This window comes from Mustela lutreola (assembly GCF_030435805.1).
Source record: "Mustela lutreola isolate mMusLut2 chromosome 4 unlocalized genomic scaffold, mMusLut2.pri SUPER_4_unloc_1, whole genome shotgun sequence".
Classification (NCBI taxonomy): Eukaryota; Metazoa; Chordata; class Mammalia; order Carnivora; family Mustelidae; genus Mustela; species Mustela lutreola.
Window position 1 is genome coordinate 98,242 of NW_026709257.1, and position 72,089 is coordinate 170,330.

Below are 72,089 nucleotides of genomic sequence, written 5' to 3' on the forward strand. Positions count from 1 at the left end.
GTATCCTGTGCCTATCAGGTAGCCTGAGGCATGGAGTACCTTGCCTCCAAGAAGTGCATACACCAAGACCTGACCACCAGGGAAGTGCTGGTGACAAAGGACAGCATGATGAAGATCTCAGACTTCAGCCTTTCCAGAGATATCACCACATCAGTTACTATAAAAAGACAACCAACAATGGACTGCCTGTGAAGTGGATGGTCCCTAAGGGCATGTTTGACCAGATCTACATCCACCAGAGTGACTTCTGGTCTTTTGGGGTGATCCTGTGCAAAATTTTCACTCTGGAAGCCTCCCATATCCTGGAGTGCCTGTGGAGGTGGTTTTCAAGCTGCTGAAGGAGTCATTTGATGTATAAGCCAATAAGTGCACCAGGGAGTTATACACAATAATGAGGGGTGGCTGGCATGTGGTTCCTTCAAGCTGCTGGTAGAAGACCTGGATCATACTGTGGCCTTGACCTCCATCCAGGAGTACCCGGACCTGTCCTTCGCCCTGGAACAATACTGTCTATGCTTTCCCAACAACCAAAGCTCCACCTGCTCCTCAGAGAAGAATTCCAACTTCTCTCATGAGCCGTTGCTCAGGGAGGCCTATCTGCCCTGACAACCAGCCCAGCTTGCCAATGGTGGACTCAAATGACTAGTATCCCTATTACTCCTGTCCAGATTCCATCATAAGCTGTAACCCTTATCCCCCACCCTCCCTGCAAGACTCACTGCCTTCTCCTTTGTCCCTTTCCTACTGGCAGGAGCCAGATGCCTACCTGAGGCCTTAACCCCTTGAAGTTCACCTCTCTTCCCCTTCCTCTTCCTCCTCCTTACAACCTGCTCATGAAAGAAAGGCACAGAGAGGCAGGTACTTGCTCGTGGCTACTTCCTTCCCTCCCATAAGTTGGACCAAGACCCCTCCCTGGCATCTGGTACTGCCTGGACATCGAGGGAGTGGGAGATGAGGCATGCCACTGAAAGCTGTCGGAGCTTTCCTGTTTTGGTTTTGTCTGCTTAGCATAACATGTAAGACTGAGTTCTGGTGGCAGGGACCTAGTCCTTGGGCTATAGCACTAGCGAGGGGAGGTCAACTGCTCTGGGCCTTGGCTAAGAGCAACCCCTGCTCCAGAGATATGGTGCCAAGGGCTTATTAATTTTGATACTAATTTGCTTTGCTGGCCAAATACCTGGTATCAAAAGATGGGAAGGCAAAGACTGGAAGCAGTGTTGTGACCATGGGGTCCAGCCCCAAACTATGAAGAAAACACAAAGTGTATAAATCTGAGTAAGTATATATTTACACACCTCTTTAAATAGGTTGTTATCAAAGATTTAATCAATGGGTAATATGCTCCTCGTGGCTGGGAAGCATCAGTTGCCATATATTAAAAACAAAGAAAAGAGGTGTCTGGATGGCTTCCTCCATAAGTGTCCCTTCTTTTCAGGTCATGATCCCAGGGTCCTGGGGTGGAGCCCCACATCAGGCTCTCTGCTCAGTGGGAAACCTGCTTCTCCTTTTCCCTCTGCCCTGCTTATAGTTCCTCTTCCTGTCTCTCTGACTGTCAAATAAATAAAATATTAAAAAAAAACAAACAAAATGTTTTTAAAAGGTCTTTTTTTTTTTTAATTTTCTAGTGGTGCCTGGATGACTCAGTTGTTTAAGCAGATGTTTGCCTTTGGCTGAGGTCATGATTCCAGTGTATAACGATCCAGCCCTGCATGGGACTACTTGCACCCCCAAGGAGCTTGCTTCTTCCTCTCCCTCTGCACGTGATTTACCCCGCTTGTGCGCTTCCTCTCTCTCTGTCTCTCTCTCTCTCGCTGTCAATAAACAAAATAAAATCTTTTACTAAATACACGTGAAAAAAATTATTGAAGAGACATGTCACCAAAAGGATATGGATGGCTTATAAGCACATGACAAATTTCTCAACATTTAGACATTAAAGAAATACAAATTAAAATCATGAGACATGCTTACATATCTATTAGAATGGCTAAAATTATAAAGGCTAATTGTACTTCGTCTGTGCTAGATTGAGAAGCAACAAAAAATCTAAACTGTTGTTGACATATATCATGATACCACCACTTTGGAAAATAGTTTGAAATTTTTTTTAAATGCAAAATATGTTGCAGTTACACAAATAGCCATTTTAATTCTAGGCATTTAACCAAGAGAAACAAACCCTATGTTCATACAAGGACTTGTTTATGAATTACATAGCAGCTTTATTTTTAAGAATTGAAAACACTGGAAATGTTCATCAATGTCCATCAATAGAGCAAAGACAAATTATGATCTATTCATTAAAGAGATTACTGTTCAACATCAAAATGAACTATTTACAATTGGAGATTCTCAAAGTAATGGTGCTGAGAAAAGAAAAGCCAGGCAATGAATAGTATATACTGTGTGATTCCATGACTATAAAAAAATCTAGAAAATACAAATTTATATATAGTCACAGTCATCAAATATATTGGTGTGATTTTAGTGCCTTCTTCTGTTGCCCATAGATTCCTACACTTGGATCTCTGAGCATTTGTTACACCATGTGAAAATATGAACTCTTTTTCTTTATTCTGTCTTACAAGAAAAAGAATCCTTGAAATTTTATGGACATTTGAACTCTCAGTTATTAGCAGAAATTCTATCATACAGTAAATTTCCAAATATAAAAGCCAGAGTTTTACAATAACTTCTAAGCTTTTACATGATCTAGCCACTCATTTAACCTCTCTGACCTCTTTCCCTGCTACTCTTCAGTCACTCACAGTGGCCTCCTTGCTATTCCTCAGATATGCCAGGCACGATCCAACCTTATGGCCTTCAAGATAGCCAATTCCTTTGTCTGGAGTGACCTTATTGCTGATAGTTCTGGGCAAATTCATCACCTTTCCATACCTTTGTTCAATTGTCAGCTTCATTGTAACTACCCTGATCTTCCTATTAAAATTCTTAACTCCCCATCCCCTGCCTAGCAACCTTGATTTTTCTCACCCTGATCTAATTTTTCTTTTTCCCCATTGTACTCATCATTTTTGAATGCACTATGCAATTTTTATTAAGGTTTATAGCTTTTAATTGTCTCACCCATTAAAATAAACGTTCTACAAAGCCAAGTATTTCATTTACCAGTGTAGTCTGAAGTAATAACTGCCATATAATAGGTTCAATACACAATTGGTAAATTTCAGAAAAAGTTAATGTTGAGAGTATACTGAATTTCATAAGTCATTTCAATATTTTTTCCAAAAAATAAACTATGTAAAACATACCTTAAATTTACTTTCAAAATATTTTATAGCATATAATGGACAAAATAAGACAAAAAAAAAATAAAGACAAAAGCCTTAAAGAAACAATCATATAAATAACCATTTCATACCTACTTAAAAATTGCATAATACCACACTCCTAGATCCTCTCTCATTGCTCTAAAATAACCCTTCCAAGGAAATACATTTTTAAAATAACAGATTTTTTGGCAAATAATTTAATAAAATAAAAGTTTCATTCATCTATGTAGATCATAATAAATGGTTTTAATAAGCATGAAATTATAACTCTGAAGTGTGCTAAAATGAAACCACCTGCTAAGGGTGAGAGAACAAAAATAAACATCATTTTTCCAAATAAGAGGAATTTATTACCTTTGAATCAAAGCATGTGGATTTGTTCAAACTGGCAATAAGGAATATGGAAACACAAACCATAGAAAGTCATATTTTAGATTTTAAAAGACTTCAAAGTGAAGAGTATACATTTTTTAAATGCTACATAATGCTACATAATGACAAGATGAAAGGTTGTGACAAATAGCATTTTAAAAGCTCTACTCATAATGGAACGGAAGGTGTCATTTCCCTATAATTTTATAAATGTCATTAATATACTATATCTCGATACAACACATTACCAAACAGATGTTCATCAAAGACTAAATCATTTTTAACGGGACATAATATTTTGATCCTACATCTATCAATCATTTTTTTGACCTAACATTTATAGTGTCACTAAACATTTTATCAGTTGTCGACAAAATTAAAAAAAAAATAGGATAAAAAGTCGTGTTTCGAAAAGTAGATTTTCTTTGAAATTTGCGTTTAAATGAAAATATTTGCAGAAATTTTTAAACTTTAAATGTAATTTTATATATATCTGACCTATCAGATGATATAAAATTTTTGGAGAAAATATGACTTATTTTTTTGATCTTGGTTGAAGGTATTAATAAAGAGCAACTGTTTGTATTATTTGTATTGTGATATCTTAGTTAATAAACACGAATAACTGGTATAAAATATGTTTTTTAAAAAATTTTATTTATTTACTTGACAGAGATCACAGGAAGGCAGAGAGGCAGGCAGAAAGAGAGGAATGGAAGCAGGCTCCCTGCTGAGAAGAGAGCCCACTGTGGGACTCAATCCCAGGATCCTGGAATCATAACCTGAGCCGAAGGCAGAGATTTTAACCTATTGAGCCACCCAGGTGCCCTAAAATAGGTTTTTTTTTTTTAATATAGAAATATAGTTCTTGCCAAAATATGGAACTAGCTGGAACTGAATGCCCCCTTCAAAGTTAGCTCTGGAGAAATTATGCAAGTGTAATAGGGAACTATTTTAGATATTAACCAAAAACAAAGAAATGATGATAAATTCCTTAAAAGACTCAAAGTTGCTCTTGACTGGTATGTTTCAAGCTCTATTCCTGGTTTAAGGACAGGTTTTAACAGGCCTTTCACTGTAGAAATCAGCTGGATGTTTAGAGGCGATCAGAACTGTACAGAAACCTTGAAGGGGTAAAGACTTGAAAATTCTTTAGAGAGATTAGCTCCCTAAGGCATTATTCATCCACACATTTTCCTCCAAACAATTAAGACTGATGGATGAGGGGCACCTGAGTGGCTCTCTCATCACGTGGGTGGTGGGTTAAGCCTCTGCCTTCATCTCAAGTCATGGTCTCTGGGTCCTGGGACCCAGCCCCACATCGGGCTGTGCTCAAAAGGAAGACTGCTTCCCTCCCTGCTTGCTTGCCTCTCTGCTTACTTGTGATCTCTCTCTCTCTCTCTCTCTCTGTGTCCAATAAATAAATAAAATCTTTAAAAAAAGGCTGATGGATGCTAAATTATGAAAACTGCTCCCTCCAAATGATGCTTCTTCATAAGGATTTAAGAATTTAAAATTGAAACTTGATCGTAGGATTTATCTTATAGAATAACATCAAGTGAAGGCAGTTTTATTAGTTCTGAAGTATTTGTGATTCTGAATTCTTGGCCTCATTAGTAAATTTATTTTTAATAAATTATCATTTAATATATAATAATATATATAATATACTATATGTAACATATATAACATATATAATATATATAATAAATTCATTCATTCATTTATTATTTATTTATTTATTATTATTATGTATTTATTTATTAACTCAAACACAAGAAAATGAATGACCTGATTGAAAAATTGGCAAGGACTGGAACAGACACCTCACTGAAGAAGATATTGAGATGGCAATAATGATATGAAAAGATGCTGTGATGATTCACAGCATGTCTAATTAAGGAATTGTAAATTAAAAGAACAAAGAGGAGCGCCTGGATGGCTCAGTGGGTTAAGCAGCTGCCTTTGGCACAGGTCATGATCTCAGGGTCCTGGGATCAAGTTCCACGTTGGGCTCTCTGCTCAGCAGAAGCCTGCTTCCCTTTCTCTCTCTCTCTGAGTGCCTCTCCGTCTTCTTGTGATCTCTCTCTGTCAGATAAATAAATAAAATCTTTTTTAAAAATAAATAAATAAATAAATAAATAAATTATATATCACTACACATCTATTAGAATGGCTAATATCCAAAATACTGACAACATAAAATGCTTTTGACGATGAGGAACAAGAGAAACTCTCATTCATTCTGGTGAGAACACCAAAATGGTGCTACCACTTTGGAAGACAGTTGGGCAGTTTCTTACCAAACTAAACATATTCTTACCATATGATCCAGCAATCGTGCTCCTTGGTACTCACCCAAAAGAGCAAAAACTTTGTGTATACAGAATCCTGCATATAAACCTGTGTTTGTAACAGCTTTACCCATACGTGCCAAGAGTTGGAAGTAACCAAGATGTCCTTCAGGAGGAGAATGGATAGATAAACAGTGGTCCATTGAAACAATGGGATATGATTCAGCGATAAAGAGAAATGGCTATCAAGCAATGAAAAGACATGGAACAAACTTAAAATCCGCCATAATAAGTGAAAGAAGTCAATTTGAAAAAGCTTCATGCTGCAAGGTTCCAACTATATGACCTTCTAGAAAAGGCAGAACAATGCAAATGGTATAAAGGTCAGCGGTTTGTAGCAGTTAGGAGAGGAGGAGGATGAACAGGCAGAGCACAGAGGATTTTTAGGCCAGTGAAAATGTTCTGTATGACATGTATGATATTTTAGATATATATCGCTACACAGTTGTCAAAATGCATAAGATACTATACCAAGAGTGAACTCTATGAGAAAAGGTTTTTTTAAGATTTTATTTATTTATTTGACAGGCATCAAAGCAGGCAGAGAGGCAGGTGGGGAAAGCAGGGGTTGGGGGAAAGCAGGCTCCCTGCCAAGCAGAGAGTCTGGTCTGGGGCTCGATGCCAGGACCGTGAGATTATGACCTGAGCCGAAGGCAGAAGCCTTAACCCACTGAGCCACCCTGGTGCCCCACCAAGAGTGAACTCTAATGTAAACTGTGGACTTTGGGGTGATAATGATGTGTCAGTGTAGGGTCAGTGAGCGTGAAAAATTATCACCGTGGTACAGGATGTGGATAATGGGGAAGGCTGTGTGTATGTGGGGAAAAGGAATTTTACTTTGATCCCCAAACTACTATAAAAAATGCAGTCTGTTAAAAAAAACTTTATAATGCAATATAATACAAAACAAGAATGCATATCAAGAGAGAAATAATGTTTAAAGGGAACGAAGAACTTCAGTAATGTGTACCTAGGGATTTTGATTGCACATTTGTAGGATGTTCACATTGTCATTAGCAATTGTTTATCTGTGAAGTAGAAGTAACATAAAGAGTGATGAAAACTCAAAAATGCAACATTAAAAAAATGCCATCTATGGGCTTTTAAAAAATGGAACAAAATTTGCTTGGCTTTTTAAGCTTTGTGGGGAATGAAGGGACAGAATTTAAATTCAGCTTTATAAAAGATTGGATAATATGTTTCTACAAAGAAGGATCCTCTGAGTAACATAGAAATGAACATGGTAGCAGAAAGTGGAAAAAAGGTTACATCTCTTGTGAACTCACGTTCTCTGAAACCCTGTCACTTGATGGAGACAGTAACTGTTTGATGAATAGCAAATGGTATTCTTTCAGATTGCCGGGATTTTCACTAAGAATCGTGAATGGATTTTTTAAAAATATGTAAAGAATATCTACACTGCAAGTACCTGCAAATAACTGACATTTTTAGAGAATATTTTAATCAGCAGAGAAGGTCAAAATGACAAAATTCCAGGATCAGAGTAAACATATGGGATTAAAAAATAAAAAAATAAAAATAAATATTTTTTTGAAAGAACTTTTTTTTTTAAAGGACTTTAAACAAAAGTCCTTTTTAAGAGACAGTTGGCTGTTTAAACCAAAAGTACAACTCACTGAGAGATTCGCCGCATTATTTATTGGGGTAGAAAGGGCCTGGAATGTAGAAAAACCCATTCTGCAGAGGAAAAAATAGAATCACTAACAGGCCTAATGCCTTGCACAGCCAGTGGCTAGAATCCCTGCCTCATGAGACCCTGTGCTAGAAGGCCGCTAGAACCATCTCAAGAATGTTAGTCTATCTTGGAAGCCAACAAGTGTTTGCCCAGGTAAGAGCACGGTAACAATCAGTCACGTTATGTTATAATGATTGTCGATATCTTTAAAAGCCTTGTCAAGTTCCTTTTTGAGTAACCCTCACTCCACCCTTAGAGAAATTTATCTGTGGTTCACCTCTTTTGAAATACCTCATTGTTGTTCCACATTTACCATAGCCAAAAAAAAAAAAAAAAGCTTTTTATTAACAAATTGTTCAGAAAGGGGCGCCACTGTAAACAATGAGAGTTATCGCTGCTGGGACAACTTTGTTGCAGAAACAGCTGAAAGCAGTCAGGTCAGACAGAGCCAAGGGCTGGAGGGATTTTTAAAATTACAAAAACCGAACCAAATCAAGCCAAAACAAAAATCAAAACCAATGGCCAAGATTTCAAGTTTGCTACTAAAGGTATGACATTCTCCTAAGACATGCACGTGACTTGATCAATATATTTATATATTTATATTTGAAGAAGAAGGAACTATTTGATGCAGGAAGTCCACGTTGATTAAAAATTACCAGATATGGGGGCTCCTGGGGGGGCTCAGTGGATTAGGCCTCTGCCTTCGGCTCAGGTCAAGATCTCAGTGTCCTGGGATCGAGACCCCCATCGGGCTCTCTGCTCAGCAGGGAGCCTGCTTCCTCTTCTCTCTCTCTCTCTGCCTGCCTCTCCCTACTTGTGATCTCTCTCTGTCAAATAAATAAATAAAATCATTAAAAAGAAACAATTACTAGGTGTGAAATACATCGAGGGTATGGGAAGGAAAATGATTTCACCTGATCTGACTAGGAAGTGGTTGAAGCCTGAATTAAAGTGCTATAAAAAGAGTAAAGACTTGGGAAATATATGGGGAAAAAATCCCTAGAAAAACAGCAATAATAACTGGCTGCTCTTTATTGAACCAGATCCTGCGGTAGGCAAAAAGAGCTGGTTTTAGCCAGACGATGATCTCCGTTTGTCTTCATGATCTGGCATTCCTGCAAGCCAGGCATGGGGCACTGCACTAGAGCTGCAAATGCTGGGGGCCCTCACTGTCCCTTTTCTCTTCTCAGGGGGACAACAGGCATGTCCATGGTGCAGTGTGACATGTTTTACCACAGGGAGATAAAAGACTGCCAAGGGAAGGTTGGAGCTGGAAAGAGCCACTTAGGAACAGATTTTCAGGGGAGGTGATAGACAAGGGCAATGCGAAGAATGAGGATGAGTGTGTCAAGTTTCACAGTGCCAGGTAGCAGCACAGTGAATTCAGGAAACTACAGCAAGTTCATGTCAACCAACAGCTGATCTGGCAGCATCACCTGGGGATGGTGGCTGAGCTCCAGGGTTAACACTGGGGGTGAGATGGTTTGTATACTATGCCGAGGAGGTGAGGTACTACACTGTGGGGGCACAGGGAGCTACCGGAGGATTTCAAATATCAGAATTGTAACCATAATAGAGTATTTCATTGCATCCTAGCTTTCATCAAGGGTAAGATGCACTATACTTTATGTTCGACTAAGAAAGAGAAATGCTGTCAGTTAAACTAGGATATGTAATCAAGTGCAAGGTGAGTGCCACCTTAAGAGATATTAAAATGGGGTGGGGGGGAGACAAATCTTAGAACAAGTAAACTGTGGTACTAGAATAATTAAGAAAGGTCGAACACTTGGATCAACAAAAAAAGTGATTATTGCTTACCATGTGCCCCAAACTATATTAAGTCTTAGAACAAGAGACGTTCTCATCTTGATGCCCCGCAGCTGTTAGACTCAAGGTACATAGGGCAGTAGCCAACAACCAGCAGGCCCCAAGTGCCATGTGCAGACTCTAAGAGCAACTGCCTTTGAGAGAGGAAACGGTTGAGAGTGGGCCTTCTGAGGTAGAGAATTACTAGCTGGGAAAGTAGGAAAATTGACACAGAATCGGAATTGATGCCCCTACATGACAGAGTTGGTGAAACTTCCCTTCTCAGAGATCTTGAGGCTCCTCAGAAATGTATTTTTCATTTTGGACGGTACATTCAGGATAAATATGATCTGTTCGAGTTCCTCTTCTCTCATCAGGACTGTTTCTTAGGCTTCAGTGGCACAAGAAAAGGGTTTTGATAGTCCAGGGTAAATCCTGCCAAAAGCAAAGCACAGTATCTATGAAAAACTAACCACTCAGAAGAGAACAACAGATAAAAGGCCAGGACGACCTGACCCTGCAGGATAGGTTAGGTTGGTCTGGCAACAGGGGTAGAGGGGAAGTGCCCATCTCCTGCTAGAAGAGCTGGAGAAGACCCCTTACGGAGAGACCACCAGGAGAGGAGAGCAGTAGGTGCTGATGATGAAGAATATTTTAATCAGCAGAGAAGGTCAAAATGACAAAGTTCCAGGATCAGAGTAAACATATGGGATTAAAAAATAAAAAAATAAAAATAAATATTTTTTTGAAAGAACTTTTTTTTTTAAAGGACTTTAAACAAAAGTCCTTTTTAAGAGACAGTTGGCTGTTTAAACCAAAAGTACAACTCACTGAGAGATTCGCCGCATTATTTATTGGGGTAGAAAGGACCTGGAATGCAGACCCATTCTGCAGAGGAAAAAAGAGAATCACTAACAGGCCTCATGCCTTCCACAGCCAGTGGCTAGAATCCCTGCCTCATGAGACCCTGTGCTAGAAGGCCGCTAGAACCATCTCAACTATGTTAGTCTATCTTGGAAGCCAACAAGTGTTTGCCCAGTTAAGAGCACGGTAACAATCAGTCACGTTATGTTATAATGATTGTCGATATCTTTAAAAGCCTTGTCAAGTTCCTTTTTGAGTAACCCTCACCCCACCTTTAGAGAAATCTATCTGTGGTTCACCTCTTTGAAATACCTCATTATTGTTCCACATTTAAGACACAATGAAGAAATAAAATTGACAATGAGTTCCAGATTTTAAAAGTCACTTGCCATTCAATCCAAATTGTGAGTTTGATCGGTTACCGAACACTTTATAATGCACCCCCAGTAATTTTACAGAGATTATTTTTTTCTTCCCAATTCTTGATTATTCTGTCTTGCAATGCAGAGAAAGCTAACTAATTTAAAATAAACTTCCGTTAATTTTGATTGTTATAAACTTAAAATTGATTAATTTCCATATACAGTGTTTAAAATGTTCACTATTTACATTAAATATATATTCTGTGTATACCTTGGAAAAATTATACTGCAAATTGAAAATAAAATGATGTTGTATATAGCTGCAAAAAGCCACCTGTCCTATTTCATCTTACTATATAAGTTGTGTCATGTAATTTATAAAATCCCTACTGCATAACAAATCTATTTTTTGTTGGAATGGGTAGTAATGTTTGTTCTTATTTCTAAATAATATTTGGTCTATGAGTGCATCTGCAATTGTATTTTTCCTAAGTGGCTTCATGGTCTTGAACTGAGAAAGCTCAGATCATTAAACATCAAAATAATATAATTTGACATAATTAGACATCAAAGAAATGCAATTAAAAGGACACTGAGATATCACTACACACTTATCAGAATGGCTAAAATAAAATATAATGACAAGACCAAAAGGAAAAAATATACCATTTGATGATACACAATGGCAAGTTGTACCATAACTTAACCATCTCAGACTAGTGTAGTGTTAAATTTGTTGTTCTAAGCAATGTTTTGGGTCCCTTACCACTTTTCAAGGATTTAAAGTGCTATCATTTTACTAAAAAGTGTGAAATTTGGTCAGATTTAAATTTCAATTTATGTTAAAACATTCTGTAAACTGTGTTAAACTTTGACATTTGTTCCCTCTGTTCAGTGAATAACACTATATCATATTTTGAAAAATACACTAATTTTCATTTTGAAAAATATCCCTTTTTCCTCTTATGGTAATTATTAATATGAATTAATAGTAGAATTTGATATGGTTCCATATGACCATAAATCCTTTATTGTATATTATCAAATTTAATAATGAATATAATGTACTTCTTTGGACAATTTTTAAAGACCAGTCTACTCTTAAAAAAAAAAAATGGAGACGCACTTCTTCAGTTCACACAAATTTCATTTTATTCTATAAAACCTCAGATTTCAACAAATCATAATTTATTAAAATTATGTCTATTTAAAAATCTCATAGAAGAGTAAAACCATCAAAAATAAAAATAAACACGCACAACACACACACATCACCCATGTATTGGCAAATCACAATTGCTGTAACAATACATTAGACATTCCACAGTTAAGGGCTATCAAAATTTCCATCAGTGACAAAAAGATTTGTGTCCAAATGGACTGATTTTCCAGAATCCAAGAAAATTCTCCTAGGGTTTATTTAAAGATAAATATTTGAACAAATACTTCTTAAATTTAGGAAATTCAGAACATACGATTAAAGAATATTTGCAGTGCAGACTATATTAAATCCTTCCTTCAAAATGTGCCTTTGAGTACATAATTCTGTTTTCTCTATCTAAATTGAGCTGTCCTCCAAGGAAGTTTTCTAAAATGTGTGTCTCTGTGTGATAAATGTTCTAAGACCTAACATGCTTCATTGTATTTTTACTGTGCTCTCAAATTTAATCAATAATTTGGCTTGATGTATAATATCTAGTTTCAAATATCTTTTCCATCTATACAAACACCCACCTGTCTCCTTTATATGCTATTACTATTGAGAATTCTGCTGTCAGTATTATTCTTGTACATTTTAGGTGATCTGTTCTTCTCTTGGGCATCATTTATGCTCTTCTCTGTTTTTGATATTCTTAAAGCTCACCATAATATATATGAGTGTTTTTTTAAAGATTTTATTTATTTATTTGACAGAGAGAAATCACAAGTAGTTGGAGAGGCAGGCAGAGAGAGAGAGAGGAGGAAGCAGGCTCCGTGCCAAGCAGAGAGCCCCATGCAGGACTCAATCCCAGGACCCTGAGATCATGACCTGAGCCGAAGGCAGCGGCTTAACCCACTGAGCCACCCAGGCGCCCTATATGAGTGTTTTTGTGTGTGTGTGGTTTTTGTTTTGTTTTGTTTCTGATTTCTCATGTTTGGCATCATTTTAAGTCTGGTATCTTTTATCTTTCTTTAATTCTCCAAAATTTATCTCAGTACTTATTTAAATATTTTCTTTATTTTTTTTCTCTTCTGCTGCATTTGGGCAGAAGTCATTAATTTGTTTGTTTGTTTTTCCCAACTCACTTATTCATTTTACAGCTATATTCATATTAGTCTCCATTTATTGTATTTTTTATTTCAAAAATTTTCACTTAATTTATATTCACAGTATAGTATCTTTCTTTTCTTTGTATATGTATATCATTATTTTATCATATACTTTTAAGCTATTTTTAAAAATATTTTATTTATATATTTGACAGTGAGAAATCACAAGTAGGCAGAGAGGCTGGCAGAGAGAGAGGAAGGGAAGCAAGCTACCAGCTGAGCAGAAAGCCTGATGTGGGGCTTGATCCCAGGACCCTGAGATCATGACTTGAACCGAAGGCAGCGGCTTAACCCACTGAGCCACCCAGGTGCCCCTTTTAAGCTATTTTTAAAAAGTACAGTCATTCTCTTTTTTTTAATATTTTATTTATTTATTTATTTGACAGAGAGAGATCACAAGTAGACGGAGGGCAGGCAGAGAGAGAGAGAGAGAGAGAAGCAGACTCTCTGCTGAGCAAAGAGCCTGATGCAGGATTTGATCCCAGGACCCTGAGATCACGACCTGAGCTGAAGGCAGTGGCTTAATCCACTGAGCCACCTAGGCGCCCCTAAGCTATTTTTTAAATTCCTGTTCCAATAACACTTGGATTGCCATATAAAGTTAACCACATCATCTTTTTTAGGTAAGTAATTGTACTTTTTATGTGCATAGTTATTTTGGTCCATGAGTTCAGCTCCTCTTAGGATCATCAAATCTCTGTAAAGTCTGGGTATGCTAGGATTTTCTAAGCAACAATAAAATACATTGAAACCTGGTAGCTTAATTATAATAATGTTTTCTTTCTCAATCATTCACAATAGCATTACATTCTGAGTAGCTTCCTTCTATTTTGCAGATATAGTGTTTGGAAAAACTTGAATTGTGATATCACTGTGATAATGTGAATTAGTCAGGGTTTTTCAGAGAATCGGGAAGAGAAAAAAAAAAAAAAGGAAGATATTCTCCAGGGCCAACTCTAGAAGTGACTATTTTTTTTTTAAAGATTTTTATTTATTTATTTGACGGAGAGAGTTTACAAGCAGGCAGAGAGGCAGGTAGAGAGAGAGGAGGAAGCAGGCTCCCTGCTGAGCAGAGAGCCCGATGCGGGACTCGATCCCAGGACCCTGAGATCATGACCTGAGCTGAAGGCAGCGGCTTAACCCACTGAGCCACCCAGGCGACCTAGAAGTGACTATTAAAACATCTGTCCAAATTCAATTGTACAAAACTCAGAAATGCCATCTCCAGTGAAATACAAAGAAGAGTATATATAGTTCTGGGCACACACATCTCATTTGACCCAGTGATGTACATGAATGAAAGACTGAAGGCCAATCACCACTCCATGGGAGAATTTAAAAATAAATTTACTAATGAGGCCAAGAATTCAGAATCACAAATACTTCAGATCTAATAATAACTGCCTGCACTTGATGTCATTCTGTAACATAAATCCTACGATCAAGTTTTAATTTTAAATTCTTACAATTTTAAATTCTTAAATCCTTATGAAGAAGCATCATTTGGAGGGAGCAGTTTTCATAATTTATCATCCATCAGCCTTTTTTTAAAGATTTTATTTATTTATTGGACAGAGAGAGAGAGAGAGTGAGAGAGAGATCACAAGTAAGCAGAGAGGCAAGCAAGCAGGGAGGGAAGCAGGCTTCCTTTTGAGCAGAGCCCGATGTGGGGCTGGATCCCAGGACCCAGAGACCATGACTTGAGATGAAGGCAGAGGCTTAACCCACCACCCACGTGATGAGAGAGCCACTCAGGTGCCCCTCATCCATCAGTCTTAATTGTTTGGAGGAAAATGTGTGGATGAATAATGCCTTAGGGAGCTAATCTCTCTAAAGAATTTTCAAGTCTTTACCCCTTCAAGGTTTTTGTACAGTTCTGATCGCCTCTAAACATCCAGCTGATTTCTACAGTGACATCCTTGTTAAAAACTGTCCTCAAACCAGGAATAGAGCTTGAAACATACCAGTCAAGAGCAACTTTGAGTCTTTTAAGGAATTTATCATCATTTCTTTGTTTTTGGTACATATCCGAAATAGTTCCCTATTACACTTGCATAATTTCTCCAGAGCTGACTTTGAAGGAGTCATTCAGTTCCAGCTAGTTCCATATTTTGGCAAGAACTATAATTCTATATAAAAAAAGAACATATTTTAGGGTGCCTGGGTGGGTCAGTGGGTTAAAATCTCTGCCTTCGGCTCAGGTTATGATTCCAGGTTCCTGGGATTGAGTCCCACAGTGGGCTCTCTTCTCAGCAGGGAGCCTGCTTCCATTCCTCTCTCTCTGCCTGCCTCTCTGCCTTCCTGTGATCTCTGTCAAGTAAATAAATAAAATTTTTTAAAAAACATATTTTATACCAGTTATTCATGTTTTTTAACTAAGATATCACAATACAAATAATACAAACAGTTGCTCTTTATTCATACCTTCAACCCAGATCAAAAAAATAAGTCATATTTTCTCCAAAAATTTTATATCATCTGATAGGTCAGATATATATAAAATTACATTTAAAGTTTTAAAACTATCAGCAAATATTTTCATTTAAATGCAAATTTCAAAGAAAATCTACTTTTCCAAACACGACTTTTTATCCTATTTTTTTTTAATTTTGTCGTCAACTGATAAATTGTTTAGCGAGACTATAAATGTTAGGTCAAAAAAATGATTGATAGATGTAGGATCAAAATATTATGTTCCATTAAAAATGATTTAGTCTTTGATGAACATCTGTTTGGTAATATGTTGTATCCAGATACAGTTAATTAATGACATTTATAAAATTATAGGGAAATGACACCTTCCGTTCCATTATGAGTAGAGCTTTTAAAATGCTATTTGTATGTTGCCTCCAAGAAACACATTTTAAGCCCGAAGACACCTCCAGATTTAAAGTGAGGGGGTGGAAAAGAATTTACCATGCTAATGGACATCAGAAGAAAGCAGGAGTGGCAATCCTTATATCAGATCAATTAGATTTTAAGCCAAAGACTGTAATAAGAGATGAGGAAGGACACTATATCATACTCAAAGGGTCTGTCCAACAAGAAGATTTAACAATTTTAAATATCTATGCCCCCAACGTGGGAGCAGCCAACTATATAAACCAATTAATAACAAAATCAAAGAAACACATAAACAACAATACAATAATAGTAGGGGACTTTAATATTCCCCTCACTGAAATGGACAGGTCATCCAAGCAAAAGATCAGCAAGGAAATAAAGGCCTTAAATGACACACTGGACCAGATGGACATCACAGATATATTCAGAATATTTCATCCCAAAGCAACAGAATACACATTCTTCTCTAGTGCACATGGTACATTCTCCAGAATAGATCACATCCTCGGTCCTAAATCAGGACTCAACCGGTATCAAAAGATTGGGATCATTCCCTGCATATTTTCAGACCACAATGCTCTAAAGCTAGAACTCAACCACAAAAGGAAGTTTGGAAAGAACCCAAATACATGGAGACTAAAGAGTATCCTTCTAAAGAATGAATGGGTCAACCGGGAAATTAAAGAAGAATTGAAAAAAATCATGGAAACAAATGATAATGAAAATACAACGGTTCAAAATCTGTGGGACACAACAAAGGCAGTCCTGAGAGGAAAATATATAGCGGTACAAGCCTTTCTCAAGAAACAAGAAAGGTCTCAGGTACACAACCTAACCCTACACCTAAAGGAGCTGGAGAAGGAACAAGAAAGAAACCCTAAGCCCAGCAGGAGAAGAGAAATCATAAAGATCAGAGCAGAAATCAATGAAATAGAAACCAAAAAAACAATAGAACAAATCAACGAAACTAGGAGCTGGTTCTTTGAAAGAATTAATAAAATTGATAAACCCCTGGCCCGACTTATCAAAAAGAAAAGAGAAAGGACCCAAATAAATAAAATCATGAATGAAAGAGGAGAGATCACAACTAACACCAAGGAAATACAAACTATTATAAGAACATACTATGAGCAACTCTACGGCAATAAATTTGACAATCTGGAAGAAATGGATGCATTCCTAGAAACATATAAACTACCACAACTGAACCATGAAGAAATAGAAAGCCTGAACAGACCCATAACCAGTAAGGAGATTGAAACAGTCATTAAAAATCTCCAAACAAACAAAAGCCCAGGGCCAGACGGCTTCCCGGGGGAATTCTACCAAACATTTAAAGAAGAACTAATTCCTATTCTCCTGAAACTGTTCCAAAAAATAGAAATGGAAGGAAAACTTCCAAACTCATTTTATGAGGCCAGCATCACCTTGATCCCAAAACCAGACAAGGATCCCACCAAAAAAGAGAGCTATAGACCGATATCCTTGATGAACACAGATGCGAAAATACTCAACAAAATACTAGCCAATCGGATTCAACAGTACATTAAAAAGATTATTCACCACGACCAAGTGGGATTTATTCCAGGGCTGCAAGGTTGGTTCAACATCCGCAAATCAGTCAATGTGATACAACACATCAATAAAAGTAAGAACAAGAACCATATGATACTCTCAATAGATGCTGAAAAAGCATTTGACAAAGTACAACATCCCTTCCTGATCAAAACTCTTCAAAGTGTAGGGATAGAGGGCACATACCTCAATATCATCAAAGCCATCTATGAAAAACCCACCGCAAATATCATTCTCAATGGAGAAAAACTGAAAGCTTTTCCGCTAAGGTCAGGAACACGGCAGGGATGTCCATTATCACCACTGCTATTCAACATCGTACTAGAGGTCCTAGCCTCAGCAATCAGACAACAAAAGGAAATTAAAGGCATCCAAATCGGCAAAGAAGAAGTCAAATTATCACTCTTCGCAGATGATATGATACTATATGTGGAAAACCCAAAAGACTCCACTCCAAAACTACTAGAACTTATACAGGAATTCAGTAAAGTGTCAGGATATAAAATCAATGCACAGAAATCAGTTGCATTTCTCTACACCAACAGCAAGACAGAAGAAAGAGATATTAAGGAGTCAATCCCATTTACAATTGCATCCAAAACCATAAGATACCTAGGAATAAACCTAACCAAAGAGACACAGAATCTATACTCAGAAAACTATAAAGTACTCATGAAAGAAATTGAGGAAGACACAAAGAAATGGAAAAATGTTCCATGCTCCTGGATTGGAAGAATAAATATTGTGAAAATGTCTATGCTACCTAAAGCAATCTACACATTTAATGCAATTCCTATCAAAGTACCATCCATCTTTTTCAAAGAAATGGAACAAATAATTCTAAAATTTATATGGAACCAGAAAAGACCTCGAATAGCCAAAGGGATATTGAAAAAGAAAGCCAACGTTGGTGGCATCACAATTCCGGACTTCAAGCTCTATTACAAAGCTGTCATCATCAAGACAGCATGGTACTGGCACAAAAACAGACACATAGATCAATGGAACAGAATAGAGAGCCCAGAAATAGACCCTCAACTCTATGGTCAACTAATCTTCGACAAAGCAGGAAAGAATGTCCAATGGAAAAAAGACAGCCTTTTCAATAAATGGTGCTGGGAAAATTGGACAGCCACATGCAGAAAAATGAAATTGGACCATTTCCTTACACCACACACAAAAATAGACTCAAAATGGATGAAGGACCTCAATGTACGAAAGGAATCCATCAAAATCCTTGAGGAGAACACGGGCAGCAACCTCTTCGACCTCTGCCGCAGCAACATCTTCCTAGGAACAACGCAAAAGGCAAGGGAAGCAAGGGAAAAAATGAACTACTGGGATTTCATCAAGATCAAAAGCTTTTGCACAGCAAAGGAAACAGTTAACAAAATCAAAAGACAACTGACAGAATGGGAGAAGATATTTGCAAACGACATATCAGATAAAGGACTAGTGTCCAGAATCTATAAAGAACTTAGCAAACTCAACACCCAAAGAACAAATAATCCAATCAAGAAATGGGCAGAAGACATGAACAGACATTTCTGCAAAGAAGACATCCAGATGGCCAACAGACACATGAAAAAGTGCTCCATATCACTTGGCATCAGGGAAATACAAATCAAAACCACAATGAGATATCACCTCACACCAGTCAGAATGGCTAAAATCAACAAGTCAGGAAATGACAGATGCTGGCGAGGATGCGGAGAAAGGGGAACCCTCCTACACTGTTGGTGGGAATGCAAGCTGGTGCAGCCACTCTGGAAAACAGCATGGAGGTTCCTCAAAATGTTGAAAATAGAACTGCCCTATGACCCAGCAATTGCACTATTGGGTATTTACCCTAAAGATACAAATGTAGTGATCCAAAGGGACACATGCACCCGAATGTTTATAGCAGCAATGTCCACAATAGCCAAACTATGGAAAGAACCTAGATGTCCATCAACAGATGAATGGATCAAGAAGATGTGGTATATATACACAATGGAATACTATGCAGCCATCAAAAGAAATGAAATCTTGCCATTTGCAACAACATGGATGGAACTAGAGCGTATCATGCTTAGCGAAATAAGTCAAGCAGAGAAAGACAACTATCATATGATCTCCCTGATATGAGGAAGTGGTGATGCAACATGGAGGCTTAAGTGGGTAGAAGAATAAATGAAACAAGATGGGATTGGGAGGGAGATAAACCATAAGTGACTCTTAATCTCACAAAACAAACTGAGGGTTGCCGGGGGGAGGGGGTTGGGGAGAAGGGGGTGGGATTATGGACATTGGGGAGGGTATGTGATTTGGTGAGTGCTGTGAAGTGTGTAAACCTGGTGATTCACAGACCTGGGGATAAAAATATATGTATATAAAAAATATATGTTTATAAAAAATAAAAAATAAAAAAAAATAAATAAAATAAAAAAAAAAAAAAAATAAAATGCTATTTGTCACAACCTGTCATCTTGTCATTATGTAGCATTATGTAGCATTTAAAAAATGTATACTCTTCACTTTGAAGACTTTTAGAAATCTAAAATATGACTTTCTATGGTTTGTGTTTCCATATTCCTTTATTGCCAGTTTGAACAAATCCACATGCTTTGATTCAAAGGTAATAAATTCCTCTTATTTGGAAAAATGATGTTTATTTTTGTTCTCTCACCCTTAGCAGGTGGTTTCATTTTAGCACACTTCAGAGTTATAATTTCATGCTTTTTAAAAACATTTATTATGATCTAATTAGATGAATGAAACTTTTATTTTATTAAATTATTTGCCAAAAAATCTGTTATTTTAAAAATGTATTTCCTTGGAAGGGTTATTTTAGTGCATTGAGAGAGGATCTAGGAGTGTGGTATTATGCAATTTTTAAGTAGGTTTGAAATGGTTATTTATATGATTGTTTCTTTAAGGCTTATGTATATTGTCCATTTTATGGTATAAAATATTTTGAAAGTAAATTTAAGGTATGTTGTACATTGTTCATTTTTTGGAAAAAAATATTGAAATGACTTATGAAATGCAGTATACTCTCAACATTAATTTTTTCTGAAATTTACCAATTGTGTATTGAACCTATTATATGGCAGTTATTACTTCAGACTACACTGGTAAATGAAATACTTGGCTTTGTAGAACGTTTATTTTAATGAGTGAGATAATTAAAAGCTATAAACCTTAATAAAAATTGCATAGTGCATTCAAAAATGATGAGTACAATGGGGAAAAAGAAAAATTAGATCAGGGTGAGAAAAATCAAGGTTGCTAGGCAGGGGATGGGGAGTTAAGAATTTTAATAGGAAGATCAGGGTAGTAACAATGAAGCTGACAATTGAACAAAGGTATGGAAAGGTGATGAATTTGCCCAGAACTATCAGCAATAAGGTCACTCCAGACAAAGGAATTGGCTATCTTGAAGGCCATAAGGTTGGATCGTGCCTGGCATATCTGAGGAATAGCCAGGGGGCCACTGTGAGTGACTGAAGAGTAGCAGGGAAAGAGGTCACAGAGGTTAAATGAGTGGCTAGATCATGTAAAAGCTTAAAAGTCATTGTAAAACTCTGGCTTTTATATTTGGAAATTTACTGTATGATAGAATTTCTGCTAATAACTGAGAGTTCAAATGTCCATAAAATTTCAAGGATTCTTTTTCTTGTAAGACAGAATAAAGAAAAAGAGTTCATATTTTCACATGGTGTAACAAATGCTCAGAGATCCAAGTGTAGGAATCTATGGGCAACAGAAGAAGGCACTAAAATCACACCAATATATTTGATGACTGTGACTATATATAAATTTGTATTTTCTAGATTTTTTTATAGTCATGGAATCACACAGTATATACTATTCATTGCCTGGCTTTTCTTTTCTCAGCACCATTACTTTGAGAATCTCCAATTGTAAATAGTTCATTTTGATGTTGAACAGTAATCTCTTTAATGAATAGATCATAATTTGTCTTTGCTCTATTGATGGACATTGATGAACATTTCCAGTGTTTTCAATTCTTAAAAATAAAGCTGCTATGTAATTCATAAACAAGTCCTTGTATGAACATAGGGTTTGTTTCTCTTGGTTAAATGCCTAGAATTAAAATGGCTATTTGTGTAACTGCAACATATTTTGCATTTAAAAAAAATTTCAAACTATTTTCCAAAGTGGTGGTATCATGATATATGTCAACAACAGTTTAGATATTTTGTTGCTTCTCAATCTAGCTCAGACGAAGTACAATTAGCCTTTATAATTTTAGCCATTCTAATAGATATGTAAGCATGTCTCATGATTTTAATTTGTATTTCTTTAATGTCTAAATGTTGAGAAATTTGTCATGTGCTTATATCCTTTTGGTGACATGTCTCAATACTATTCTTCACATGTAAAATTGGATACTCTGTTTGGTTATTAGTAAGGTTTTTTATTTTTATTCATTTTTTAATAATCAGAGGAGATGTCCATTATCAGATATATAATTTGCAAATCCCTTCTCCATCTTTACGGTTTCTCAATGGAGCTTTGATAGCTGTGTCTTTCAAGAAATATGCTAATTCTTTCCTGGTACACGGAGGTATGACTACAACATTATCAATGTTGACCTTTGCAAAGAAAATCATGGCTTAAGATATATGTCGTCTGCAGCTGTTGGGAGTGTTTTGTAATATCAAGCATATCTAGTTAGTTGATAATTTTGTTCAAGTCTTACATATCTTACCCATTTGATGACAATTTGTCTATATAATCTTAAAATAAAGGTGTTGCAATTTTTTTCCATTTCTCTTCTAAGGTAGAAGTTATGATTTTTGTTCTTAGTTTTTCCCTATATATCCCCAAATCTGTTATTAAGTATTAAAAATCAAGAATTATTATACTCCCTGATGAATTCATCCATTTACTCTTCTGTAATTTTGACTTGATCTTTATGTCTGATAATGAAATTTGCTTTAAAATCACTTTTCATTATCTTGATATAACCACCAAAGTTATAGTGTGATTAGTGTTAATATAGCATATTTTTTCTTTTACTTTATAAAGCACTTCTGTATTTAATCCTGAAAAAAATAAACAGCTTTTTAGCTCTGGAAGCATCTTTCTAAATTATCTTTTCTTTTTTTTTTTTTTTTTAATGAATCAGTAGCAATTTTTCTTAAGGGACCTAAACTGAAAGTAGGTTTAGAACTTTATTTATTTATTTATTTATTTAGTAAAAGATTTTATTTTGTTTATTGACAGCGAGAGAGAGAGAGAGAGAGAGAGAGGGAGGAAGCGCACAAGTGGGGGTGATCACGTGCAAAGGGAGAGGAAGAAGCAAGCTCCTTGGGGTGCAAGTAGTCCCATGCAGGGCTGGATCCCTGTACACTGGAATCATGACCTCAGCCAAATGCAAACATCTGCCTAAACAACTGAGTCATCCAGGCACCCCTAGAAAATTAAAAAAAAAAAAAAAGACCTTTTAAAAACATTTTCTTTCTTTCTTTTTTTAAAATATTTTATTTATTTGACAGACAGAGAGACAGTAAGAGGAACTATAAGCTGGGCAGAGGGAAAAGGAGAAGCAGGTTTCCCACTGAGCAGAGAGCCTGATGTGGGGCTCCACCCCAGGACCCTGGGATCATGACCTGAAAAGAAGGGACACTTATGGAGGAAGCCATCCAGACACCTCTTTTCTTTGTTTTTAATATATGGCAACTGATGCTTCCCAGCCACGAGGAGCATATTACCCATTGATTAAATCTTTGATAACAACCTATTTAAAGAGGTGTGTAAATATATACTTACTCAGATTTATACACTTTGTGTTTTCTTCATAGTTTGGGGCTGGACCCCATGGTCACAACACTGCTTCCAGTCTTTGCCTTCCCATCTTTTGATACCAGGTATTTGGCCAGCAAAGCAAATTAGTATCAAAATTAATAAGCCCTTGGCACCATATCTCTGGAGCAGGGGTTGCTCTTAGCCAAGGCCCAGAGCAGTTGACCTCCCCTCGCTAGTGCTATAGCCGCAAGGACTAGGTCCCTGCCACCAGAACTAAGTCTTACATGTTATGCTAAGCAGACAAAACCAAAACAGGAAAGCTCCGACAGCGTTCACTGGCATGCCTCATCTCCCACACCCTCGATGTCCAGGCAGTACCAGATGCCAGGGAGGGGTCTTGGTCCAACATATGCGAGGGAAGGAAGTAGCCACGAGCAAGTACCTGCCTCTCTATGCCTTTCTTTCATGAGCAGGTTGTAAGGAGGAGGAAGAGGAAGGGGAAGAGAAGTGAACTTCAAGGGGTGAAGGCCTCAGGTAGGCAGCTGGCTCCTGCCAGTAGGAAAGGGACAAAGGAGAAGGCAGTGAGTCTTGCAGGGAGGGTGGGAGGTAAGGGTTACAGCTTATAACGGAATCTGGACAGGAATAATAGGGATACTAGTCATTGGAGTCCACCATTGGCAAGCTGGGTTGGGTGTCAGGGCAGATAGGCCTCCCTGGGCACGGCACATGAGAGAAGTTGGAATTCTTCTCTGAGGAGCAGGTGGAGCTTTGGGTGTTGGGAAAGCATAGACAGTATTGTTCCAGGGCCAAGGACAGGTCCGGGTACTCCTGGATGGAGGTTAAGGCCACAGTATGATCCAGGTCTCCTACCACCAGCTTGAAGGAACCACATGCCAGCCACCCCTCATTATTGTGTATAACTCCCTGGTGCACTTATTGGCTTATACATCAAATGACTCCTTCAGCAGCTTGAAAACCACCTCCACAGGCACTCCAGGATATGGGAGGCTTCCAGAGTGAAGATTTTGCACGGGATCACCCCGAAAGACCAGAAGTCACTCTGATGGATGTAGATCTGGTCAAACATGCCCTTAGGGACCATCCACTTCACAGGCAGTCCACTGTTGGTTGTCTTTTTATAGTAACTGATGTGGTGATATCTCTGGCAAGGCTGAAGTCTGAGATCTTCATCATGTTGTCCTTTGTCACCAGCACTTCCCTGGTGGCCAGGTCTTGGTGTATGCACTTCTTGGAGGCAAGGTACTCCATGCCTCAGGCTACCTGATAGGCACAGGATACCAGGTCCTTGGAGGAGAGTTGCTCTGCTGCATTGTGGCTTATATTGTAGCAGTACTCCAGGTCAGGAGGCCTCTGGGCCTGCAGGTACTCCTGTATGTTGTCTTTGGAGGCATATTCCATGAGAGTGTACAAAGGACCGTCCTGTGTGCAGGACCCAGCAGGTTGATGGTGTCCTTGTGCTGTCCAATCATCTTCATCATCTCCATTTCTGAGATTAGGTTTGACAGGTCTTTCTCTGTTGCATCTGACTTCAACATCTTCACACACACTTTAGTCAAATGGTTGGATTTGTCTTTGTCCAGCCCAATGGCCTCCTCCAACACCACCTTCCCAAAGTAGGCTTGTCTTAGGGTTCTGCCTAAACTGCCTACAACCAGCCTGCCTCAAGGCAGTTATGAACTCTAGATTATCCTCAAAAACATTAAACCACTAGCTAAAAGTTCTCTTCACTAGGTCTCTGTCGCAGGTCTAATTTTCTTATCTTTCATCATTTATCTTTTTCCTAATTCTTATTTTCAGTATAGTTTATTTTGCTTCCAGGTGTTTCCCCTGGTTTCTGTATGCTGTTTCATAGGGAAGAGTTATCCTGTCATAAAATTATTTCTTGAGCATTCTTTACATCTCTCAGTTAAAATGGGTTCTTTTATGGTATTGATTCATTTGAGTTTTCTCAAAATGGGAAGAATTTTCAAAATGGTGTTTACCTCAAGGTTCAGAGTATGTCTTAGCCTCATCTTTACTCTTTTTGAAATTCACTTTTCAAATTCTTGTCACTCTTTTTATTTTTTCAAACTAAAATGTTTTATTTTTACTATTCTTTTATTTGAGTATAGTTGATATTCAGTGTTACATTGGTTTCAGGTTTTCAATATCTCCATACATTATTCTATGATCACTACAAATATAGCCACCATCTGTCACCATATAACACTATTATAATATCATTGACTATATTCTCTACACTGTCCCATATCTCTTTTTAATATCTCTATTTTTACGTTTTCTCTTATTCCAATTTTCGACCATCATTTTACTTGGTTACTTTAATAAAATATGGCTGATTACACACACTTTGCTGAAAAGCATAGCATTTGATTTATAGTAGTCTTCTTCTTCTTCTTTTTTTAAATTAACATATAATGTATTATTAGCCCCAGGGGTACAGGTCTGTGAATCGCCTGGTTTACACACTTAACAGCTTCACCACAGCACATACCCTCCCTAATGTTCATAACCCCACCACCCTCTCCCTACCCTCCCCACCCCCCCGGCAACTCTCAGTTTGTTTTGTGAGATTAAGAGCCTCTTATGGTTTGTCCCCTCCCGATCCCATCTTGTTTCATTTACTCTTTTCCTGTCCCCAATATTGCACCTCCATTTCCTCAAACAGGGGGATCATATGATAGTGTCTTTTTCTGGTTGATTTATTTTGCTAAGCATAATACCCTCTAGTTCCATCCATGTCATCGCAAATGGCAAGATTTCATTTCTTTCAATGGCTGCATAGTATTCCATCATATATATAAATATATATATATTCATTTGTTGATGGACATCTAGGTTCTTTGCATACTTTGGCTATTGTGGATATTGCTGCTATAAACATTTGGTGCACGTGCCCCTTTGGATCGTATAGTAGTCTTCTTTACCTCTATCAGAACCCCAGGAAGCTTTATTTATTTATTTACTCACATAAACAGATGATCCAACACAACGTTTTTTGATGTTCAAATGTATTATAATATCTTACCGCTTAACACTATGCTTACTGCTCTCTTTCACTGTCTGACTAAATCCTCATCATCACTATGCCATTTAATCAGAAAGAACATTTGAACTCAGAGTTCTCTCCATATCAGGGAATGAAGACTCCACCCTTCTGTTTGTGCAGGTAAAATAAATGTTGATATTGTCTGTCCTGCACATACTCCATCCTGTTCACCAGAATATTCACATCAAAATAGATACAAAATAAAAACCATACCTCACCACTTCTATTACCACCCAGCACGCTAAAAACACCATCATATGTTCCTGAATTATTGACTTGATTGATAACCCCACTTCCACACATACTGCACTCCTTTCTCCCTGCAAATTTATTTTGGTACAGCAACTTAACCTAAAAATCAAGTCAGATGATTTTATTCTGCTGTCGAAAGTCTTTTGGTATCTTCCCCTTTCATATTAAATAAAAACTGAAGGCGTTTCAATGTACTAGAAGGTCACGCATCAATACGTTCTTACCTCTCTCCACCACTATGAACTCCTCATTGGCCTCCTTGCTTTTCCACAAAAGTAACAGACCAGCTGTTCACACAAAGTCTATATACTTACTTGCTCTGCCTAGAGCAATCTTTTCCTTTAATATGTGTATAACACCCTTCTTCACTTCCTGGGTCTTTGTGCAGATAACATCTCATAAATGAGATATAACCACCCAACACAAAATAAAATTAACTTTCCTCCCAGCATTCTCCAATGGCTTTTACCTTTCTTGTATTTCTTTGTAACACTTATCACCATCAACCATCAATCATTATTCTATTACTGGTTTATTTTGTGATTGGAGACAGAGAGAGAGAGAATTGGGAGGGGGCGCAGAGGAAGAAGAAAACACCCCACTGCCTAGAAAGCCTGCTGGGGAGTTACATCCCAGGACCCTGAGATCATGACCCAAGCAAAAGGCAGTCACTCAATGGACTGAGCCACCGAGGTGCCCCTCTATTATTGGCTTATTTCACTATTGTATTTCAAAAGAATGTAAGCTCTTTGTGGTCAGGTATTTTATATGTTTTATTAATTGAAGTATTCTCAGAAAGGTAGCTGGCAGATTGTAAGGGCTCACTAAACTGTATTTTGCTGTTATTATTGGGCTCCTTTATGGGCTTTACCTCTTACGCTAGACCTATATCCTTCAGATGTAAGCAATAAGAATAGAGCCCTGCTGCCTGTTCAAATGAGTAAAAAGCCTGTATTAAGTGGATATTTTAAAAGCTAAATGAATGGCTTAATAGTTGTATATAGGGGGAAAGGGAACATATTTTCCACGGTTTAGAAGTGGAGTTCTTTTATAGAGTTCTTGTACAAGCCTACACTATTGAACGATAATGGGCAGTTGTACATTCCAATTATACAAACACTTTGGTAATTTATATCCTTTTTTTGTAATTCATGACTGGATCATTTAATTCCTTAGGAGCATTATACCATTTCAACTTTTCTGTTCAATAAACTTATTGGGGTTGCTACCTTTTTTATTCAAATGGAGAAATAGTCATGATTTCATCTAACTAAAGTGTTATTGATTGTGTTGTTTTCTAGGAAGGAGTCGCACATGCTAGTTTAAAAGTTTTGTTAAATTCCCAAGTCTGTCACCGATAAAAGCCTTTTGTAGATTAGTAACTTGATCAAAACAGAAAAGTTATGTAACACTCAATTGTTATACTATCTTTGTTTCCATCTTGCATTGTAATAACACCCATCTTAACTCTATTTAAGACAAGTTATCGCCAGATGGCTTTCTGGCATTGATTGCATGATATGAAATCTAATATAACTAAAAGTTTTTGGTTTTATTAGCATATAAATAATTTAGAAAAATATATGTATTTGAATATAAGGTAAAGTTTTAAATTATTTGGCAATAGTAAACTAAACTTTTTTTTGGTAAATTTTTATTTTCTATAATTTCATTGAGCTCTTTTGCAATAAGAAACAAGTTACAAAAAATTAAGGTTTATTTACCCCAATTCAAAATAATTAGGAATATAATCATAGAGGTTGAAGTATTTAAAATATTGAACCCAAAACATTTTATTAGGTAAATTCGTGAATGCTGAGCATTCACTGTTAAAATATACTAATACTATTGATAGACTGGTAGAAGCCTAAAATCAAATATTTATTAAATATTTATATCCATATCTTTTCATGGCGTGGTAATTCATTTCTCTAGCATTAAATAATATTCCATTGTTTGCATGTACTACTCTTTATTTGACCTTTCACCTATGGAAGGATATCTTGGTTGCTTCCAAGCTTTTGTCAGTTATGAATAAAACTACTATAGACATCTTTGTGGGTATAGATTTCATCATCTTTGGATAAATACCAAGAACTGCTACTGCTGAATCATCTGGCAAGAATATGGTGAGTTTTGTAAGAAACTGCCAAGTTGTTTTCCATTCTGTATTCTCAATAGACATGGAAGAACATTCCTGTTGCTCCACATCCTCACCACATTTCGTGTTCTGTTGTCAGTGTTCTGGATTCTGGGTATGTACTGGTGTCTCTTTTTTGTTTTAATTTGCATTTTCCGGATGACATATGATGTGAAGCATCTTTTTATATGCTTATTTGCCATCTGTAATATTTTCTTTTGTGAGGTATCTGCTAAGGTCTTTGGCTCATTTTTAATCAGGTTTTTTCCCCCATTTTTGAGTTTTAAGGGGTCTTTGTGTATTTTTGATTAACAGTCCTTTGCCAGATGTGTATTTTGCAAATTTTTTCTCATAGTCTGTGCTTTGCCTTTTCATTCTCTTGGCATTGTGTTTCACAGAGTAGACATTTTTAAATTCAGTGCTTGTGCTTTTGTAGCTAAAGTTATTTCCAAAACCAAGGTCATTTAAATTTTCTTCTATATTACCTTCTACATGTTTCATGTTTAGGTTTATAATCCAATCTGAGTTAATTTTTGTGAAGAGTGTATATCTGCCTGGATTTATTTTATTTTATTATTTTATTTTATTTTTATTTTATATTTTTACATTTAGCTTCACCATTACTCCAGAACCATTTGTTTAAAAGATTGTATTTTGCTCTCTTGTATTGCTTTTGCTTTTATATTAAATATAAAATATAATTGATAATATATATTCCGTTCCTTTAATCAAGTCTTTCTGTGGTATTACTATACCTTGCTTACAATTATCGTTATGGTGTACTTTTCTTAAGATTTTATTTATTTATTTGATAGAGAGAGAGATCACAAATAGGCAGAGAGACAGACAGAGAGAGAGATGAGGAGAAGCAGGCTCCCTGCTGAGCAGAGAGCCCAATGCGGGACTCGATCCCAGGCCCCTGGGATCATTACCTGAGCCGAAAGCAGAGGCTTAACCCACTGAGCCACCCAGGCGCCCCATCGTTATGGTAATCTTTGAAGTCAATCCTCAGTCTTTGTTCTCCTTCAACACTATGTTGAATATTGTGAGTCTTTGCCTCTCCATATAAACTTTAAAATAAGTTTGTTAATATTAAAAAAAAAGAACTTGCTGGAATGCATTAATTGTATAGATAAACTTGGAAACCAGTGACCTCTTGAGCTTAGCAGGAGATAGACCATGGACATCAGTTGTCACAGTGGTGCCTCTGGCAGAACCTATTGCAAATCCCTAGGCAAAATGAGACCTCAAGGATCTGAGAGAATGTCTAAGAAGTACTTGATACATCCCTTGGGTATGGTTTATTGAAGTGTCCACCTGTCTGAAAGCTGGGGAATCTAGATTAGGGAGGGAAAATTAGTTATGATAAAACATATCAACAAACATGAATAAATTTTGTAAAACTAATTGTCATGGCTCATATACAATATGACCAACAGAGGGACCATCAAAAGGAAAGCTTCCGTTATGTTTATAGTGAAATTTTTTATTCAAAATAAAGCAATGAGAGGGGAAGACACAATGAGAAAATTACCATTTCTTAAATGGTAAACTTCTTACAAAATGGAATAGGTTTTATATTCTAAGTAGTATATTGAAAAGTAAAACATTGGGGCGCCTGGGTGGCTTAGTGTTTGGGGCTGCTGCCTTCCGCTGGGGTCATGATCTCAGGGTCCTGAGATCGAGCCCTGCATTGGGGTCTCTGCTCAGCAGGAAGCCTGCTTCTCTCTCTCTCTCTATCTCTCTGCCGGCCACTCTGCCTACTTGTGATCTCTGTCTGTCATATAAATAAATAAAATCTTTTTAAAAAAAAGAAAAGAAAAGTAAAACATTAAAAAATAAAATTTTAATTTAAAAAAATTATGTAATTTTTTAAAAAGCTTAAAAATAGCAGAACCATTTTTCTTATAACTGGAAAATACATTGTATATATATCTATCAAAAATAACTTGTCGGGCTCCTGGGTGGCTCAGTGGGTTAAGCCGCTGCCTTCAGCTCAGGTCATGAACTCAGGGTCCTGGGATGGAGCCCCACTTCGGGCTCTCTGCTCAACGGAGAGCCTGCTACCTCCTCTCTATCTTTGCCTGCCTCTCTGCCTACTTGTAATCTCTCTCTGTCAAATAAATAAATAAAATCTTAAAAAAAAATAACTTGTCATGGGGGCACCTGGGTGGCTCAGTGAGTTAAAGCCTCTGCCTTCGGCTCAGGTCATGATCCCAGGATCCTTGGATCCAGTCCCACATCAGGCTCTCAGCTCATCAGGGAGCCTGCTTCCCCCTCTCTCTCTGCCTGACCCTGCCTACTTGTGATCTCTGTCAAATAAATAAATAAAATCTTTTATAAAAAAATTTTAAAAAATAACTTGTCATGTCTGGAATCAGGAGCATATGGAAAAAAATAATATCTGAGGACAATACTTCTGCCATGTTTTGTGCCTTGTTAATATTTTTAAACATTCAGGCAACTTTTCGCTTTATTGAAATACCTGCTAAGATACCAGCAGTGCTTTTGGAGCTCTATGACTATAAAAATTAATTGCAAATATTCAAAATGTTTACTATGGTGTCACTATTTAGGGCCACCACCAAGCATGTTTCAGAAGTAAGCATAACTGTTACTCTTCTGCAAGGCAAAAGGGCATGTTTTCAGGAGTTCCATCTGCTGTACCAGGAGGTGAATCAAGTAATGATTTTTGTCTATAAAATAATTCACTTTTCATTCCACATTATAATAATAAAAACTAGGAGGAGACTAAAACAAACAAACAACTACAACTACAACAACCAGCTTTACCTTCAGTGGTAGAGTAAATAGAACCTTATGAGTAGCCTGAAATTTATTTTTAAATATTTTTAAGATAAACGTTTTTGTTAGAAAACCATATATTTTATATTACTAAGAAATAACAGGCAAAGTTTTAGTAACTTCTAAAAAGTCTAGTTACTTCTATTTATCTATTAACTCATCTCTTTATGAAGTAGAACATGATCACACCTATTGTATCTACCCAAGTTTGTATGCTTTGGTTATTATATGTTTGCTATTTCCTTGCATAATTTTTACAATATTTGATACATAATAGTATCTTTAAGTCCATCTACGGTTTCACAGAATTTGTTTGAACTTCATAAAAATGTACCATACTTTTTGCACTGTCCTTGCTTTACTTCTCTATTAACTTTCCAAGATGTATTCACTTTAGAGTGTGTGGCTATCATTTATTTTTATTCCTCCATAATGCTATGTTTACAAATTTGTATTTATCTGTACTTTTAAAAATATCTTAATTATATACCATTGCTCATCTCATGTAACACTCATGTTACTTCTACACTTATCAGATATTATGTAACTTAAAACCACAACTCAGCAACAATATAGCACCATTTTTCAAAATTAAATGGCTTACCAGAATTCTTTAATTCTATCCTTTATTTGTATTGGATGACCCTTTATTCTAGGATTTCGCAGTGTTCATATGGAGGAAAGCTTATAAGTTGATATTCCATAAATAGAAGGATTTATTATGATTGATTAATTATTTTCATTTAGAATGCATAGAATATGGTTGATTTAATATTTGTTTCTTACTCTCTGCCTGGAACATAGTGCTATCTATGTAATAGCCACTAAAATATTAAGTTAATTACCTAGACTTTAAACTTCATATGAATAGGAATAACATACAGAACTCTTCTCAGATTGGGACACCTGGGTGGCTCAGTCAGTTAAACGCCTGAGCCTTTAGCTCAGGTCATGATCTTAGGGTCCTGGGACTCAGTTCTGCAACAGATTCCCTGCTTAGCCGGGAGTTTGCTTCTCCCTCACCCTGCTGCTCCCCCTGCTTGTGCTCTCTCTCACTCTCACTCTTACAAATAAATAAAATTAAAAAAATAAATTCTTCTCAGATAGCTAATATAGAATATCGTCTTTGTATTCATCAAAGGGAAAGTGCCATATAATAATGAAATTCAGACTACTTCAAATTCATTTTTTAACCAGTAAGAAAGTACTGTAAACAAGCCAAAAATGTCTTTAATGAATTAAAGAAATAGATTGATTTTCAATATCTTAATGTTTCTAAAATAAATTGCAAGATTTTTATACTAGATATCAGTGTAAATATTCATTATACAAGGACATTCTAAAAATAAACCTGAGAAAACTACTTGACATATATGATGACAAAAACGAGTTTGACAAAAGTCAGTTTGGGTAAAACTTACAACACCTACCACCTGAAACTCTTGTTCTATAATTTAATTATTTTAATTTACAAAAATACAAAAATAATATATCAGAGTTAGTCTATTGATAGCTTTGAAGGTATGCTCTGGTTGTGCACTGTTTACTATTGAAAGGGGAATCAAATATGTGATGCTTATGGTGTGACTATATTAAAATTCAACAAGTTCAGAAGCATACGAGGAATAGAATAAAGACAAAAGATGACCCTTACTTATCCTAAAGATACACAATGGTATATATGTGCTAGTTGGGGAGAGAATCCAGTCAGTAGATGGAGGATGTGGTAGTGGAAAAAAAAAGACACAACATTTTTGTTGAACGTTTAGCACTATATTTAACAAAGTGAAATTGTGTGTTAACAGCCTTGAATAAAATCCAAAAAATATTTTCAATTCATTGAAGATTATTTAGGAAAAACTTGAAAAATACAACTTGATAAGCATTCCAATAAAAGATTCATAAGCAATACAAGTTTCAGAATTTTTAGTATATTTTCCCTAAAAAGCCATTTGATTTAAATTAAAAAGAATTCTATTTACCTGCCACTTAAATAAGAGGAAATTATTTGGTTTTGTTATAAGTCAATAAAATAAATTAACATATCTTGAGAAAACAGTTAAAAATAATAGTGCTTAAGCTGTTCAGCAACCATTTGCAAAATTCCTTGCCCTCAGCTAGCTCTGGAGTTCTGCTAGGTGAGTAAGGCCATGTATGTTACTGCTCAGAATACTGATGCAAAGCAATTGTCCCCTTCTCATCCATTTATTGCCGTTGATATGTCATGCTATGTTGTTTAGAGATACATAGATGGCCCTACATGAAGGCCTTTTTTTGTGTGTATACGGGTGACTGTGATTTAACTTACAAATAAGATGGCTCCTGATTTACAATGATTCAACTTACGATATATTTGGCAATGATGTGAAAGTGAAAGTGATTCAGTAGAAACTGTACTTTGAATTTTGAATTTGGGTCTTTATAAAAAGGGCCAGTGACATGTGGTATGGTGCCGTCTTGTGATGCTGGGCAGGGTCAGTGAGCCACAGCTCCCAGTCAGCTAGAAGATTACAGGGGTGAACACCTGATATTCTTACAACCACTCTATATATAACCATTCTTCTTTTTTTAGTGTAATATTTAATAAATTGCATGTGATATTTGATACTTTGTTATAAAATAGGCTTTGCTTAAGATGATTTTGCCCAAATGCAGGCAAATGTAAGTGTTCTGAGTATGTTTAAATAAGCTTAAGGTAAGCTATGATATTTGATAGTTCAGGGGTATTAAATGCATTTTCAATTTTTTATGGGTTTCTCTGTACATAGCACCGTTGTAAGCTGAGGAACATCTCTATATGTATATGTAGCCTTGGTATGGCTTACATATTATTGGCATGAAACATCTAGAACAGTACGTGTGCTATATGATTGTCTACAACATCAAACAAGTTTCTTGAAAACTTGTGCCAAAGGGGTTATGTCTTTAAGGATTCTTATTTCTGAAGGGATCTCTCAAATGTAAGATTTTTCAGAAGTTAAGTGAAAATCTGACCAAACTAAACATTTTTCCATTTTTCCTAGTGAGCAAAGATAGCTAAAATCTATCTGCCATTTTCAACACTGCACTCAACGACTGTAATTCTAATTTAAGAACAGATTATTTGTATCAAAACCACATGTTGGCCTAATCTTACACAATATTCATAAATCTCACTCAGAGCCTTGGACACTTTTATTTGTTGAGTCTATATGGTACTACGGACAATCATCTTTTTTGACCTCATAGCTTCATGTATGTCTATACTTTTGAAAATACATGCATCATAGTTCCATTGTAAAATGTCTGGGTTATAAAATGTGCTATGCTATCAAAATGGTAATAAGAACATACAAATGACCTGATGTAATGAACTGGACCAGATTGCCAGATATCACATTTCATACCAGAAAGATTCAGTGGTAAGTTTTAAAATGGCCAACTATACTTCGACTGAATTATAACTCATTTAAATTCTTTCTTTGTGTACAGTATTATACATTAGTCAGTATTACAGGAAATAAGTACTTTGGACAGATGTAAATATGCTGTAATAAAAAATGTTTTTCTTCTTTCTTTTAGTCCTTTTTACTTGTAAGACTTGCCACAAATACCTTGCCTCCTCCAAAATAATTTGCAATCCAAATTTATCTCTAAATGAATTTATTGCACAGAAAAAAATATATATATATACACTTACAGTAGACATGTTCAAAAATAGTTACACAACAGCAGGGCCCTAAATGTAAGCAGTATAGTATGTTTTGTTTTGTTTTCTTTAAATAAATAGAGGTTATGTGAAATACTGGAATTTTATTTCCAGGCCTAGTATTTCAAGACAGTTAACTACACTTACAGTGTCAACAGCCTCTTTTTGGCAGTATGATTTTATTGGCTCCATAGAATCACAGCAAGAATTTACTATTGGTTCTTCTTTTATGACACACACAGAAAAAAAAAAATTGACACATTTGCTCAAGACCAACCAGAATAATTTTAACCTATCTAAATTGATGGGAGGCCTTCACAATTCATTGCAGACAATCTGCTACTCCCCTTATGATAAAGGAGAGATGAGTCATAATCAGGGAAGAAAGCTAGATTAATACCTGTAATTATCATTGAATTATTTAGCCTGCTATAGGATTATTATTATTAGTGTCATTTGATAATTTTCTCTCATTTTATTAAACACAACTGTGAGTAATTACCCTCCCTAATATTTCTCTGTATTGGCTGACTAGCTAGCAAACATTCATGAAAATATCCGGTAGCCACACATATAAAATGCTGCATTATGATGCTGTTGAATCAAAACATACCACTACCTGATCCTGTAGCACTTTGAGGATTTGCAAATCAATTAATTCTATGTTTATTGGATTCTTCCCATACAATTAGAAAATGTATAACAGAGTCCATGAACACTATTAGTTTTACCATTTTAAGCCAGCAATCACACTTTGATTTTTACAACAAATGCAGAAATATAAACACACACATTTGGATCAGTTTTCTGTTAGTCTGTCTGGACTTCAGAATCCTATTCCTCAAGATAATGCACACCAAAGTTCTGGATTAAACAAGAAATTAGATGGCACCTGAACACTTGGTTTAATATTCTCCAAAGGACTTATTTCTTACATTATGACATTGTTTTACAAAGATCCATACTTTTATAATGTTAGTATTTTTAATAATCAATAAAGTCAATTAATCGTGATTAAAAATCAAACATAAAAATTTCTACTTTTTGCTTTTGCCCCCTCTATTTAGAACTTATTTATAGCCTGATAATTCAAAGGTCCCTATGTTTATGAAAATCTGGACAGAAATAGCTCTAAGATCCCATTCAGAACTTGATATTAATCTAAGTCTTTTGGCTCCATTTATCCTGAGAGCAAAGAGTAGGACAAAGGATTTGAGTACTGTTAGTTTATCTGGGAGATTATCCAAGGTAGAAAAGAATGGGAAAGTGATACAGTGAAGAAGCAACTTTGTCAAAGAGGTACATTGTTGATATAATTGTTGTGGATAGAAAATGAAGGCTTGCTTTTACTGAAAGGTCCTGAGAAACTTCTTTAAGTTGTCCTCATGAAGACCTGAAAACTGACAATTTTATCTATGGCTCTTATTTCCACTTCACTGAGAGCTGTCCTCAGAGGACAGTAACTCTCCTACACTTTTGGGTTGTGTTGGAGACATTCTAAAATGAGAGAGAGAACATGAGATGCTATCAGTCTTAAGTAACTGCAATTTCCCATGGAACTATCCACCACAGGTTTGGCTATAATCAGGTGTTGGGCCTTGATATCAGAGGGATTTGAGGCAGTATCATTTTAGGTTAATCATTATATCTGAAATTTCCAAAAACTTCAACTGATGAAACTTTGATTATAAATCTATAAATATAACAATAAATCTACAGTATTCCAATTATTTTCATAGAAATACACAGACAAAGCATCAATTGATTAATATTTAAATGTTACAAAATACTGAACTGAAAGAATTTGGTCATATAGCAACGTGTAAGAAGTAGAACTTAGGTTTAAGTTAGAACTCCGGATGCATTTGAGACTCAGTTAAGAAATTGAATGGAGGGATGCCTGGGTGGCTCAGTGGGTTAAGCCACTGTCTTTGGCTCAGGTTATGATCCCAGGATCCTGGGACGGAGCCCCAAATCGGGCTCTCTGCTCAGCAGGGAGCCTGCTTCCTCCTCTCTCTCTGCCTGCCTCTCTGCCTGCTTGTCAACTCTCTCTGTCAAATAAATAAATAAAATCTTAAAAAAAGTAATTGAATGGATGTCTGACTATCTTATAGGTTTTCTAAAAATCAGTGACTTTGTGTTCACGTGTGGCTATGCAGGAATTTTTAACTTTCTCTAAGAAGTTATTAGATTTGTTTATATAATGGCAGTAAAGGATGGGGAAAAGCAAAGTACAAACCCCATAAAGACAAAGACAGTGAGTATGAGAAAAGAGTAATAGATAAGAAGAATCAATGCATTTGAGGAAAATGGGAATTGAAATACACAATGATTGTTGATTTTTTTAGATGGAGAACACAAAACTAGCTTGCAAGAAGGAAATAACAGAAGACATGTTGTGATGTGAGACAGAATCCTGGAAAAGGCAGTAACGTGGAATAAAGGAGTAGGGAGAGCATATCAGGTAATTTGGATAGGAAGGAGTTAGGAGGTAATTGCTTGATCAATTTTATATGGCCCACTTAAATGCACAGATTTCTCTTCTTTAATTTATATGGAGAACAGGGTGTCCTTTCTCTTCCCTTTCAGAGCACCAGAGGTGTACTCTTTCAGACTGAAAACCTGAAAAGCTCAGGACTCAGTTGCTTAAGCACAGCTGAGAGGACATATTTCAATTAAGATTTACATTTTGCTGTATGTAGTAGACTGTCAAAAGTGGTTTAACCATATTTTTTCATTTAACAAGAAGACTACAGAGAGTGTTTTCTGGTGTTGGTTCAGAGTGTCCATCCCTCTGAACAGATTTTTCTCTCAAAGTCCGGGGCAAGAAATCAATTGTTACATATGTATTCACTAAAAAAGCAGCTGGAAGATGCTGAGCACTGTGGCCCATGAGATCAAGGCACCAGCACACACTTGTGAGTGGTGAGCTCCCAAGGCGGGAGGAAAATTCTAGAATAAAGTGCTTATTAGAGAGCCATACCTTTTCTCCTGTTTCCTTACCTCTCTGCACTACCCTCTTGTATCCACAGCATTGGAAATGCTTTTAGCAACACACCACACTGAATCACCACAAATTATGTGATTCTCTTGGTGGAAAACCAAACACTGTGTAAAAACTGTGGTTTTCTAGTTCATGCTTCTGGATTGAAAATAATTCAGAATAAGCTGATAGGAGTAGCCAAGAGAGATTTAATCTTCTGTTTGGAAAAGGGCTTCTATATAAGTGAGTAGAGGAACCTTTAGGAATTATTAATGTTTAGGGGCACCTGGGTGGCTCAGCGGGTTAAGCCTCTGCCTTTAGCTCAGGACATGATCTCAGGGTCCTGGGATCGAGACCTGCATTTGGCTCTCTGCTTGGCAGGGAGCCTGCTTCCTCCTCTCTCTGCCTTCCTCTCTGCCTACCTACTTCTGATCTGTCTCTGTCAGAGGAATAAATAAAATCTTTTTAAAAAAAGAATTATTCATGTTTAGGGGCACCTGGGTGGCTCAGCGGGTTATGCCTCTGCCTTTAGCTCAGGTCATGATCTCAGGGTCCTGGGATCAAGCCCCACATCAGGTTCTCTGCTCAGCGGGGAACCTTTTTCCCCCCTCCCACTTTCTGCCTGTCTCTGCCTACTTGTGATCTCTGTCAAATAAATAAATAAAGATTTTTAAAAGAAATAATTATTCATGTTTACATATATGCACCAGAATTCTATGTCCCTTGTCAGATAGGCTTCAAATCAACAGAAATGATAATATTTTACTTAATAAGTTTTTTAATTCCTCTGTTAACATTTTGGAATACATCATTTTAATGCACATCTGCAAATTTGTAATCACTTCATGTGAGACAAGGAATGCTTAAAAAGGCAACCAGGGGCACCGGGGTGGCTCAGTGGGTTAAGCCTCTGCCTTTGGCTCAGGTCATAATTTCAGGGTCCTGGGATCGAGCCTTGCATCATTCTCTAGGCTCAGCCGGGAGCCTGCATCTCTCTCTCTCTTTCTGCCTGCCTCTCTGCCTGCTTGTGATCTCTCTATGTGTCATATAAATAAATACAATCTTTAAAAAAAAAAGGCAACCAAAAAACATTAACAGTTTTGGACAGGAGTTTCCCTTACGTTTGGATAAGGATGCAAATTCAACTTCATAATAAATTACACTGCATCATAAAGATTAAATGCACTTGGGTTTGCGTTCTCTCCTCCCTCCATCCTATCGTACACACAGCTGCCCGACTAATCTTCCAAAAACACACATTTTCATGTGCTGCTTTTCAAAACTAGCTTCCTGTTGCCTGAAAAAATAGTCTCAAGTGCTTTTGTCTGGCATTCGGGGCTCTCTAGGATGGGCACTCTGGCCAACACATCACTGCTCGTTTGTTCCACCACACACAAGTGGATCTCGGGCTAGTTATTCAGAGACCCACCTCCTCACCGACCCAGCAAAGGTCTCGTGCATCTACTAAACTCGCATCTCACTCAGTGATGTTCTCAAAGGCCATTAGTGGGTGACATGCCACTGCTAGAGTCAGGAGCCAGTGTGAAGTTGCCGCTGCCTAAGTGCATGGACTGAAAGCGAGAACGTTGATTCTCCAGGAGAAACCTGGGGCATTGTTATGGGAAGGCAGACGGCAAAACCACCCAGGTCCCCTATGACTGCTTTAACACACTCTGGACAAAATTTAAGGAGACAAGTGAACGTATTAACTCCCACTTAGGCTGTAGAAGGCAAATGCAACGGAGGGAAGGCGTTATCTTCTTCTGGAACAAACCACTTAGCTCCAGCTACTTTTATAAATAGATCAGACCCTGTCCAGGAGCCCACTTAGCTGGGTTCATTTGTATACAATGTCCATACCCTCAGGAATATTAACATTTTATCTCAGATTGCATTAATTTAAATAAAACTTAACAAAAATGGTGTGAAATGAACAAAAACACCATATTCTGTGATGAGTCAAATGAAATACATTTTCAGTTGCTGTTTTCCCCATTTAAAATTTCTGATAACTGTCATTATTTGTGAAAAGACACAAGACCAACAGTTTGTGTGTATGTGTGTTTTGGTTTTTGGTTTTTGGTTTTTTTCTTCCCCTTAAGGCTATAGCCATATTGTCACTAATAAAGATCTCAAATTTGCCTGGAAGCTTTCATGGCAAATTTTCAGTCTGAGGGTAGTCACCATGCAGCCAAATGGCTTTAAACATCATCAGTGCCTTTCTTCCACACACATTCTCTTCCTGGTTTAAACATTAGTTACCCTGGTTCTACACTGACACAGTATTTGCATCTCTCTCCTGTCCATAACTCCTAAAAGTTGGGGACCTCTCACTTTGGTTTCCCCAGAGCATGACATTTTATTTGGTGCTTGGGGGAAAATGGGAAGTTCAAGAAGTATGTTAATACTATCACTCAATGTATTGATCCATGCTATGCACCAACAGTGTAGTAAATATCGTTCATTTCTTGTAACAAAGGCAGTAGGAACTTCTCCCAAGGGACGGAATTCCAAGGACAGAATGAAGGCAGGAAGGGAGCTGGTCTATTTGGACCTACTTTGTGAGAGACACTGGTTTAGGTATTTTTATGTTTACATTATACCACTGAACTGTCACAATCCTGCAAATTCTTACATGCTTGGGTTTCTATGTAGCACGTTTAGCAAGCCACCCAAATTCACAGTGACAGGCCCGTGAGTCAAATCCAGCATGCTTGACTCCATGATTGTCAAGTCCACTAGCCCCATATATTATGAATCTGAGATTCATGAGTGTGTAGGTGCTATCAGGAAATGTCAAAAATGCCCATTTCAGGGGCACATGGATGGCTCAGTTGGTTAATTGTCTACCTCCAGCTCAGGTCATAATCCCAGCATCCTGGGATCGAGTCCCCCATCAGGCTTCTTGCTTACCAGGAGCCTGCTTCCCACTCTGCCTGCCTCTCCCTCTGCTTGTGCTATCTCTTTGACAAATGAATAAATGAAATATTTTGTAAAAATCTTGTTAAAAAGGCCCATTTTAAAGAATGTTTTAAAACATTGTTTGGACAGCAATAGAAGCGAAAGCAGAATGACATAATGTAACGACAGATAGTTTATGTGGGAGCCCTTTGGGTACTCTGGTGGATGAATGTTTTTAAATTAGTTTTTCATGGACATGGGGAGTTAGAGAGGAGAAGGGATGTGGGAGAAATTGGAAGGGGAGCTGAACCATGAGAGACTATGGACTCTGAAAAACAGTCTGAGGGTTTTGAAGGGGCGGGGGTTTGGGAGGTTGGGGTACCAGGTGGTGGGTATTATAGAGGGCACTGCTTGCATGGAGCACTGGGTGTGGTGCAAAAAGAATGAATACAGTTATGCTGAAAATAAATAAAAAATAAATTAAAAAAATTAGTTTTTTGTAAACTGCAAAAAAAGAAAAGCACTCCCATTGATAGCGTACACTTTATGGTTCACAAAGCACGTGCCAACAATAAAAATAATGATGGGTTACCGTTACAATTCATAGAAAAGGAGGTACAGGGAAATTGAATGAAAGGGAATAAAAATGTAGGTTCATAAGTCCATCTTCCTTGTAAAAAAAATTAACCTGAAAGTGCGTTTCTGCCACCTCTCTCCTGTTTGATCTGATAAAGAATGACCACGATACATGAATTATAGTTCGGGGTTTTGAAAAGCATAATAGCTTTATACCAACACTTTAGCTTTTATTTATTTATTTATGTATTTATTTATTAATTGCTAACAAGATAGCTCGATTTGATATGCGGTTCCTGAAACCCACCTCAGAAGAAATTCCATCTTCATGAGAAGTCAGAAAGAACAACAAACCAAACCTCAAAATAGATTCAAAGAGAAAATAGTCTTAAAAAAATTTCCCTTCCTGAGGCACCCGAGTGGCTCAGTGAGTTAAATCCTCTGCATTTAGCTCAGGTCATGAATCTAGGGTCCTGGGATTGAGCCCAATGTCTGGCTCTCTGCTCAGCGGGGAGCCTGCGTCCACTTCTCTCTGCCTGCTCTGTGCCTCTTGGTGATCTATGTCTGTCAAATAAATAAATAAAATCTTTTAAAAAAATTTCCCTTCCTATCAGAAGCAGACCAAACCACTAACAAATTCCCCAGAAAGCTTCATCTAAAAGGTTGTACTTTCCTCAGTCTCCCAGCAGGACCTTCTTCTCTGGGCCTGGTATTTCTTCAATGGCCTATTCCATAGAATAAGACATTAAACTACTGAGCGCCATGGGCCTCAGAACCACCAAAGAGATGATGAGGGGCACAAAGCACGCCTCTGGTCACCAAGAGAGTATGTAAACGTTTGCTACTTTTCTGTATTTTTCAAAGCTGAGTTTTTAGCTGGAGGCCGCTCCTTTAGGATAAATTGCTGATACTGTATAGTAAAAGCCATTATATGATCTTTTACACACCATTTCCTATCTTTGCATTCTCATGTGCCAAGACAGACACGGATTATTTAAAACCCTGAAGAGAGTGCTATTGCATTGAAATTGCCTGTAACCTTCGTGTAATAGATTTATGATTGATGATAGATTTAGTTAAAATATAACTGTTTTAAATATTTATTCTCAGTAAACGATTTCAAACTATGCTCATTTAAGTAAGTTGGTGCATAATCCCTTTTCTATTAAACCATAGTGCAAGAACCAATGCCGCGCTTCCGCGAGAACCCCAAGCTCTTTTTCTAGAATGGCCATATGTGTATGTATCAGGCGTCCTCTTTTCACTCCCTTTGTGGAGCACCTACCATGGAGGTCATGTAATAACCAATGACCAAAAAACAAACAAAAAACCCAAACATCCAGGTCGATGTTATTCGCGCCTGCCATCATGCAAAGGCAGACCCTGCCTGGAGACCAGGGGACTGCTCAAATAGCAGGCAGGCATCTCAGCCCAGGCCTGTGCTGGGGAAGTTGGTTTCAGGCTTCTGGCGCAATCAGAAGCCAGCGAAGTGACCCGAGAGTGCAGCCGGGTTTAGGGCGGATGATCTTTTTGCAGCCAGGCTGCACCCGGACACCCGCTCGGGGAGCCAGGCTAGGAGGCCGCTGAGCGCCGGCGCTGGCCACGCTCGCAGGCCCCCGGGGCTTCACCCCGTGCCCAGGCTCCGGCCTCCGCCTCAGGAAGGAGGGGGGCGGGGGCGGAGGCAGCCCGGAGAAGGGGCTTTGCTAATTGCCGAAGCGGGAAGTGAGCTCGCGGAGGACATGGCGGAGAGTCTGGGAGGAGGTGGAGGGGCTTGCGGAGGAGGGGCGTGCAGCGCCCCGGTGCTGTGCTGCGGCCCAGTCGGGACTGCAGGACCCACAAGTCTAGCCGCCCATGCGCTCCTCCGCTCCAGCCAAGCCCTGGAGTCTGCGCTGCCCCTCCCAGCCCCAAGGCTTCCCCAGACTACCCTCTGTGGACAGGTAAATTGAAACCGCGCCGCGCCCTCACCTGGAGCAGAAAGCGCAGGCCGCGAGCTCGCGGTGGTGTGGGGACCCAGCCTCCCGCGACCCCCAGGGCACCGGGACCACCCCGGATGCCACGCTGCACCCGGGTCCGCACGGGGTCGGGCCAGGGATGGCGCCGCCTGAGGTTCCCCCGCCAGTGGGCGCGCTAGCCCCCATTGTTCGGCACCCCCATGCCTGTGTGCCAAGGTCCCCCTTCCCTCATCTCCCGCCATGGCCCCACCGCTTTTGTTCTGGACTTGGGATCCTAGGTGGAAACTAGTCCCTCAGACCTCCCTGGCAGCAAGGAGCACAGGGAGGGATTCTCGGTTTTTCCACCCTGGCTCTTCAGCTCTCCACATTCACATGCCTTCTTGTGTCCTTTCCTCTCCTCATTGTCACTTTTATTAAATGGTTTTGTTCTGCATGTTTACCCGCAGAGCGATTTCATGAATGAATATATAGGAAACTAAGTCGGAGCCCACCTGTGAGAGCCCACTTGTGGAGGCCTTTCATTAGAATGGTTCTAGCCTCAGTTCAGAATACTGCGTGTACCTGAGGACCGAGTCCAGATGTTTCTTTCATCTCTGACTTGAATTTGAAATCCTCCTCAGACTTCAGCTTCCAGAATTGCTCCCTTCCTTGCTCTCCCACTGTCTCGGTGGGGATCCGCCATGAGTGCTGAACACAGGAATGAATGAATGATATATACCCCCAGGTCGCTGGGGCTTTTTCTTGTTTTGCTGAGGTTGGAAAGGCTTGGGAGAGACCCCCTGTATGCAGATACAGAGCTGCATGCAATTGCTTAGATAAACGTGTTCCCCACTTAATTGCTTGGGCATTGAACATTTCGCCCTTAACCTGTGGCTTGAGCAGTTAGGAGGAGACAATCTGGAGGTGAATCAGAATATGGCTGAATCCACATGGTGGTGGGCTGGCTTTGGGAGATTTTCCTGGAGATTCTAAAGAAAGATCTAAATTCTTCCAATGGGGAGTGGTAAACATTTTATCAATGGGAGATGGAAAATAAATTGTCTGGTTAACCTTTCCCTCCCCCTCAAAACCCATTATTTGAAAAAACAAAAAACGAAGTGAAGGGAGAAATCCTCCCACTCCCATCCCCACTCACCTCCATAGCCACCTCCTCTTCCAAGAACTAACAGACAAGGTGCCAAGAAGTGTTAGGTACCAGCAGTGGTCTCAGAGCTCATTCAAGGATCATGGTGAAAGTCATTCAAAGAGATTGTGGGGGCACAGGGATCCAATTAAGGGGGACAAGTTTAAGGTTTGCCTGGTCCCCTAAAAATTAATGGCACTAGAGAAGATGAGCTTTGGGAACTATAGCTTCAGTGAGTCATGGTGGGAAGAGGCCATGAGGGCAGCAAAGACAGTCTTAGATGATGTTATTAATAGCACTACAGGCTCTAGATTTCCTGTGGTGGTGTTCTTGGCAAGACCAGCCCGGCCAAAGTGGATACTCACAACCTGGAACAGAGGGTCTTGGAGATCCCAGCAAGTGTGGTATGATGAGAGCGTAAAATGATAGGAGGTGTCCTTTGGAAGGACTGTCTTCTTGACTTTAAAAGGGAGAACCCAAATCTGTAGGTGAAATCTTCTTGGCTACAAAGACGCTGAGGCCTTCTAAGGTCAAGGTCTCCTCGTCATTTTAAAAGATGTCAAAGAACATATTCAGACATTTCAAAGATGTCCTCATGTCCATCCGTTCCCACTCTGGAATTCTCTCAATAAGGTGAGAGTTCCTCTAGTTGGAAAAAAGATCTAAAAAGACTTCCCTTTCTCATGTAATCTCTGTAAACTCCAGGACACACCCACCTACCCCTTCCAGCGCTGTAATGAAGCTACAGCTGGTGCCAATGTGTGGAACTCATTAAAGGCTATTTTCCCTTATATACCCCCGGACCAAGTTCCCATGCTCCCTCACCTGATTTCCTGCACTCACCTCCCACCTGGTGTGTTCACACCTGCAGGTGCCTTTTACCAACCCCTTTGCCAAAAGGCAGCCAGAGTGACCTTTCTAAGACCTATCAATTCCTGGCCTTCGTCTCCATAGAAATCTGCACTGATCTTCTAACAAATTCTCAGTCCTCCAATGGCATCCATAATCCTCCCATCCATCTCTTCCTACCCTTCCAACTGACTGTTGCCTGTTCTGCCCTGTCTTTCTGCCCTTCAACCACGCTGCCTCCCTCTTCCTGTGGAGACCCCTCATGGTGCCTGCCTCCAAGCACAGGTGATTCCCATTGATGGGAAGACCCTCTTCCTCTCCCCCGTCTCCCCACTCCAGTTACTCCCACTTATTCGTGAGCTCACAAGCCCCATGGTACACACTCTCCATGCAGCCTGCTCTCTCTTTTCTAGCACTGGCCTCCATTTCTAGCTGTGGTTGTGTCACGGATGTCCCTCCCCAGCCTGCCTCCAAGCTCTCCGTCCGTTTAGCTCCAACACCTGACACAGTGCCTGGCACGTAGTAAGCCCTGGCTAGCTTCTAAGAGCCTCACTGAGGGACTGAAAGCATTTTAAAAATGTCACAACGTAGGCTCCAAACTGTAGGCAGAAAAAGCTTTGCCTGGATTGACATTTTAGAGACGTATTCGTCAAGTTACATGTGTTCACTGACTTTACCTTGTAAAATATTTTAAAAAAAGGAACTCTGTATCGCTTTGCATGTAACGAAGGCACATGTATACTATTAGACCACGTTATGAGCTTAATGGAAGGAGACAAGATTTTTTTGCTAAGAAAATGTATAAGACTGTTGAGGTCATGTGGGAGGAAATAGTCCGTTTGTTGGAGCATTGCTATCTTACTCTATCACAGCCACTAATAAAAATCTGACACGGGGTGAGTCAGAATAGTCTGTCAGAGATGAGTTAGATCTGGCTCATGTTCGTACAGACATGAAAGCCAGGAACGAAGAAGCAGGCTTTGAAAGCCTGGGTTGAGGAGGCGGTGTGGTTCACTGCGATGAGCTAAGTGCCCAGGGCCACTGGCGGACACGCGGGCCTGTGTCCTTCCTTTGTTCTGGGGTCCCTCTTGCACCATGTGGTGAGGCTAGCAGCTGGGAGCAGCTCAGGACCGGACCAGGTGGCATCTTACCTCTCCCACCCTCCTGTGGGCTCCAGTGGGCTCCAGTGGGCTCCAGTGGATCCCAGGGGACAGCCTGTCTTCCTTGCAAAGCCCAGTAGCACTGGGAGCAGAAACTGGGACCAAAGAGTGAGCACCCTGTTTGACAAGCTGGACCAGCCACCTCTTCTTCAGATGCAGGGGGAGCCCAGGCGTGCTGACTCCTCCCTTCTTCCTTTCCCCTTTCCTCCCTCCCTCCCTCTTCCCTTCCCCTCTCTCCTTCCCTGGTGGTGCCCTTTCCTGATGCCCACTTCATCCCTTTTCCTTTCTTACATGCCTGTCTTCTATAGTTTCTTCTCTCCTCCCAATTACATCCCTTCGTCTGAATCTCCTCTTTGGTCCCTTTGTCCCCGCTCTCTGCTCCTCCTCCCCTTCCCTGGCCCCTGTTCAGCTCCATCCACACTGCAGGCAGAGGTGGACTAACACTCTCACTCACTAGCTCAGCTACCCTCCAGAAAAGTCACTCTTCGGTGGCCACCTTCCTGACCCCATGGTCCTTTCTCCACTTATTCAGCTATTGCTCTGAAGTCTGAGGAGGACAGAGTGGGGCTGCTGCAGAATCAGGCCAGAGGAGAAACCAAACCATGTGTCCACACTGTCCCCCAGTACTGCTGCTCTGAGAGCTTTCAGAGTCCTCAACAGGGTTAGGATTTAGGGGCTTCTTCATAACCGGGAGTGAAAACAGCCATAGGTCAAAAGAAAAGCTATGGCCCCCACACAAAAATAATAATCACAAATGAAATCTAAGTGAGCTCTGAAGTCCCAAAGTCAAAAAATTGCCTTGAATCTGTCACTATAAATCACCCAAGGCCTCACTCTCTGGGTTCTGCGTGCCCTGGTAATGGCAGGAGGCTTTGACCCCCTTCCCTCTTCATCCACTCCCAAAGAACGTCCTCTGAGGTGGTCTTCAAACTTCCTCTGAGAAACTGTCTCTGGGAACTCTAGGCCCTCGGCTGCTGGGATGAATGAGGGTGATGTCAGGACCTGATGGGAAGCTTTACCAGGAGACTGTGGCTTCTGGATGCAGTCCTCAGGTCCCCTGGACTGGGTGAGATCAGGGTCTTTCAGTGGAGGAGGACAGATGAGATTTCAGATTTTGAGTTGATTCTGGGATGATTAGTGCTTTGGAGGGCATTGGGTGAAGGTATTTTGCACACGGGAAGGACACGAATTTGGGGAGCCAGAGAGTGGACTGTTAAGAGCTGACCTTGCATTTCCCCCAGAAACCTTGCTGCTGTCCTTACCTCTGGTACCACAGAACGTGACCTTATTTGGAACTAGAGTCCTTACAGATGCAATCACATTACAGTGAGGTCGTTAGAGTGGGCCCTAATCTCCTGTAACTGACCTCCTTATGTAAAGGGAAAATTTGGACAGAGAGATGCCCCTACTGTCAGTGGTGGGCAGTGCATGAACTTCTAGAACCCTGACAGTAGTGGAAAACAGACAGAATGGGCACTAGGTAAATGGGAGCTCTAGTGGAATTTCAGATGAAGATGCTTGGACCTCGGCTTCCCAGGTCATAGTGACGTTAGGATTTCAAATTCAAGTCAGAGATGAAAGAAACATCTGGACTCGGTCCTCAGGTACACGCAGTATTCTGAACTGAGGCTAGAACCAGAGACCATTCTAATTAATGAAAGGCCTCCACAGGTGGGCTCTAACAGGTGGGCTCCGACTTAGTTTCCTGTATATTCATTCATGAAATCGCTCTGCGGGTCAACATGCAGAACAAAACCATTTAATAAAAGTGACAATGAGGTGAGGAAAGGGACGCCAGAAGGCATGTGAATGTGGAGAGAGGAAGAGCCAGGGCGGGGCGGTAAAACCTAGAATCCCTCCCTGTGCTCCTTGCTGCCAGGGAGGTCTGAGGGACTAGTTTCCACCTGGGATCCCAAGTCCAGAACAAAAGTGGCGGGTCCAAGGCTCAGGATGAGGGAAGGGGGTCCTCGGCACCAGCACGTGGGGGTGCCAAACGATGGGTGCTATTGCGCTCGCTGCGGGGGGGCACCTCGCCAGGCTCCGTCCCCAGCCCGACTCCGTTGGGTCCCGGGTGTGGCGTGTCGTCCGGGTGGTCCCTCTGCCCCGGGGGTCGCGGGAGGTTGGGTCCCAATACCCCCTTGAGCTCGCGGCCCGCGCTTTCTGCTCCAGGTGAGGGCGCGGCGTGGTGTCACTTTACCTGCTTGCCGAGGGTCCTCCGGAGAAGCCATGGGGCGGGGGGGGGGGGCAGCGGGCCGCGGGAGCGGGACAGCGAGGCCACTGGGGCTGGGCGGGAGCGCGGGAGTGCGGGGGTCCTGCAGTGCTGACTGCGCCAGCAGCAGAGCACCGCGGCGCTGCGCGCCCCTCCTCCGCCAGCCCCTCCACCTCCTCTCAGACTCTCCTCCACGTCCTCCACGAGCTCACAGCTCACTTCCAGATTACGCAATTAGCAAAGCCCCTTCTCCGGGCTGCCCCAGTCCCCTGCCCTCCCCCTCCGTCCTGAGACGCGGGCCCAGGGTTGGGCGCAGCGAAGCCCCGGGGGCTTGCTAGCATGGTCAGCGCCTGCACTGAGTGGCCTCCTAGCCTGGCTCCCCGAGCGGGTGTCCGCGCGCTGCCTGGCTGCAAATACATCATCAGCCCTAAACCCTGGCTGCACTCTTGGGTCACTTCGCTGCCTTCCTGATTGTGCCCAAAGCCGGAAACCACCTTCCCCAGCAGAGGCCTGGGCTGAGATGCCTGCCCGAGATCTATTTGAGCAGTCTCCTAGTATCCAGGCAGGGTCCACCATTGCATGATGGCACCCACGAATCACTTCGACCTGGAAGTTTAGGTTTTTTGTTTGTTTTTTGGTTATTGGTTATTACATGACCTCCATGGTAGGTGCTCCACAAAGGGAGTGAAAAGAGGACACCTGATACATACGCATATGGCCATTCTAGAAAAAGAGCTTGGGGTTCTCGCGGAAGCACGGCATTGTTCCTTGCACTATGGTTTAATAGAAAATGGTTTATGCACCAACTTACTTAAATGAGCATAGTTTGAAATCGTTTACTGAGAATAAATATTTAAAACAGTAATATTTTAACTAAATCTATCATCAATCATAAATCTATTACACGAAGGTTACAGGCAATTTAAATGCAATAGCACTCTCTTCAGGATTTTAAATAATCCTTATCTGTCTTGGCACAAGAGAATGCAAAGATAGGAAATGGTTTGTAAAAGATCATATAATGGCTTTTACTATACGGTATCAGCAATTTATCCTAAAGGAGCGGCCTCCAGCTAAAAACTCAGCTTTGAAAAATACAGAAAAGCAGCAAACGTTTACATGCCCTCTTGGTGACCAGAGGCGTGCTTTGTGCACCTCATCATCTCTTTCGTGGTTCTGAGGCCCTTGGCGCTCAGTAGTTTAGTGTCTTAGTCTCTGGAATAGGCCATTGAAGAAATACCAGGCCCAGAGAAGAAGGTCCTGCTGGGTGTCTGAAGAAAGTACAACCTTTTAGATGAAGCTCCTGGGGAATTTGTTAGTGGTTTGGTCTGCTTCTGATAGGAAGGGAAATTTATTTTTAAAGATTTTATTTATTTATTTGATAGAGATCACAAGTAGGAAGAGAGGCAGGCAGAGAGAGAGGAAGAAACAGGCTCCCTGCTGAGGAGTGAGTCTGATGTGGGGCTCGATCCTAGGACCCTGGAATCATGACCTTAGCCGAAGGCAAAGGCTTTAACTCACTCTGCCACCCAGGTGCCCAAGGGAAAATTTTTTTTTTAAGATTTTATTTATTTATTTGACAGACAGAGATCACAAGTAGGCAGAGAGCAGGCAGAGTGAGAAGTGGAAGCAGGCTCCCTGCTGAGCAGAGAGCTAGACATTCAGCTCAATCCCAGGACCCTAGGATCATGACCTGAGCCGAACCCAAAGGCCCAGTGAGCCAAACTCACTGAGCCACTCGGGTGCCCCAGGAAGGGAAATTTTTTAAAGAGTATTTTCTCTTTTAATCTATTTTGAGGTTTGGTTTGTGGTTCTTTCTGACTTCCATTGAAGATGGAATTGCTTCTGAGGTTGGTTGTCAGGAACCGCATATCAAATCGATCTGTCTTCTTAGCAATAAATAAATAAATAATTAAATAAATAAATAAAAACTCAAGTGTTGGTATAAAGCTATTATGCTTTTCAAAACCCCGAACTATAATTCATGTATCGTGGTCATTCTTTATCAGATCAAACAGGAGAGAGGTGGCAGAAACGCAATTTCAGGTAAATATTTTTACAAAGAAGATTGACTTATGAACCTACTTTGTTATTCCCTTTCATTCAATTTTCCTGTACCTCCTTTTCTATGAATTGTAACGGTAAACCATCATTATTTTTATTGTTGGCACGTGAGAATTAGAGGTCAATGCCCAAAGTGAAAGCACAAGGCAGGTTTATTAAAGCAATAGCACACTATCTAAGGGAGAGCAGGTGTATTCCATGAGGTGGATCTGGCCCTTACTTTCTTTTGGGATTGGATGAAGAATATTTTAATCAGCAGTGAAGATCAAAATGACAAAGTTCCAGGATCAGAGTAAACATATGGGATTAAAACATAAAAAATAAAAAAAAAAGATTTTTTTTGAAAGGACTTTTTTTTTTTAAAGGACTTTAAACAAAAGTCCTTTTTAAGAGACAGTTGGCTGTTTAAACCAAAAGTACAACTCACTGAGAGAATCGCTGCATTATTTATTGGGGTAGAAAGGACCTGGAATGTAGAAAGACCCATTCTGCAGAGGAAAAAATAGAATCACTGTCAGGCCTCATGACTTGCACAGCCATTGGCTATAATCCCTGCCTCATGAGACCCTGTGCTAGAAGGCCGCTAGAACCATCTCAACTATGTTAGTCTTTCTTGGAAGCCAACAAGTGTTTGCCCAGTTAAGAGCACGGTAACAATCAGTCATGTTATGTTATAATGATTGTCGATATCTTTAAAAGGCTTGTAAGTTCCTTTTTGAGTAACCCTCACCCCACCCTTAGAGAAATTTATCTGTGGTTCACCTCTTTGAAATACCTCATTGTTGTTCCACATTTACCATAGCCAAAAAAAAAAAAAAAAAAAAAAATCTTTTTATTAACAAAGTGTTCAGAAGGGGGCGCCACTGTAAAAAATGAGAGTTTTCCCAGCCGGGACAACTTGCTGAAGAAACAGCTGAAAGCAATCAGGTCAGACAGAGCCAAGGGCTGGAGGGATTTTTAAAATTACAAAAACCTAACCAAATCAAACCAAAACAAAAATCAAAACCAATGGCCAAGGGAACCTGGGTGGCTTAGTGGGTTAAGCCGCTGCCTTCGGCTCAGGTCATGATCTCACGGTCCTGGGATCGAGTCCTGCATCGGGCTCTCTGCTCAGCAGGGAGCCTGCTTCCCTCTCTCTCTCTCTGCCTGCCTCTCCATCTACTTGTGATTTCTCTCTGTCAAATAAATAAATAAAATCTTAAAAAAAAAATCAATGGCCAAGATTTCATGTTTGCTACTAAAGTTATGACATTCTCCTCAGACATGCGTGTGACTTGATCAATATATTTATATATTTATATTTGAAGAAGAAGGAACTATTTGATGCAGCAAATCCACGTTGATTAAAAATTACCAGATATGGGGCTCGTGGGTGGCTCAGTGCTTTAGGCCTCTGCCTTCGGCTCAGGTCATGATTTCAGGGTCCCGGGATGGAGCGCCACATCGGGCTCCCTGCTCAACGGGGAGCCTGCATCACCCCCCCCTCTGTCATTCTCTCTACCTACTTGTGATCTGTCTGTCAAATGGGTAAATAAGATCTTTAAAAAAAGAATTACTAGGTGTGAAATACATCGAGGGTATGGGAAGGAAAATGATTTCACCTGATCAGACTAGGAAGTGGTTGAAGCCTGAATTAAAGTGCTATAAAAAGAGTAAAGACCTTAGAAATATATGGGGAAAAAAATCCCTAGAAAAAAAGCAATAATAACTGGCTGCTCTTTATTGATCCAGATCCAGCGGTAGGCAAAGAAGAGCTGGTTTTAACCAGAGGATGAACTCCGTTTGTCTTCATGATCTGGCATTTCATGCAAGCCAGGCATGGGGCTCTGCACTAGTGCTGCAAATGCTGGGGGGCCCTCACTGTCCCTTTTCTCTTCTCAGCGGGACAACGGGCATGTCCATGGTGCAGTGAGACAGGCTTTACCGCAGGGAGATAAAAGACTGCCAAGTGTAGGTTGGAGCTGGGAAAAGCCACTTAGGAACAGATTTTCAGGGGAGGTGATAGACAAGGGCAAAGCGAAGAATGAGGATGAGTGTGTCAAGTTTCAAAGTGCCAGGAGGCAGCACAGTGCATTCGGGAAACTACAGCAAGTTCATGACAACTGACAGCTGATCTCACAGCATCACCTGCGGATGGAGGCTGAGCCCAGGGGTTAACACTGGGGCTGAGATGGTTTGTATACTATGCCGAGGAGGTGAGGTACTACACTGTGGGGGCACAGGGAGCTACCGGAGGATTTCAAGTATCAGAATTGTAACCATAATATTATATTTAATTGCATCCTAGCTTTCATCAAGTGTAAGATGCACTATAGTTTATGTTCGACTAAGAAAGAGAAATGCTGTCAGTTAAACTAAGATATGTCCTCAAGTGCAAGGTGAGTGCCACCTTAAGAGATATTAAAATGGGGGGGAGACAAATCTTAGAACAAGTAAACTGTGGTACTAGAATAATTAAGAAAGGTCCAATACTTGGATCAACAAAATAAGTGATTATTGCTTCCCATGTGCACAAAACTATATTAAGTGTTAGAACAAGAGACATTCTTATCTTGATGCCGCGCAGCTGTTAGCCCCAAGGTACAGAGGGCAGTAGCCAACCCCCAGCAGGCCCCAAGTGCCATGTGCAGACTGTAAGAGCAACTGCCTTTGAGAGAGGAAACGGTTGAGAGTGGGCTTTCTGAGGTAGAGAATTATTAGCTGGGAAAGGAGGAAAATTGACACAGAATCTGAATTGATGCCCCTACATGACAGAGTTGGTGAATCTTCCCTTCTCAGAGATCTTTAGACTCCTCAGAAATGTATTTTTCATTTAGGACGGAACATTCAGGATAAATATGATCTGTTCGAGTTTCTGTTTCTCTCATCAGGACAGTTTCTTAGACTTCAGTGGCATTAAGAAAGGGTTTTGATAGTCCAGAGTAAATCCTGACAATGGCAAAGCCCGATCTATGAAAAACTAACCACTCAGAAGAGAACAACAGATAAAAGGCCAGGCCGACCTGACCCTCCAGGATAGGTAAGGTTGGTCTGGCAACAGGGGTAGAGGGGTAGTGCCCATCTCCTGCTAGAAGAGCTAGAGAAGACCCCTTCCGGAGAGACCTCCAGGAGAGGAGAGCAGTAGGTGCTGATGATGAAGAATATTTTAATCAGCAGAGAAGGTCAAAATGAAAAAGTTCCAGGATCAGAGAAAACATATGGGATTAAAAAATAAAAAATTAAAAAAAAGATTTTTTTGAAAGGACTTTTTTTTTTAAAGGACTTTAAAAAAGTCCTTTTTAAGAGACAGTTGTCTGTTTAAACCAATAGTACAACTCACTGAGAGAATCGCCGCATTATTTATTGGGGTAGAAGTGTCTTGGAATGCAGAAAGACCCAATCTGCAGAGGAAAAAATAGAATCACTAACAGGCCTCATGCCTTGCACAGCCAGTGGCTAGAATCCCTGCCTCATTAGACCCTGTGCCAGAAGGCCGCTAGAACCATCTCAACTATGTTAGTCTATCTTGGAAGCAAACAAGTCTTTGCCAGTTAAGAGCACGGTAACAAACAGTCACGTTATGTTATAATGACTGTCGATATCTTTAAAAGCCTTGTCAAGTTTCTTTTTTAGTAACCCTAATCCCACCCTCAAGAAATTTATCTGTGGTTCACCTCTTTGAAATACCTCATTGTTGTTCCACATTTACCATAGCCAAAAAAAAAAAAAAAAATCTTTTTATTAACAAAGTGTTCAGAAGGGGGCGCCACTGCAAAAAATGAGAGTTTTCGCTGCCAGGACAAATTTGTTGCAGAAAAAGCTGAAAGCAATCAGGTCAGACAGAGCCAAGGACTGGAGGGATTTTTAAAATTACAAAAACCGAACCAAATCAATCCAAAACAAAAATCATACAAATGGCCAAGATTTCAATTTTGCTACTGAAGGTGTGACATTCTCCTCAGACATGCGCGTGACTTGATCAATATATTTATATATTTATATTTTAAGAAGAAGGAATTATTTGGTACAGCAAATCCACGTTGATTAAAAATTACCAGATGTGGGGTTCATGGGTGGCTCAGTGGTTTAGGCCTCTGACTTCGTCTCAGGTCATGATTTCAGGGTCCTGGGATGGAGCGCCACATCTGGCTCTCTGCTCAGCGGGGAGCCTGCATCACCCCCCTCTCTGCCAGTCTCTCTCCGTACTTGTGATCTGTCTGTGAAATGGGTAAATAAGATCTTTAAAAAAAGAATTACTAGGAGTGAAATACATCGAGGGTATGGGAAGGAAAATGATTTCACCTGATCTGACTAGGAAGTGGTTGAAGCCTGAATTAAAGTGCTATAAAAAGAGTAAAGACCTGGGAAATATATGGGGAAAAAATCCATAGAAAAACAGCATTAATAACTGGCTGCTCTTTAATGATCCAGGCAAAGAAGGCAAAGAAGAGATGGTTTTAGCCAGAGGATGAACTCCGTTTGTCTTCATGATCTGGCATTTCTTGCAAGCCAGGCATGGGGCTCTGCACTAGAGCTGCAAATGCTGTGGGACCCTCACTGTCCCTTTTCTCTTCTCAGCGTGACAAAGGGCATGTCTACGGTGCAGTGTGACAGGCTTTACCACAGGGAGATAAAAGACTGCCAAGTGTAGGTTGGAGCTGGGAAAAGCCACTTAGGAACTGATTTTCCGGGGAGGTGATAGACAAGGGCAAAGCAAAGAATGAGGATGAGAGTGTCAAGTTTCAAAGTGCCATGAGGCAGCACAGTGCATTCGGGAAACTACAGCAAGTTCATGACAACCAACAGCTGATCTCCCAGCATCACCTGCGGATGGAGGCTGAGCCCAGGGGTTAACACTGGGGCTGAGATGGTTTGTATACTATGCCGAGGAGGTGAGGTACTACACTGTGGGGGCACAGAGAGCTACCGGAGGATTTCAAATATCAGAATCGTAACCATAATAGAGTATTTAATTGCATCCTAGCTTTCATCAAGGGTAAGATGTACTATAGTTTATGTTCGACTAAGAAAGAGAAATGCTGTCAGTTAAACAAAGATATGACCTCAAGTGCAACGTGAGTGCCACCTTAAGAGATATTATAAAAGGGGGGGGGAGGAAAAATCTTAGAACAAGTAAACTGTGGAACTAGAATAATTTAATAAGTTCAAACACTTATATCAACAAAATAAGTGTTTATTGCTCACCATGTGCCCCAATCTATATTAAGTCTTAGAACAAGAGATATTCTCATCTTGATGCCCCGCAGCTGTTAGACCCAAGGTACAGAGGGCAGTAGCCAACCCCCAGCAGGCCCCAAGTGCCATGTGCAGACTCTAAGAGCAACTGCCTTTGAGAGAGGAAACGGTTGAGAGTGGGCTTTCTGAGGTAGAGAATTATTAGCTGGGAAAGGAGGAAAATTGGCCCAGAATCGGAATTGATGCCCCTGCATGACATAGTTGGAGAAACTTCCCTTCACAGAGATCTTGAGGCTCCTCAGAAATGTATTTTTCATTTTGGATGGAACATTCAGGATAAATATGATCTGTTCGAGTTCCTGGTTCTCTCATCAGGACTGTTTCTTAGGCATCAGTGGCACAAGAAAAGGGTTTTGATAGTCCAGAGTAAATCCTGACAAAAGCAAAGCACGGTATCTATGAAATCTAACCACTCAGAAGAGAACAACAGATAAAAGCCCAGGCCGACCTGACCCTGCAGGATAGGTAAGGTAAGTCCGGCAACAGGGGTTGAGGGGAAGTGCCCATCTCCTGCTAGAAGAGCTAGAGAAGACCCCTTCCGGAAGACCACCAGGAGAGGAGAGCAGTAGGTGCTGCTGATGAAGAATATTTTTATCATCAGAGAAGGTCAAATGACACAGTTCCAGGATCAGAAAAAACCTATGGGATTAAAAAATAAAAAATTAAAAAAAAGATTTTTTTGAAAGGACTTTTTTTTTTTAAAGGACTTTAAACAAAAGTCCTTTTTAAGAGACAGTTGGCTGCTTAAACCAAAAGTACAACTCACTGAGAGTATCGCCGCATTGTTTTTGGGGTAGAAAGTACCTGAAATGTAGAAAGACACATTCTGCAAAGGAAAAAAGAGAATCACTAACAGGCCTCATGCCTTGCACAGCCATTGGCTAGAATCGCTGCCTCATGAGACCCTCCCTGTGCTAGAAGGCCCCTAGAAACATCTCAACTATGTTAGTCTATCTTGGAAGCAAACAAGTTTTTGCCCAGATAAGAGCACGGTAAAAATCAGTCACGTTATGTTATAATGACTATCAATATCTTTAAAAGCCTTGTCAAGTTCCTTTTTGAGTAACCCTCACCCCACCCTTAGAGAAATTTATCTGTGGTTCACCTCTTTGAAATACCTCATTGTTGTTCCACATTTATCATAGCCAAAAAAAAAAAAAAAAATCTTTTTATTAACAAAGTGTTCAGAAGGGGGCGCCACTGTAAAAAATGAGAGTTGTCGCTGCCAGGACAACTTTGTTGCAGAAACAGCTGAAAGCAATCAGGTCAGACAGAGCCAAGGGTGGAGGGATTTTTAAAATTACAAATACCGAACCAAATCAAACCAAAACAAAAATCATAAACAATGGCCAAGATTCACGTTTGCTACTAAAGGTATGACATTCTCCTAAGACATGCGTGTGACTTGATCAATATATTTATATATTTATATTTGAAGAAGAAGGAACTATTTGATGCAGCAAATCCACGTTGATTAAAAATTACCAGATATGGGGCTCCTGGGTGGCTCAGTGGTTTAGACCTCTGCCTTCGGCTCAGGTCATGATTTCAGGGTCATGGGATGGAGCCCCACATCAGACTCTCTGCTAAGCGGGGAGCCTGCTTCCCCCTCTCTCTCTGCCTGCCTCTCTACCTACTTGTGATCTGTCAAATGGGTAAATAAGTTCTTTAAAAAAAGAATTACTGGGAAGGAATATGATTTCACCTGATCTGACTAGTAAGTGGTTGAAGCCTGCATTAAAGTGCTATAAAAAGAGTAAAGACCTGGGAAATATATGGGGAAAAAATCCATAGAAAAACAGCATTAATAACTGGCTGCTCTTTAATGATCCAGGCAAAGAAGGCAAAGAAGAGATGGTTTTAGCCAGAGGATGAACTCCGTTTGTCTTCATGATCTGGCATTTCTTGCAAGCCAGGCATGGGGCTCTGCACTAGAGCTGCAAATGCTGTGGGACCCTCACTGTCCCTTTTCTCTTCTCAGCGTGACAACGGGCATGTCTACGGTGCAGTGTGACAGGCTTTACCACAGGGAGATAAAAGACTGCCAAGTGTAGGTTGGAGCTGGGAAAAGCCACTTAGGAACTGATTTTCCGGGGAGGTGATAGACAAGGGCAAAGCAAAGAATGAGGATGAGAGTGTCAAGTTTCAAAGTGCCATGAGGCAGCACAGTGCATTCGGGAAACTACAGCAAGTTCATGACAACCAACAGCTGATCTCCCAGCATCACCTGCGGATGGAGGCTGAGCCCAGGGGTTAACACTGGGGCTGAGATGGTTTGTATACTATGCCGAGGAGGTGAGGTACTACACTGTGGGGGCACAGAGAGCTACCGGAGGATTTCAAATATCAGAATCGTAACCATAATAGAGTATTTAATTGCATCCTAGCTTTCATCAAGGGTAAGATGTACTATAGTTTATGTTCGACTAAGAAAGAGAAATGCTGTCAGTTAAACAAAGATATGTCCTCAAGTGCAACGTGAGTGCCACCTTAAGAGATATTATAAAAGGTGGGGGGGAGGAAAAATCTTAGAACAAGTAAACTGTGGAACTAGAATAATTTAATAAGTTCGAACACTTATATCAACAAAATAAGTGTTTATTGCTCACCATGTGCCCCAATCTATATTAAGTCTTAGAACAAGAGATATTCTCATCTTGATGCCCCGCAGCTGTGAGACCCAAGGTACAGAGGGCAGTAGCCAACCCCCAGCAGGCCCCAAGTGCCATGTGCAGACTCTAAGAGCAACTGCCTTTGAGAGAGGAAACGGTTGAGAGTGGGCTTTCTGAGGTAGAGAATTATTAGCTGGGAAAGGAGGAAAATTGGCCCAGAATCGGAATTGATGCCCCTGCATGACATAGTTGGAGAAACTTCCCTTCACAGAGATCTTGAGGCTCCTCAGAAATGTATTTTTCATTTTGGATGGAACATTCAGGATAAATATGATCTGTTCGAGTTCCTGGTTCTCTCATCAGGACTGTTTCTTAGGCATCAGTGGCACAAGAAAAGGGTTTTGATAGTCCAGAGTAAATCCTGACAAAAGCAAAGCACGGTATCTATGAAATCTAACCACTCAGAAGAGAACAACAGATAAAAACCCAGGCCGACCTGACCCTGCAGGATAGGTAAGGTAAGTCCGGCAACAGGGGTTGAGGGGAAGTGCCCATCTCCTGCTAGAAGAGCTAGAGAAGACCCCTTCCGGAAGACCACCAGGAGAGGAGAGCAGTAGGTGCTGCTGATGAAGAATATTTTTATCATCAGAGAAGGTCAAATGACACAGTTCCAGGATCAGAAAAATCCTATGGGATTAAAAAATAAAAAATTAAAAAAAAGATTTTTTTGAAAGGACTTTTTTTTTTAAAGGACTTTAAACAAAAGTCCTTTTTAAGAGACAGTTGGCTGCTTAAACCAAAAGTACAACTCACTGAGAGTATCGCCGCATTGTTTTTGGGGTAGAAAGTACCTGAAATGTAGAAAGACACATTCTGCAAAGGAAAAAAGAGAATCACTAACAGGCCTCATGCCTTGCACAGCCATTGGCTAGAATCGCTGCCTCATGAGACCCTCCCTGTGCTAGAAGGCCCCTAGAAACATCTCAACTATGTTAGTCTATCTTGGAAGCAAACAAGTTTTTGCCCAGATAAGAGCACGGTAAAAATCAGTCACGTTATGTTATAATGACTATCAATATCTTTAAAAGCCTTGTCAAGTTCCTTTTTGAGTAACCCTCACCCCACCCTTAGAGAAATTTATCTGTGGTTCACCTCTTTGAAATACCTCATTGTTGTTCCACATTTATCATAGCCAAAAAAAAAAAAAAAAAAATCTTTTTATTAACAAAGTGTTCAGAAGGGGGCGCCACTGTAAAAAATGAGAGTTTTCGCTGCCAGGACAACTTTGCTGCAGAAACAGCTGAAAGCAATCAGGTCAGACAGAGCCAAGGGTGGAGGGATTTTTAAAATTACAAATACCGAACCAAATCAAACCAAAACAAAAATCATAAACAATGGCCAAGATTCACGTTTGCTACTAAAGGTATGACATTCTCCTAAGACATGCGTGTGACTTGATCAATATATTTATATATTTATATTTGAAGAAGAGGGAACTATTTGATGCAGCAAATCCACGTTGATTAAAAATTACCAGATATGGGGCTCCTGGGTGGCTCAGTGGTTTAGACCTCTGCCTTCGGCTCAGGTCATGATTTCAGGATCATGGGATGGAGCCCCACATCAGACTCTCTGCTAAGCGGGGAGCCTGCTTCCCCCTCTCTCTCTGCCTGCCTCTCTACCTACTTGTGATCTGTCAAATGGGTAAATAAGTTCTTTAAAAAAAGAATTACTGGGAAGGAATATGATTTCACCTGATCTGACTAGTAAGTGGTTGAAGCCTGCATTAAAGTGCTATAAAAAGAGTAAAGACCTGGGAAATATATGGGGAAAAAATCCCTAGAAAAACAGCAATAATAACTGGCTGCTCTTTATTGATCCAGATCCTGTGGTAGGTAAAGAAGAGCTGGTTTTAGCCAGAGGATGATCTCCGTTTGTCTTCATATCTGGCATTTCTTGCAAGGCAGGCATGGGGCTCTGCACTAGAGCTGCAAATGCTGGGGGGACCTCACTGTCCCTTTTCTCTTCTCAGGGGGACAACCGGCATGTCCATGGTGCAGTGAGACAGGCTTTACCACAGGGAGATAAAAGACTGCCAAGTGTAGGTTGGAGCTGGGAAAAGCCACTTAGGAACTGATTCTCAGGGGAGGTGATAGACAAGGGCAAAGCAAAGAATGAGGATGAGAGTGTCAAGTTTCAAAGTGCCAGGAGGCAGCACAGTGCACTCGGGAAACTATAGCAAGTTCATGACAAACGACAGCTGATCTCACAGCATCACCTGGGGATGGAGGCTGAGCCCAGGGTTTAATACTGGGGCTGAGATGGTTTGTATACTATGCCGAGGAGGTGAGGTACTACACTGTAGGGGCACAGGGAGCTACCGGAGGATTTCAAATATCAGAATCGTAACCATAATAGAGTATTTAATTGCATCCTAGCTTTCATCAAGGATAAGATGCACTAAAGTTTATGTTCGACTAGGAAAGAGAAATGCTTTCAGTTAAACTCTGATATATCCTCAAGTGCAACGTGAATGCCACCTTAAGGCATATTAATTTGGGCGGGGAGCACAAATCTTAGATCAAGTAAATAGTGGAACTAGAATAATTAAGAAAGGTCGAACACTTGGATCAACTTAAAAAGTGATTATTGCTTACCATGTGCCCCAAACTATATTAAGTCTTAGAACAAGAGACGTTCTCATCTTGATGCCCCGCAGCTGCTAGACCCAAGGTACAGAGGGCAGTAGCCAACGACCAGCAGGCCCCATGTGCCATGTGCAGACTCTAAGAGCAACTGCCTTTGAGAGAGAAAACGGTTGAGAGTGGGCTTTCTGAGGTAGAGAATTACTAGCTAGGAAAGGAAGAAAATGGACACAGAATCGGAATTGATGCCCCTACATGACAGAGTTGGTGAAACTTCCGTTCTCAGAGATCTTGAGGCTCCTCAGAAATGTATTTTTTTATTTTGATCAGAACATTCAGGATAAACATGATCTGTTCGAGTTCATGGTTCTCTCATCAGGACTGTTTCCTAGGCTTCAGAGGCACTAGAAAAGGGTTTTGAAAGTCCAGAGTAAATCCTGACAAAAGCAAAGCACGGTATCTATGAAAAACTAACCACTCAGAAGAGAACAACAGATAAAAGGCCTGGCCATCCTGACCCTGCAGGATAGGTAAGGTAAGTCTGGCAACACGGGTAGATGGGAAGAGCCCATCTCCTGCTAGAAGAGCTAGAGAAGACCCCTTCCGGAGAGACCACCAGGAGAGGAGAGCAGTAGGTGCTAATGATGAAGAATATTTTAATCAGCAGAGAAGGTCAAAATGACAAAGTTCCAGATTCAGAGTAAACATATGTGATTAAAAAATAAAAAAAAAAAATTTTTTTTGAAAGGACTTTTTTTTTAAAGGACTTTAAACAAAAGTCCTTTTTAAGAGACAGTTGGCTGCTTAAACCAAAAGTACAACTCACTGAGAGAATCGCCGCATTATTTATTGGGGTAGAAAGGACCTGGAATGTAGAAAGACCCATTCTGCAGAGGAAAAAAGAGAATCATTAACAGGCCTCATGCCTTGCGCAGCCAGTAGCTAGAATCCCTCCCTCATGAGACCCTTTGCTAGAAGGCCACTAGAACCATCTCAACTATGTTAGTCTATCTTGGAAGCCAACAAGTGTTTGCCCAGTTAAGAACACGGTAACAATCAGTCACGTTATGTTATAATGACTGTGGATATCTTTAAAAGCCTTGTCAAGTTCCTTTTTGAGTAACCCTCACCCCACCCTTAGAGAAATTTATCTGTGGTTCACCTCTTTAAAATACCTCATTGTTGTCCCACATTTACCATAACCAAAGGAAAAAAAAAAAAGCTTTTTATAAACCAAGTGTTCAGAAGGGGGCGCCAATGTAAACAATGAGAGTTTTCCCTGCTGGGATGTCTTTGTTGCAGAAACAGCTGAAAGCAATCAGGTCAGACAGAGCCAAGGGCTGGAGGGATTTTTAACATTACAAATACCGAACCAAATCAAACCAAAACAAAAATCAAAACCAATGGCCAAGATTTCAAGTTTGCTGCTAAAGGTATGACATTCTCCTAAGACATGCGTGTGACTTGTCAATATATTTATATATTTATATTTGAATAAGAAGGAACTATTTGATGCAGCAAATCCACGTTGATTAAAAATTGCCAGATATGGGGCTTCTGGGGGGCTCAGTGGTTTAGGCCTCTGCCTTCGGCTCAGGTCATGATTTCAGGGTCCTGGGATGGAGCCCCACATCTGGCTCTCTGCTCAGCGGGGAGCCTGCTTCCCCCTCTCTCTCTGCCTGCCTATCTAGCTACTTGTGATCTGTCAAATGGGTAAATAATATCTTTAAAGAGTGAATTACTAGGAGTGAAATACATCAAGGGTATGGGAAGGAAAATGATTTCACCTGATCTGACTAGTAAGTGGTTGAAGCCTGAATTAAAGTGATATAAAAAGAGTAAAGACCTGGGAAATATATGGGGAAAAATTCCCTAGAAAAACAGCAATAATAACTGGCTGCTCTTTATTGATCCAGATCCTGCGGTAGGTAAAGAAGAGCTGGTTTTAGCCAGAGGATGATCTCCGTTTGTCTTCATGATCTGGCATTTCCTGCAAGCCAGGCATGGGGCTCTGCACTAAAGGTGCAAATTCTGGGGGGACCTCACTGTCCCTTTTCTCTTCTCAGGGGGACAACGGGCATGTCCACGGTTCAGTGTGACAGGCTTTACCACAGGGAGATAAAAGACTGCCAAGGGTAGGTTGGAGCTGGGAAAAGCCACTTAGGAACAGATTTTCAGGGGAGGTGATAGACAAGGGCAAAGCAAAGAATGAGGATGAGTGTGTCAAGTTTCAAAGTGCCAGTCGTAGGCGCAGTGCATTCAAGAAACTGCAGCAAGTTCATGACAACTGACAGCTGATCTCACAGCATCACTGCGGATGGAGGCTGAGCCGCGGGGTTAACACTGGGGCTGGGATGGTTTGTATACTATGCCGAGGAGGTGAGGTACTACACTGAAGGGGCACAGGGAGCTACCGGAGGATTTCAAGTATCAGAATCGTAACCATAATAGAGTATTTAATTGCATCCTAGCTTTCATCAAGGGTAAGATGCACTATAGTTTATGTTCGACTAAGAAAGAGAAATGCTGTCAGTTAAACTAAGATATATCCTCAAGTGCAAGGTAAGTGCGACCTTAAGAGATATTAAAATGGGGGAGGAGGACAAATCTTAGAACAAGTAAATAGTGGAACTAGAATAATTAAGAAAGGTCGAACACTTGGATCAACTTAAAAAGTGATTATTGCTTACCATGTGCCCCAAACTATATTAAGTCTTAGAACAAGAGACGTTCTCATCTTGATGCCCCACAGCTGCTAGACCCAAGGTACAGAGGGCAGTAGCCAACGACCAGCAGGCCCCAAGTGCCATGTGCAGACTCTAAGAGCAACCTCCTTTGAGAGAGGAAACGGTTGAGAGTGGGCTTTCTGAGGTAGAGAATTACTAGCTAGGAAAGGAGGAAAATTGACACAGAATCGGAATTGATGCCCCTACATGACAGAGTTGGTGAAACTTCCGTTCTCAGAGATCTTGAGGCTCCTCAGAAATGTATTTTTCATTTTGGACGGAACATTCAGGATAAATATGATCTGTTCGAGTTCCTGGTTCTCTCATCAGGACTGTTTCCTAGGCTTCAGTGGCACAAGAAAAGGGTTTTGATAGTCCAGGGTAAATCCTGACAAAAGCAAAGCACGGTATGTATGAAAAACTAACCACTCAGAAGAGAACAACAGATAAAATCCCAGGCCGACCTGTCCGTGCAGAATATGTAAGGTAAGTCCGGCAACACGGGTAGAGGGGAAGTGCCCATCTCCTCCTAGAAGAGCTAGAGAAGACCCTTCCGGAGAGACCACCAGGAGAGGAGAGCAGTAGGTGCTGATGATGAAGAATATTTTAATCAAAAGAGAAGGTCAAAATGACAAAGTTCCAGATTCAGAGTAAACATATGGGATTAAAAAATAAAAAATAAAAAAAAAGTTTTGTTTTTTTTTTTTTTTTTTTGAAATTGATGAAGTTCCAGATCCTAAGTCATGTTTGGTGGGGTGAGGTTCGGAGCTGATGACTAAAGAAAGAATTCTTAAGACATCTTTGGTGCAAAATGGTGGTTTATTAAAGCACAGGGATAGGACCCATGGGCAGGAAGAGCTGCTGCCCCGGGCATGTGAGGAGTGGCTGGTTATATACAAAGGAGCTGGGTAGGTGAGGACAAAGGGTTGTGCAGAAGGGCTATTGGGATAAAGAAGACTGTCAGGATATGGAAGGCCTGGTTACTATCAAGCCAAGGCCACTTTCCCTCTAATGTGGCACTAACATAAAGACAATTGGGAGTCTCCTGGTGGAATGTTTCATTCCTGCTATCAAACGTCCTTGTTAGTGAGATTTAGGTCTTAAAAGAAATTTAACTTTATTTACTTTTCCTTCTACATGCATCTCCTTCAGTTTTTTTATGGAGGGGAGGGTGACGTTAGGGCTTGAGGAACTGAGTTATGTATCTTTGGAAATTGGGCTATTGATAAGGCAACTTCTTTGTTGTAAATCTCAAGGACATTTGTAAACCTGCCTTGCAGGACTGTGATCTCTGCAAGATAACCATTTGCTCTTCTTTTAGGGTAGTCAGGGGTGCCTGTGAAATGTCACACATATTACCAAGGGGAGTGGGTGGAGAAGGGGTGCAAGGCGCCAGCCCCTGCTCTGTTCTCAGCCAGCCTCCTGCTCCCTCATCAAAAGGACGTTTTTTTTAAAGGACTTTAAAGAAAAGTCCTTTTTAAGAGACAGTTGGCTGCTTAAACCAAAAGTACAACTTACTGAGAGAATCGCCACATTATTTATTGGGGTAGAAAGGACCTGGAATGTAGAAAGACCCATTCTGCAGAGGAAAAAAGAGAATCACTAACAAGCCTCATGCCTTGCACAGCCAGTGCCTAGAATCCCTGCCTCATGAGACCCTGTGCTAGAAGGCCGCTAGAACCATCTCAACTATGTTAGTCTATCTTGGAAGCAAACAAGTGTTTGCCCAGTTAAGAGCACGGTAATAATCAGTCACGTTATGTTATAATGACTGTCGATAAATTTAAAAGCCTTGTCAAGTTCCTTTTTGAGTAACCCTTACCCCACACTTAGAGAAATTTATCTGTGGTTCACCTCTTTGAAATACCTCATTGTGGTTCCTCATTTACCATAGCCAAAAAAAAAAAAAAAAAAAAAATCTTTTTAATAACAAAGTGTTCAGAAGGGGGCGCCACTGTAAACAATGAGAGTTTTTGCTGCCAGGACAACTTTGTTGCAGAAACAACTGAAAGCAATCAGGTCAGACAGAGCCAATGGTGGAGGGATTTTTAACATTACAAAAACCGAACCAAATCAATCCAAAACAAAAATCATAACCAATGGCCAAGATTCACGTTTGCTACAAAAGGTATGACATTCTCCTAAGACATGCGTGTGACTTGATCAATATATTTATATATTTATATTTGAAGAAGAAGGAACTATTTGATGCAGCAAATCCACGTTGATTAAAAATTACCAGATATGGGGCTCCTGGGTGGCTCAGTGGTTTAGGCCTATGACTTCGGCTCAGGTCATGATTTCAGGGTCCTGGGATGGAGCGCCACATCTGGCTCTCTGCTCAGCAGGGAGCCTGCTTCCCCCTCTCTCTCTGCCTGCCTCTCTACCTACTTGTTATCTGTCAAATGGGTAAATAAGATCTTTAAAAAAAGAATTAATTGGTGTAAATACATCGAGGATATGGGAAGGAAAATGATGTCACCTGATCAGACTAGGAAGTGGTTGAAGCCTGAATTAAAGTGCTATTAAAAAGTAAAGACATGGGAAATATATGGGGAAAAAATCCCTAGAAAAACAGCAATAATAACTGGCTGTTCTTTAATGATCCAGATCCTGCGGTAGGTAAAGAAGAGCTGGTTTTAGCCAGAGGATGATCTCCGTTTGTCTTCATGATCTGGCATTTCTTGCAAGCCAGGCATGGGGCTCTGCACTAGAGCTGCAAATGCTGGGGGGACCTCACTGTCCCTTTTCTCTTCTCAGGGGGACAACCGGCATGTCCATGGTGCAGTGTGACAGGCTTTACCACAGGGAGATAAAAGACTGCCAAGAGTAGGTTGGAGCTGGGAAAAGCCACTTAGGAACTCATTTTCAGGGGAGGTGATAGAGAAGGGCAAAGCAAAGAATGAGGATGAGAGTGTCAAGTTTCAAAGTGCCCAGAGGCAGCACAGTGCATTCGGGAAACTACAGCAAGTTCATGACAACGGACAGCTGAACTCACAGCATCACCTGCGGATGGAGGCTGAGCCCAGGGATTAACACTGGGGCTGAGATGGTTTGTATACTATGCCGAGGAGGTGAGGTACTACACTGTAGGGGCACAGGGAGCTACCGGAGGATTTCAAATATCAGAATCGTAACCATAATAGAGTATTTAATTCCATATTAGCTTTCATCCAGGGTAAGATGCACTAAAGTTTATGTTCAAATAAGAAAGAGAAATACTGTCAGTTAAACTAAGATATATCCTCAAGTGCAACGTGAATGCCACCTTAAGACATATTAAAATGGGGGGGGAGCACAAATCTTAGAACAAGTAAATAGTGGAACTAGAATAATTAAGAAAGGTCGAACACTTGGATCAACTTAAAAAGTGATTATTGCTTACCATGTGCCCCAAACTATATTAAGTCTTAGAACAAGAGACGTTCTCATCTTGATGCCCCGCAGCTGTTAGACCCAAGGCACAGAGGGCAGTAGCCAACGACCAGCAGGCCCCAAGTGCCATGTGCAGACTCTAAGAGCAACTGCCTTTGAGAGAGGAAACGGTTGAGAGTGGGCTTTCTGAGGTAGAGAATTATTAGCTTGTAAAGGAGGAAAATTGACACAGAATCTGAATTGATGCCCCTACATGACAGAGTTGGTGAAACTTTCCTTCTCAGAGATGTTGAGGCTCCTCAGAAATGTATTTTTCATTTTGGATGGAACATTTAGGATAAATATGATGTTCGAGTTCCTGGTTCTCTCATCAGGACTGTTTCCTAGGCTTCAGTGGCACAAGAAAAGGATTTTGATAGTCCAGAGTAAATCCTGACAAAAGCAAAGCACGGTATCTATGAAAAACTAACCACTCAGAAGAGAACAACAGATAAAAGGCCAGGCCGACTGACCCTGCAGGATAGGTAAGGTTGGTCTGGCAATAGGGGTATAGGGGTAGTGCCCATCTCCTGCTAGAAGAGCTAGAGAAGACCCCTTCCGGAAAGAACACCAGGAGAGGAGAGCAGTAGGTGCTGATGATGAAGAATATTTTAATCAGCAGAGAAGGTCTAAATGACAAAGTTCCAGGATCAGAGTAAACCTATGGGATTAAAAAATAAAAAAAATTAAAAAAAAGATTTTTTTGAAAGGACTTTTTTTTTTTAAGGACTTTAAACAAAAGTCCTTTTTAAGAGACAGTTGGCTGTTTAAACCAAAAGTACAACTCACTGAGAGAATCGCCGCATTATTTATTGGGGTAGAAATGACCTGGAATGTAGAAATACCCATTCTGCAGAGGAAAAAATAGAATCACTAACAGGCCTCATGCCTTGCGCAGCCAATGGCTAGAATCCCTTCCTCATGAGACCATTTTAAAAGCTGTACTCATAATGGAATGGAAGGTGTTATTTCCCTATAATTTTATATATGTCATTAATTTGCTGCAAAGCCCAATAGCACTGGGAGCAGAAACTGGGACCAAAGAGTGAGCACCCTGTATGACAGGAGGGACCAGCCACCTCTTCTTCAGATGCAGGGGGAGCCTTGGAGTGCTGACTCCTCCCTTCTTCCTTTCCCCTTTCCTCCCTCCCTCCTTCTTCCCTTCCCCTCTGTCCTTCCCTGGTGGTGCCCTTTCCCGATGCCCACTTCATCCCTTTTCTTTTCTTACATGCCTGCCTTCTAGAGTTACTTCTCTCCTCCCAATTACTTCCCTTCATCTGAATCTCCTCTTTGGTCCCTTTCTCCCTGCTCTCTGCTCCTCCTCCCCTTTCTTGGCCCTTGTTCAGCTCCATCCAGACTGCAGGCAGAGCTGGACTATCATGCTCACTCGCTAGCTCAGCCACCCTCCAGAAAAGTCACTCTTCGGTGGCCACCTTCCTGATCCCCTGGTCCTTACTCCACTTATTCAGCTATTGCTCTGAAGTCTGAGGAGGACAGAGTGGGGCTGCCGCAGAATCAGGCCAGAGGAGAAACCAAACCATGTGTCCACACTGTCCCCCAGTACTGCTGCTCTGAGAGCTTTCAGAGTCCTCAACAGGGTTAGGATTTAGGGGCTTCTTCAGAACCGGGAGTGAAAACAGCCATAGGTCAAAAGAAAAGCTATGGCCCCCACACAAAAATAATAATCACAAATGAAATCTAAGTGAGCTCTGAAGTCCCAAAGTCAAAAAATTGCCTTGAATCTGTCACTAGAAAGCACCCAAGGCCTCACTCTCTGGGTTCTGGGTGCCCTGGGAATGGCAGGAGACTCTGACCCCCTTCCCTCTTCATTCACTCCCAAAGAACGTCCTCTGAGGTGGTCTTCAAACTTCCTCTGAGAAACTGTCTCTGGGAACTGTAGGCCCTCGGCTGCTGGGACGAATGAGGGTGATGTCAGGGCCTGATGGGCAGCTTTACCAGGAGACTGTGGCTTCTGGATGCAGTCCTGAGGTCCCATGGTCTGGCTGAGATCTAGGTCTTTCAGTGGAGGCAGACAGATGATATTTCAGATTTTGAGTTGATTCTGGGATGATTAGTGCTTTGGAGGGCATTGGGTGAAGGTATTTTGCACACGGGAAGGACACGAATTTGGGGAGCCAGAGAGTGGACTGTTAAGAGCTGACCTTGCATTACCCCCAGAAACCTTGCTGCTGTCTTTACCTCTGGTACCACAGAACGTGACCTTATTTGGAACTAGAGTCCTTACAGATGCAATCACATTACAGTGAGGTCGTTAGAGTGGGCCCTAATCTCCTGTAACTGACCTCCTTTTGTAAAGGGAAAATCTGGACAGAGAGATGCCCCTACTGTCAGTGGTGGGCAGTGCATGAACTTCTAGAACCCTGACAGTAGTGGAAAACAGACTCAGGTAAATGGGAGCTCTAGTGGAATTTCAGATGAAGATGCTGTGGACCTCAGCTTCCCAGGTCATAGTGACGTTAGGATTTCAAATTCAAGTCAGAGATGAAAGAAACATCTGGACTCCGTCCTCATGTACACGCAGTATTCTGAACTGAGGCTAGAACCAGAGACCATTCTAATGAAAGGCCTCCACAGGTGGGCTCTCACAGGTGGGCTCCGACTTAGTTTCCTGTATATTCATTCATGAAATCGCTCTGCGGGTCAACATGCAGAACAAAGCCATTTAATAAAAGTGACAATGAGGTGAGGAAAGGGACGCCAGAAGGCATGTGAATGTGGAGAGAGGAAGAGCCAGGGTGGAAAAAGGGAGAATCCCTCCCTGCGCTCCTTGCTGCCAGGGAGGTCTGAGGGACTAGTTTCCACCTGGGATCCCAAGTCCAGAACAAAATTGGCGGGTCCAAAACTCGGGATGAGGGAAGGGGGTCCTCGGCACCCGCGCGTGGGCGTGCCAAACGATGGGGGCTATTGCGCTCGCTGGCTGGGGGGAGGGGCACGTCGCCAGGCTCCGTCCAGGCCCGACCCCGTGGCGTCCAGGGTGCGGCGCCTCGTCCGGGGTGGTCCCGCTGCCCCGGGGTTCGCGGGAGGCTGGGTCCCGACACCCCCGCGGACTCGCGGGCCGCGCTTTCTGCTCCAGTGAGGGCGCGGCGCAGTGTCACTTTACCTGCTCGCAGAGGGTCGTCCAGAGAAGCCAGGGGGCGGGGCGGGGCAGCGGGCCACTGGAGCGGGACAGCCGGGCCTCAGGGGCTGGGCTGGAGCGCGGGAGTGCAGGGGCTGCGAGGAAGGGGGTCCTGAGTCCTGACTGGGCTGCAGCACAGCACGGCGGCGCTGCGCGCCCCTCCTCTGCCAGCCCCTCCACCTCCTCTCAGAGTCTCCACCCTGTCCTCCGCGAGCTCACTTCCCGCTTCGGCAATTAGCAAAGCCCCTTCTCCGGGCCGCACACGCCCCCGGCCCCCTCCCCCTCCGCCCTGAAGCGCGGGCCCGGGGCACGGGCGCTGGCGAAGCCCCGGGGGCCTGCGAGCGTGGGCAGCGCCAGCGCTGGACAGCCTCCTAGCCTGGCTCCCCGAGCGGGGGTCCGAGTGCTGCCTGGCTGGGAAAAGATCATCAGCCCTAAACCCGGCTGCACTCTCGGGTCATTTCTCTGGCTTCCTGATTGTGCCCAAAGCCGGGAACCAGATTCTCCAGCACAGGCCTGGGCTGAGATGCCTGCCTGCTTCCAATTCCGTTGGGCTCTGTCTTCAGGGAAGTGAGGTCACCACTGCCTGGGGGTTCCTTACCGAACTGCCTGTTTCACCAGAGCTCCCTAAGCCGCCGGTCCACAAGCTGCTCAAGGCTCACACTCCACTCAATGCAGTGCCCATCCAGTTACCCCCATACAGCCTCCCCAAGCCCCTGGAGGGCTGGGTTCATCTGTTGTCCCCGCTGGAGGGAACATAGCTGGGTTTAGACCAAGTTACTGTTAGGGTTAGGGTTAAGAACAACTAGGGTCAGGGTTAGGAATAGACGTCGTTGGGGTCAGGGTTAGGGTTAGGTTCATGGTTAGGTTTAGGGTCAGGCTCAAAGTAGGGTCAGGGTTAGCATTATGCTCAGAGTCAGTGTCAGGGTCCGTGTTAGGTTTAGGGTCAGGTTCAAGGTCATGCTCAGGTTTAGGGTCAGGTTCAAGTTTTGGTTTTGGGGCAGGGTTCATGTCAGGGTCAGGGTTAGGTTTGGGACAGGTTTAGTGTCAGGGTTAGGGTTAGGTCAGCTTTATGTTTAGGTTCTGTTTTATGAGTAGGTTCAGGATCAGTGTTAGCTTTAGGGTTACAATTCTGTTCAGAATCACGGATTGGGTCAGAGTTAGGTTTACAGTCAGGGTTAGGGTCAGTGATAAGGTCAGGCCAGGGTCAGGTTTAAGGTTAAGTTCTGACATAGGCAAAGTTCACAGTTAGGGTTATCATCAGGGTCAGGGAGAGGGTCAGGTTTATTGTTAAAGTGGGGTTAGGCTTAGGGTTA